At 37.8% G+C, this 72,089-nt stretch overlaps 1 long non-coding RNA gene and 2 pseudogenes across 1 annotated transcript; 2 read left to right on the top strand and 1 right to left on the bottom strand.

The window, feature by feature from the left end:
* Positions 1–19,893: 19,893 nt before the first annotated feature.
* Positions 19,894–22,835, bottom strand: LOC140846183 (uncharacterized). The gene is made up of 2 exons (XR_012125096.1): positions 22,403–22,835; positions 19,894–20,861 (listed from the first exon to the last, which is right to left on the bottom strand). It is a non-coding gene; the product is annotated as an uncharacterized lncRNA (long non-coding RNA).
* Positions 22,836–31,587: 8,752 nt separating this feature from the next.
* LOC108398316 (olfactory receptor 14A16-like) lies at positions 31,588–32,528 on the top strand (annotated as a pseudogene).
* A 2,368-nt stretch (positions 32,529–34,896) lies between these two features.
* Positions 34,897–39,088, top strand: LOC118969511 (olfactory receptor 2T8-like; annotated as a pseudogene).
* Positions 39,089–72,089: the final 33,001 nt, after the last annotated feature.

A 72,089-nucleotide genomic window follows, 5' to 3' on the forward strand; every position in this document is an offset into this window, starting at 1 on the left:
TCTGCATAATGCCCTTATCAATTTTTGTTTGTGTTATCATTGCTCAAGTGATGTTAGTTATAACATGGTTAACTACCTGTAGGTAAAACTGCAATATTTCTGGAATCTCTCACCTGGCCTTCTCCACATCAATAGGCAATTACACGGGGAGCACAGAGTATCTGACTAGAAAGGTTTGGAGGGGTTTTTTTGCAGCCAGGTTGTGAGAGACATGGGTAAGCAGAAGGGAACAACTATGTGTAATCAATAAAGAGGTTTCTCCCATTTCATTTATCCCTTTGACTGATTTCAGTACAAAGCTATTTTGCCCTAGGCTGGGAAAATATTTTCCCCCTGGAGGTACACTACCTTAGCCAGGTGAATAGATTCAGTAAGAGACACTGCTGCCTCAGAGACAGTAGCTAAAATAATGACTGCAGTAATGAAGAAGACAGTGCACCATCCAGTAAATCTCTTCGGTCTCCATTTAGATATGGCAGGACTTAATTTAGCAAGACCATTAGACCCTTCCCATGGTTGTGTCAAACTTACCAGACACCAAACTTGAGACTTTTTAATATAACCACGTGTGAAATATTAAATTTAGTCACTTTATAATGACTAATGAAGAACATATACGAAGCCATGGAAATAACAGTAAAAATATAATATGTGTTGTCAAAAATCATATCTAAATTGTTGCTTGTCCTTAGGAAGATGTAAGGATGAGGAATCCTCAATAGCATGCTATTAGAGACACTGTGTTTGAGAGCCATGGGAGTGCAAGTCCAAGGGGGACAGTCCTGGGGTAAAATACCTCGGAAACCAAAATTAGTCAAAGGGAGAAATTAAGGTAAGAGACCTGTTTATTTCTTGCAGGCAGTCAACCCATCTCTCTCTTGTCCAGGCAGCAGCAGAAAAAAGCTCACAAAAGCTTCCTGGTCCAAATAAACCCTCTCACACCCTTGTAATTACCTATTGATAGGAGATGGACTACTAATCTCCACCCCATGGAAACACCTATTGATATGCAGATGCATCAAAACCAGGTGAGAGATTCTGGAAATATCACAATTTTATTCACAGTCCACCACTCCAGAAATCTTACCTCACAGTGTACACAGTCCCCATTTTCTGCAATGGCCCTGTTCAAGAAAACTGGATCATTGCAAGGAGGATAAGAACATAAAATAACAAAAGCAATAAAATCATGATGATCCTCAAATTGGAGGGTTCAGCTAGGTTCAAAGTCCTAGGCAGATTAGGTCCAAAGCTCACCTACTCCACAGGCAGTAAGAAGCTGAGCAGGTAATTGAGAGCAATCATTATGCCACACCTGCAGCCAGGGGGCACATCCAGGCCTTAAGGGCTATATAAGAAAATAACCTTAAGGGTGATAAGATTCATGTTTTAAATGACACCAGCATAGGAAACTCTTGTGCGTCAGGTAGGATGAATGAAAGGGAGTTGTGCTATGATAGGACAGTGGCAGGAATGAGATCTCATCCTGGTCTAGTATACCAGACATTCACCCCTCTCCCTGTGGGAGTACAGGTGTGTCATTATGTAGGGCTTTGGGAGGTGCATGCACTGGCCATAAAGATAAAGCAAAATTTCCCACTAAGATGCTTTTACCTCCCAGATTTATTTCGTACACTACTGTGATCTTTGGGGGCCACTCGGCTGTTCCTCCAGGAATACACATGAGGCCAGCTTCAAGGCCTTTTCCTCAAGGTGCCAAAAGGGCCAGCCATCTCTTGTCCATGTGGCAAAATGTCCAGAGCCATGTCCATTCAACAGTGTCTCCAAGGCTTACTGCAGTTGTGGCTGGTAGCAGGATGTTACTCTGTTGGCCATATCCCAGCTTCAATAACTCCTCTTTGGTTAGCACATGCAGGTGTATAGGAGATGCAGCGATGTGTGTTAGCATTTACACAGGGCTCAATGATCCTTTTCAGCGCTTCTCATTCAAGTACCATAGAACTGTCCATAATTGAACTGACCAGCCCATAGTCTACTGGTATCTGATTTCAGGCCAGAATTCAATAAAACATTGTACCTCTCTATCATGCTTTCTGCAGAAGGGTTATATGGTACATGAAATTTCCACTTCATTCCTAATTGCTACACCCATCCTTGTAATTCATGTGCAATAAAGTGGATGCTTGATCACTCAATGACCTGTGGCTTGCCATAGGCTGCAAAGAGATGATCTAGACCCCTCTTGAGGGTTTGCTGATTTGCACCACATGCAAGAAAAGCAACCAATAGGCCAGTAGCTGTATCCACACAAATCATGGCATACCTTCTGTTACGGGCAGAGGCCCAATATAGTCTATTTGCAACAGGCAAGGGGTATCAGCCCCTTTACTATTATCCCATGTTGCTGCACGACTCAGTGTAAGTCCCTTTTAGAGCACACAAGGCACTCCTTCTGGGCTCTGCTGACTTTTTCAAAGGTCAACAGCAAGCCCCAATGATGGGATACAGTCCAAATAGTCTTTTTCCCACTTGCAACAAATGCTCATGTAATCGTTGGGTTGATCAGAGGCAGGCTTTCCTTCTAACCAGCACACCTGGCCCAGTGTGTCTGCTTCATCATTCCCTGGGGATGCCAAAGGCAAATGGCCAGTCATATGTTATACAGTAACAGTCTTAGTCTGACCACAGGCCCACAGGACTTCCCAGAACTCTTACCCCCAAAGAGGCCAGTGACCAACCATCCAGTTGACATGGTACCATGTCGGTAGCCATAGGGTCAACCCCGATAGACAGCCCAGCTGTCAGTGCAGGCAACTATAGAGGAGGTCTCCTGGGTTATCATGAGCCATACTGCCTGTAACTCAGACCATTGACTGCTCTTCCCCCCTCCATCCTCCATCCATATTGTCTTGGTGTTTGGTTGGAAAGCCACAGCCCTCCACTTCGAGGGCTGCCCACAACTGGAGCCATCTGTATACCAAGTATATGTAGGGGCTTTTTCCTCTTGGTAAGGACTCTCTGTTACCAATGGCTCAAAAGCAAGTTCTTCCTGCTCTCCACTGGTATACATCACTGACAGTAGTAAGTATTGAAGTTCTCCACTTAATGGGCCAGTAGAACAGGTGTTATGCTGGTGTAAATATGTGCCCATTTGACCAGTATAGGCATCCATGCCACACCACTCCATGGCCTTTTGGTCCAGTCTTGCACCCACCCCACAATGGGATAGATGGTCATTATCTTAAAACTGTTCTGGTGATGGGCTCCATAGCCAGCAAGGTGTGGTACACAGCAGGCTGTTGCTTCTCTACCAAGGTGTACCAGCCTCTGCTCCTTTCCACAGCTGTGACCAGAATCCAACGCGTTGTTGTGTCCATTAAAGCTGCTGCCAAAGACCCCATCCATAACCACCTTTGGTTACATGAACATCTAGCTCACCAGGCTCTGATGGGTCCATTACACTGAAGGCCTGCACAACCTTGACTGCTCACTTAGCAGCAGAAAAAGCAGATGCACACGTCTCATCCCAGTCCCACCTGATGCCCTTTCATACCAACCTGTATGAGGGCTTCACAATTTGTGCCAAGTGTGGGATAAACACTCTCCAGTAGCCTAAAGATCCAAAAACTCTTGAAAGACCACCATGGTGGTAGGGGTAAGGAAAGCCTGGACCTTGTCTAGGACTATTTCAGTAATAACTCTAGTTTTACCCAACTCAACTACCCCCGAGAATTTTACAGACAAACCAGGTCCCTGAACCTTAGTGTTGTTCACAGTCCATCCTTTCTCCTATAGATGTTGGCACAGTCTAGGAACTGCTTCTTCTCAATTTGAAAGAGAATCAGGCATGAGCATAATATCATCAGTGTAGTGATACACCTGCACTGTTTGTGGTTTCTTCCATGTGGCCAAGTCCTGGGCTACAGGTCCATGACAGATGGTGGGACTGTGGAGGTATCCCTGTGGAAGGACAGTGAATGTCCACTGCTGACCTTCCCACATGAAGGAAAACTGTTCCTGACTTTCCTGTACTATGTCAGTAGAGAAGAAAGCACTAGCAATGTCCACTACGTAATGATAAGTCCCCAGTTCATGACTTCATGTGTCCATAAGGACTGCTATAGAGGGGACAGCGGTATGCAAAGGTGGTGTGACTTTGCTGAATTCCCTATAGTCCAAAGTCATATGCCAGGACTGTCTGGCTTTTTTATTGGCCACACTGGGGAGAAAAGGACTATGAGTGGGCTTTATGATTCCCACCTTCTCCAACTACTGCAGAGTTTTTCCAATTTCCATGTGCCCCTCTGGCAATGTATGTTGCTTAATATTTGTCACTCCCCTAGGTATAGGCAGAGCTATGGGTGGGTGCTTACCATGTCCCCTCAGAACTTTCGTTACCACATGTACCCTAGTCTGAAATCACCTGCAATGGTCTGTAACCACAGGCCCTGCTTTATATCTACCCCCAAAATACATTCAGGGATGGGAGAAATGTACACAGTATACTCTTTTAGGGGTAAACATCACATCCCCAATGGGATTTGGACTTTCTTCAGTCTAATTGCCTTACCCCCATAGGCATCTGTCACAGCAGGGGTCCCAGGAAAATGTTCAGGGTTGCCATAAATCAAAGAACACTCAGCTCCTGTTTCCTCCACACCAGAGCGTGTTATATATTCATAGGGGAACAGTGAATTGCTAATTCTACAAATGGCCTCTGGTTCCCACCATGTCCTCCAAGGTGGTGGCCTTGACATCCACTCAGTAACACTGCAACACCCAATCATTTTCCTGTGGGGTTGAGGGGCCAGGCACATCCTGAATACTGTCCCCCAGGAAAGTCTTGCAGAGACATAGGCTGGACAAGGGGCTTTGCCTCTGGCTTCCATGTCCTGAGTCTTAGCAGCTTGAACTACTGCTCTGGCTTTAATTGGTGACACAGTTCTAACAAGATTCTATTGGGCTGCCCATCAAGTTTTTCTTTTACTACCCCAGCTTTTATCAAATCAACTCACATCTGGGTCCTTGAGACCTTCACGGGGCCTTCTGAAGCTCTCCTTTCAGTCATACTCTGAACTTCCTTCTGGGCTCTTATTGTTTCAGCTTCCCCCCGATCTGCTAAAGTACGAGTAGTCTCACTTACGGATTGCCACAAGTGGGGGGCAAGAATAGTCACTAGGGACCCAAAGAGAGATGGGGGAGCTGTATGCAGCACCAGATTTATCATTCCTATAATGAACAACTCCTCATCAAGTTCTTGGGGGCCCATATTATAGATGATATTTTTCATGCCCAATTCTTGTAACACCTGTTGGACCTCTGCATACATTTTCCAGTTAGTGGCTAAATATGGTAAATCATGCTCATTAGGCTAAACTGACCTGATGTCTACTGTCAGCCATTCCAAAAGCACCCTATTCCCTGAGGTGTTACCGGCACTTTGCCACCACTGCCAGAGACACGAGAGAGTCATCAGGGAAGCCAGTTTACTCATTTCAGAACCCAACATAACAATGTTTTCCACCCCCATATCCCAGAGATGGAAAAGCCATATAAGCAGAGGTTCCAGTGGCTTCTGCTGATACCAGACGCACATGCCCACCAGCCCACCGTGGGTATAGGGGCGGAGCACAAAGTGCTTCAAACCTGGGGTGGTGTTGGCAGCTCCCCTTCAGGAGCCCACAGTTGTTGTGTTTTTACTTTATTAATTACGACCTGGTGAGCCTTTAATATGAGAGAAGCTGGTGCCTGCCTCAGTTGCTGGGCTCAGCAACAGATCAGATGTTGGAGCTGATACTCTCCCAATACCTCACCCACCACCTCTGGAGCTGAGGTCACCACACTTTCCTTCCCATCCCCCCCCCAACCTTCTGCAGGGTGTGCTCTACTGCTGCCTCCCCCTGATGCTGCTAAAGAGTTTTCCAGAAGTGTCACCTGTCCTCTCAGTAACTGTCTCTCTTCCTTAAGGGCATCCCACAGGTCATCACCCAGCTCCTCCAAGCGGTGCTGATGTGTGTCTCTCTTCTGCAAAAGTCTTTCTCTCTCCTCAATAACACTTTCCACTATGTGGATGAAAAGAGATACTGCAGTGCTACCGCTCAGGGCCTCTATGCAGTCTCCTCTCTGATGGAGGGCTAATTCTGCAGCTTCTGGGGTCTCCACCCTTCCCCAATTATGGGGAAGGCACTACCCTTCTAGGAGGTGCTTTACCCTAGACCTGTTCCCCACTACAAACTCCCCAATTGGAAGACCCACAGATACGGTGTTCCCGAGTGAAGCTTCACCCTCTAATGCTGCAGCCACAGGGGCCTCCCCACCATCCTTAGAGGAAGCCCACCCAAGGTTTGCACCCATTTAGACAGATTTAAGTTTCGTAGTGTTAGGGTCTGGGCTTCCAAGGCTTTTCTAGAGGACAAACTACACAGGCATAGAGATGTAAATTCAAGCAAAGTCTTTATTCAGCCAGCTAGCTGGGGTCCAAGTGTCAGCCAGACGCAGCGGGTCTCAACAAGGACGCTGAACACTCAGAGCCAAGGGTTTATATAGCATTTTCAAAGCACTTAACTCATAGTAATTTTCCGCAATTATACATTATTCTTGCAAGACATACATCCTGGGGTTAAGCAAGGGCAGGATAAGACTACTCCTCAATGGTTAGGGAGGTTCTGCACGATAAGCTTGGTATGTAAGGTTAACTGACCAAGGTTAGCTGACCAAGGGTCACAGCTGCCCACCACCCTGTGCTCATGATTAACTTGTTTTTCAAGGCCTTACCCAGGCCCAGGTTTTTTTTTTTCTTCTTCCTGAGTCACACCCTCAGAAAATGGTTTCTAGGTTTTAAGATGGCTATGCTTATGCTAATTTACTAATCTTACTAATGCTTAGATTCTACATTTCCCCACTTTCTTTTGACCATTCCAATCATGGAATGTTTGTTTCTTCCTGCTGTGTGAGTGAATGATACTGCGGTCTCAGCATTAGCACCTGAACAGCACTCACTCTTTCCCTAACAAAGGCTATTAACGGGTTTAAGATACAGGGACCTAAAGTGAGAAGCAGTATAAAAATAAGCAAGGGCCCTGCCAGGGTGGATATCAGGGTTGTAAACCATGGGGATTTAGTAAACCAGGATTCAAATAGCCCTTGGCTGGCCTCTCGCTCTCTCTTCCTTTGATCTAGCCTCTCTCTAAGTTTAGACATTGAATCTCTTACTATTCCGGAATGGTCTGCTGTTAAGGTTTACCTAAGTTTTATTAGTTCTTTTTCCTGACTCTTGATGCTCTCTGCACTCCTTTATAGTAGGTCCTGCCAACTACCTCCAAATGTAACTCCAGGGGTAAAGTCCCCAGGGCAAAATGCTTCTGAAACTGAAATCAGTCAAAGGGAGAAATAAAGTTAAGAAAGCCATTTATTTCTTACAAGCAATCATCCCATTTATCTCTATACCAGACTTCAGCAGAAGAGAGCTCCCACAGTACCTCTCTGATCCAGACTAACCCTCACATGCCCTTGTAATAAAGTACTGACATGTAGCTAGACTAATGGTCTCCACCCCTTAGAAACACCTATTGATATGCAGATGCACTAAAGCCAAATGAGAGATTCTGGAAATATGACAGTTTTACCCACAGATTACTTATTGGATTATAGTTGGATGAGCTGGGGTTAGAACAGTTATTTATGTACTCTGAATTAGAAAATAAATAAATGAAATGTGATGTGTGCCACACGATGCAATGTAGTACTTAGAATAAATCAAACAATTTATTTTCAGATATTTTCATCATTTGAGTTAAGAAAAGCAAAGTTTGACATTAATTGTATAGTAGCATCTATTACAATTAAACACACACTCACATTTTCCTATACACTTCTTTTGTTAAAATAATTACTGTCATGTTAAGAGGGTGCTGTTTATTTTCCTCAGTTCTTGTCTCTGCCACAACAAAGACTTGAAGGGAAGACCCAGTAGTGAAGCAGAGTTAAAGTTTGATTTAAAGTTAGTTATATAAATAGAGAAAAAGTGCAGATGACCTCATGAAGGAGCGGCGACCTGAAAGGTTGGAGAGTGAATGTTTAAGGCTATGTACTTACAAAGTGTGGGCGACCTCAGAGATACCAGTGCCTTGAAAGAGTGGAGAGAGAAAGTGCACACTCAGAGAAAGGGGAGTTACTTCTGAGAGAGAGACACACCCTGAAAGATGGGGAAAAAGTCTATGCGCTTAAAAAGTGTGGGTGACCTCGGAGAGAGGTGCGCTGAAAGATTGGGGGTGTGCCCTTTTAAGGATTTTTCAAGAATGTTACAAAGGGCTAGGGGTCTGGACTTGCTAATTGGTCTCAAGATGTTTATCTTTGATGAGACATTAAGTTTCTTATCAGTCCTCTGGGTAATTCTGCAAACTTAACACAAGAAATTCACTGCTCTGATTCCCTCCCAGGATAGCAGCTTCCTGGTCTAGGAGTTTATCAACCAACATAGCCTTCCCTGCCTCCATGGTGGGCTGAGTTATTGTCTGTTTGCTAGAGAATCTGTTAGGAATCTTACTTCTTAACTTCTTGGATTTTTAAATGCAGTTCCAGCTTTAAGGTGGAATCTTCTTGTCTTTATTATGCTGTTTATAGGTGGGCATTTTGGCAGGTTAAAGTAAACCTTACAATGGCATGATCTAATTGACACAATGAAGACATGGGCTGGGCTCATTTACATTTCTTTATCTGAGGACTATTCAAATATTCTGGCCAAGTTGCTCCTGACCTTCTGAGGTTCAACTGATTAATTCATTAACTCTTAGTCTTTTCTGTGTTTCTAGTTTAACTGGCTAACATTTTGTGTCCCTTGTAGTGGGCTTTACTGGCTGTTGCTCTCTTTCCACCCTGCTCATATCTATTTTTCTGCCTAACAGTCAGATTATAGATGCAAAAGTTTATGAATTTTTCAAATAAATCGCAGTTATAAAGCGGAAAAACTGTCTTCATTGCATAACATGGAGATAAATAACACTTCAGTGTAATTTCTTTCCATCTTTATTACTAAAAATCAGTAAAACATTTTCATGACAACTAAAAAAAACATGACTTCTTATGCAACAATTATATTTGATGTAGAACTGCTTGTGAGTTTAATCAATCAGGACCTTGAATCATGTCTGTCATATGTTGTTCAATGAAAGATTCCATTCTTACAATAGACTATTGTTATCTGTATATTTGGACATTATGGAAATAGAAACAGCTTTTATCTTAAGAGTAAATTCATGTGCCATTCCTTGAATAATACTATTCAACTATACACTGAATAAAACATTATATAAGCAGTACATGCCTGTGAAGTTTTTAAGAGTATTTAAAACAAAATATATTTTATCTCTGAAAGGTATCATGCATTGTGTGTCCAAATCAGTGCTTTAGTGTCCTCTCTGCATCATTACTAGCTTCTCCTGGGACAACTTTTGCATTCCCTGTACCTCATCCATCTATATCCCCTGGACAGGAATAGCAATGGCTGGAGGCAGCAGCCTAATAGCCATCTTCTTACTCTTTGTTTTTCTAAATGATTAGATTATAGTTTTAAAAAATGAACTTACAGATTATCTCCAACTGTTTTATGGATGCAAGGCAGTTACTTCTGAGTTCCTCTTGTGTTGGGAGCCGGGGCTATGTCCCTTCTCCCACGTCTGAACGCAGCATGGGAAAGCACAAGCTTGAGAGCAACCGGTGCAGTCCTTGGAAGTTACCTGCTCACAAAAACATATCTTGTCCTTGAATATGGGCCAAGACTCCTCACTCTGAAAATAGGGAGACCTTGAGGATGTGTGAAAACACCTCCCCCGCCCCCAAAACGGCGAACTCCCCGCTTCTCTTCTGGGTCCTCCGTCCCCGCCGGCACCAACCAAGACCCAATCACCCTTTTACACCTCCCCGCCAGCGCCACCTAAGGTCCAATTATCTCCTGACCCACCCTTTACTTGCTACTTGTATAAATTGAGCCTGTAAACAATAAACTGTGCAGCTTGATCAGACATCCTGTCTTGCTGGTCATTCTTTGTGCCCCTTGCTTGTCTCATTTCTGCAGGTGTCTCCGGCACACTCCACATTCGTCCCGCGGGCCGGGACACTCCTGTGCTGTATAAATCATCCCCTCCTTCCCATGACTTGCTGGCTTATTCATGGAAACTACGAAACAGACTTTATGTTGTGCATTTTAATGATATGATTGGACCTGTTTATAAGTGTAGGTTTTTATTTTTGTGTGAATATATATATATTTAAATACATTTTTGTACAAATATGGAAAAATAAGCAATAAGATTATATTACATATTGGAAAAGAGAAGAGTTAGGGTGTATTTCAGAGTTAAAGAGGACTGTTTCAATCCTACCTGTGCTACTGAAATCAACATGTACATGGGGAAATTAATCATCTTTCGACCTTAGTTTATTTATAACAAAATGAGTATGGTGAGACAAAAGAAAAATTCACTCTTTACTACTAATGTTAGCACTCAAAAAGAGCACAATGCATACAATAAATAATACAATTTGCTCAAGGAAATATTCTCTTTATTTGATTAACTATAGCCTATTTATATATACCTTACTGTACCAAATAATAATATAACTAAAATTATAAATTTACCTTAATTTGGGGATAATTTTTTATGGGCACTCTTTTTATCCACTTTGATTTTTGAAATAATTCCCCAAGTCAAACAAAAATACCTCTTTAATTGCAATTGAAAGTGCTTTCGAACATACTGCGTAGAGCATTCTTTATCTCCCTGTTCCTCAGGCCAAAAATAAAGGGATTTATAAAGGGTGAGATCATGGAATAGAACATGGCCATGAGCAGAGTTTGAATCGTTGATTCATTTGAGACAGTGATGCCGGGGTTCTTGTTCACAAAGCTGAAGATTGAGCTTCACAAACACTCAAGGTAGGAGAGCAAGGTACAGGCTTTTATTTAGAAATAAAGTGAGAAAATAGAGCTCCTGGCTCACGCCAGGAGGGGTCAAGGGAGCCCGTGGTGATGCATTGTCTAAGGGTTTTATAGGCAGTTGAGGATTTTTCGAGAACATGGAAAAAACTTTGGGGTGTGGACTTGTAAAGTGGTCCCTTAATATTAAAGATTAACTTAGCATAATTAATTTCGTGCCTTGATTTCTCTCTAGGACACTGGCGCCTTGGTCTTGGAGCACATCAAAAGGCTGCCCACCCAGCCCCAAAGGTGGGCTGAGGTATTGTCTATTTGTTAAAGAATCCTGCTTCTTGAACTTTCTGGGTATTAAAATGCAATCTTATCTTTAAGATGAAATTCTTCCTGCCTTTTACCACATTGCCTACAGCTGGGTCTGCGGCTAAGTTAGTTGCTCAGTTTGCAAAATCACTTCCTCAGATCTGAAGGAGGAAAGACAGCACATAGGCCTGGGCCTTTAAGTATGTTAAAGTGAATATTACACATGGCTACAAAAGATTAGCATAACTGAACATGTGCCACTCTTCCCCATCTGGGGAATAGTAACGGACCTCACTGAAGAATGGTTCCAGAACTTAATGTTTAACATAGAGTTTCAATAGGGACTTCTTTGCCCATTGTCACATTGTTCTGACTGTAAATATTCCATCCTGCTTTTCCTGGAGGCTCTCACCCTACTCTGACTACACCCACGGTCCCTGTCTCAACAGGACCCAATACAATTGGGTCAGCAAACAATCCAGAAATTACAAACAGAATGAAAGTAGCGATCTGGGGGATACAGGTTGACAAGGCTTTGTTTCAGGTTTCCACAGAATGCATGTGGAGCACAGTTGAAAAGATGTGATCATATGAGGTGAATAAGATGACAAAGCAGAATAAGATAATGCAGATGCTCAGAGCCAGGGCCACCGACTCAGAATACTGCACATCATGAGATGAGATGCTAAGAACTTGAGGGACATCACAGAAAAATTGGTGAATCACATTGGACTTTATGAAGGGGAGCCTGAACATGGTCCCTGTGTGGACAGCAGAATAGGCCAGCCCACCTGCCCATGAGACACCTGCTACCTATGTGCACCGATGTGGGGTCATGATGAGTCCATAGTGCAGAGGGAGGAAAATGGCAACATAGCGGTCATAGGACACGACCACAAGGAAGAAGAAATCTGTGGACCCAAATATTATAAATAAGAAAGTCTGAGCAGCACATTCTGTGAGAGAAATCAGTTTACTACCCATGAGGGAATTTATGATGGATTTGGAAAGAGTAACTGAGACGTAACCAAAGTCTAACAGAGATAAATTGCCTATAAAGAAGTACATAGGGAAATGAAGACATGGATCCATCACAATGACAGTGAAGGTCACAAGATTTCCAGCCAGGGCACCCATATCAATCACTAAAATATTAAACCTTGCAATACTTGGAGCTCCCTGGAACTGGAAATGTCCATGAGGAGGGACTCTGTGAAGACGGTGGGGTTCTCTGCACCTGCCAGCGTGCTACAGGGACCTGTAGTTGATGCATAAAGTGAAAACATGATGTTAAAAAAATGGAAACAGAGCTAAATGATCCTCATATGCTATAAGATTTTCATATGCACTGGTTTACTGAAGTTAAAGATGCTTATGAAGAGATGGCATAAAAGCTCTCAAATACCAGCATTTTTTTGGGTGTTGACTTTTTTCTGTGATACCTGTCTGAATTTAAATTTTAAATATTAATAAATGTGCATGTTTTTTCCTCTGTTAAGTCAACTGCTGTCAGTTTCTTTATGAGATCCAACCATTAGACCTACAGAGTGGAAGGAAAGTATGTCAACCTCTACAGACACCTCATATAAATGTATACATTGTAGAGTGCTTAGTAATTGATAATGTGAAAGATTCAGGATACAGGAAAACACAAAAATGGTAATGATATTGAATGTTCTTACTATACATTGGAGATTTTACAGTTTTCTTAAATGAGATACAAAAATAAAATTATATTCCCATAAAAGAATGAGCAATAAGATCACAGTCATACCTGAGGACAGAGATAGGAGCTCTCTATTTTGCACATCACTCAGGCAGACACACAGATGTCAAGTCCAATACCATTAAGTTGTTCTTCAATGAACACGATCTAGAAAGTCCTTTCACAGAGCCATATTTTTATTATAAACCATATGGAGAAATAAGCACTGGGCTTCTCTGAATTATTTGGTGATCCATCTCTGGAGGGCAAAGTTGTACTTCTGACAAGCCTGAAGGGAAGTAGTAATCATAGCCTCCTGAAAGCCTATCAACACCTTGTTTCCTGTAGACATTTTGTTCAGTCCATTGACATTAGTTAGGCCAATAATAGTCTATTTATAGAGGTTTCCTTACCATATGGGTTTTGTAAAGCTTGAGAGAGCACCCATTCATAGAAATTGTTTCTAGGCTAGTGGTGACTCCATGACATTTCAAAATTTCTGTCTCCTAACATTGAGATCAACACCCATACATGGAATAAAAGCATGAATATTAATGTAAATTATAAGACTAATTACCGTATCTATAAAAGGTATCATGAAGGGAGGGAAGTAAGCAACCATCTAGAAACAAACAGAACACCCTGTAATTCTTAACAAGGCCTGCCCTTGTGAAACACTAGTTAACCAGACCCTAAACAAGTGGGGTATCACCAGAACTTAACAGACCTGGGGGAGCGAAATACCCTACTCCAGCACACTCTGGCCATTATGTTCCACTTATGAATGGAGAAAAAAACTGAGAAGTGGTTTTTCAATACTCTCCAGAGACATAGATTCACAAATGATTGAATCCTACTTATAGGATTATAGGAACTGATACTGAGTGGCCCAAGTCCCCCGCTGTTTGGTCAGAGTACACCCACTGATGTGTCCTGTTTCCCAGGCAACCCAATATAGTTCTATTAAGAAGGACAATCCAAGGACTTAAAAGCTACCTCTCAGTGTTCAGTAGAAAAGGACTACAATTTTCTTTGGACAAGGTAAGTCCTTCATTTTGACCAAAGTAAATTGTTTATTACACATGCTATGCCTTAGTCCCTTGTCAAGACACTCTTACTGCAAAATAATCGTATGTCTGAGCATCTGAATTTAATTCACCATTTATTTAACAGGGTAATAGTTTCAGAATGAATATTTATAGTATATGGAGAAACTAGTGTAGGGTAGGGATGTATTTTCAGACAGCTAATATATCATAAAAAAGCAATTCATATATTTTAATAGCTTTTTCTAATTTGGTATCTCTTTTCCTTCGTTGAGGTACCACTATTTGTAACTTATAAATTTGTATGCAAATATTTTTCAAAGAAAATAGCTGATGATTATCTACAAATAGAGTTCTTGCTCAGTCCTTACATTTTCCATAACATTGCATGTTTAGGAGGCCTTAGGTTTTGTCTAATCTACCTAAACACTTGATGAAGTGCATCATCATAACAAAGGACCAAAATGGCTTCCTTCCAGAGCAATGTCACTCAGGATTGCAGGCCTTAGTTCTAATGTCCCAGGTTATAAAAGCCACAGTATCACATGGGTCCATCCTAGAGCATCAAGTGCAATTGAGGTAAGATACAGCATTACCTCTTTTTCTCAGGTTTTAATATATTAGAAATAAAATACTGCATTTCCTCATTATACAACCTTTTTATTCAGTTTCCCTAAACTACAATTTCTAATTCTATCCATTTATCCTGTTTACTCTAACATTTTTACCTTTGCAACAGATTTCAGATTTCAATTTCAGCAAACTTTCTGCATAGTTTGCTGGCAGTAATGCTAGTTTAGCTAGTTCTTCCTCCTCAGCCCATTCTCATTTAACTGGGATAGGCTTCCATAGGGAGAGAATTCATGGCTATCTCATTCAACAGGGAATGTAACTACATTTACTTTCAACTTCAATATTGCCAGAGGGGTGGGAGTTTAACCACCCCACCGTGCACTTAGGAAATCTAACATGAAGTTTTAAAATTATAGTTAAATTTTAATTATGAAGGACATTCTTTCTTCTGGCACCCACATGTGTAGCCCTAATTTTGGTACCACTGCATCAGATGGAAACAGAAATGTTTAGGTGAGGTGGGGAAGAAGGAAATTTGAGGATGTATAGGAAGAATTAAACAACCATGCCAGCTTTCTTTTCACACTGTTCCACAAATGTCTCAGTAAAATGGAGGATTCTATCTAGTGGAGATCCTTGCCTGCTTCTCCTGTTAAATGTGAGCACAAACCTGCAAATGAGTGTGGACTTCTCTGCATGCCTCTGTTTCCCTAGATTCATAAAACCAGTGCTTCAACTGAGCATTTCAATTGTCTATCAAACAATTACTCTGAAGATGATACACAACATGATGTGTTCATTTGATATGACCTATTTACACCATTGCTGCTGCAACATATTCTGTTCCAATCTGGGCATTTGCGTCTAGCACTGAGTATGCAAAGCCACATCCAAAACAAGTTTCTATACCTGGCAGGTCCCATCTGTCATCTCCCAGCCTTCCAGAATCTGTTCTGAGTGACATCTTTGTGCAGTATCTTCTTTGCCAGGAATCTTCCCTGTGACATCTATATTCTTCCTCCCTGAGATACAGAATTGTTGGCATTATATATCTAAGAAATGATGAGAAAAATATGGTGACCATCTGCCCAATCCACACTGATACAGGTCCCCTTGTGTAGACATTCTATGACCCTGGTGGTCACGTCAAGTGAGAGTATCAGCATCCCGCCTGATATTCCTAAACAACTTCCGTATTGGAATTGATCCTCCTCCTGCACATGTATCTGTTCTACGTTAATACACCCCTTAAATTCCCATTTGAAGAAAGACATTGAAGAAAAATTTCCATAAGAACAATTTCCATATGGGCATTCTATAGTAGTCTAGTTTTCCATTGTTCTTCTGAATCATAATACTACCAGACCCTAAATCCATGTACACCTTCTAAACCAGGTGCCATCACATCAATAGCCATCATTAATTATCATTCTTATCAATGCAGAAATATTTGAAGGGTACTGTCCATTGATAACAGGACTCAGTAGCTCATTAGATGTTCCATAGTTGTTCCTAGAGGAAAAGATATCTTCTATTTGTGAATATGATGAGGACTTTTATTCTCCCATTGACAGGTTCTTGCAGAACAATTTCCATTTTACCATGGAACTCACCAGAAAAATGCCCTGCTGACTATTTCTCCACCATAAGAATGGACATTATGACTGTTAGTTTTCAGCATTTGTTTTTATGATCTTCAGTCATAGAGAGATATTCTCATTAAAGTCAGTGGGCCAGCTAGTTATTGTCCCTCAAGTGAACATTTTCTAGTTCATATTCCAAAGGTTGCTGGTTTGTGCCCACATGCATTTGTCATAAGGTGCGATCTGCAGAGTATGTTTTGCAGATGTGGGTGTATCACAGGGACCCATCCTCAAAAAGAAGAAGGCCAACATTGTGCTTTTGAGGTATAGTTCACCTTTGTTCTGCTTCACACTCACATGTAGCCTTCTCCTGCATAGTTTTGTTGATAGTATCTGACAGTATTCAATGATGTACAAGTTGTACCATCCAAAATCCAAATAAACTGTCTAGACACTGTTCTTCTTATTTTCCATTAACTAAAATGGTGGTCTCTTCTTTCAACAGCTTCCCTACTCATTCCTATAACAGTCTGGGTGGGTTCTAGCAGTTGTACAGGGTCCCAGGCAGCATGTTTGGTCAATAATAGCTGAAAATACTCATTTCCGTAATATATTCAGATAAAGGAAACACAACCACTTTATATAAAGTCTTTCAAGTATTCCAGTTTCATCCACTTTCACCTTAATCCTATCAGTCATTGTATTACAACACTCTCACCACCTAAATGCAGTCACCATGAGGATTTCACTAGAAGGTCTTGGATTCAGAGCAAACTGTGATCACACGTCATATATCTTCAGAAAAGATTTTTCTCCAACCCTTAGCCAATTTGCCCATGTATGTAAGACCTTGGGTGCCAAGCCAGTGCCTCATCAAGGGAGAGGGACCCTTTCATAAATCATCACCTTAAATTTTTGAAGAATCATTGCCCAAGTGATTTGATGTTGGGTTTCTTATTAATACCTTTTTCTTCTTTCTTTTTAAATTCTTTCATTTTGGAGTAAATATATCAGATTTGTTTGTGACTTTCCAATGTTAGGAGACAAGCAGAGCCTCCTACCATTCCATCCAACCTGTAATTACAATTAAGCTTTAATTTAAATCCTTTGTGTTGAATCAGTCAATTATCACTTTATTCATTCCATTTCTAAATAACTAAAAATTTATACCTTGACAGGATGAGTCCCTTTGGTGGTGACTTCTGACTACAAGCTATAATTCATACTGGATACATCCAAGATTGGCCCCAAAGATCCTAATGTGTACATTCTTCTTTATTTTCATTTTAGATACTAGAGACAAAAGTAAACATGGCATTGTTTAATATACAGCTTCTTGATATTTTTATTTCCTTGTGTGATAGAGTTGCATGTATAACTTCTGAATTTTATTTGTAACTTTTACATTTATAAATGATCACATGTCAGATGGAATGGGAGACACAGTGGTCATGAAGGCATTAAATTTCATCAACAGTGGCACTTACAGCCTTCCTTTGCCTACACCATTCTTTGGCCATGTTTCAGTGAGTCAGAGCAGTTCTGGGAAATCCTACTTCTGACACCAGCTCCCCAAGATCACCTTCATGTTCATCTAGTCAATGGAAGGATGCACATAATTCCAAAAAGCCATTATGCTCATTAAAATTTATCAAAATGTGAAGATACAGATTAAAATGACCACATTAAAAAGAAGAGACACATAGGCAAGAGCCCAGGAGTGTTCCAGGTGCAAATTTACATAACTTATGATCCCAGCAACAATATCTTACATAAAATATTTTATATGAAATATATAGTATGAAAAGTTTGTATTATGAAATAACAGTAGTGTACATGAAATATTTTCAACAAGGGAAGATCACCAAAGCTTTGGTTTCCAAAGATTTATTTCAGGTGAGACATGTAGGTATGAATAACTACCTGTGTGATTTACCTTAGCCTGTAGTTCTTTTATATGTGTATATGCTACTGTGTGTGGTTCAAAGTTACTGCCAAAAATCAAATTATTTGAATAAATGACCAGGCATGTCTTAAGGATTCTATGTAAAAAATATGTTTTAAGGACAGGATGTTGAAGGTCTTAGCAGTTACCTTCCAGGTTCTGAAGACGAAAGGCACAAGCTATCTTCAGAGAAGGTTAATATTTACTGAATATAATGTTAATCACATTCAAAAAAATTATTCAATATTATAAGGAATTGCTCTTATATACATATATGTTTATTTAAGTATATATTTCATATGTCAATATATTAAATAGTTACAGCAAATTTTTTGCCAAAAACATGCCATTATATACAATTTTTGTAGTCCTTATTTTGAAAATAAATTGTGAAATTATCCCTATTTTAAAATTGCATGATCTTTGAAATGGGATCCAGAAAGGATTCACAGTACATGATCAACATAAAAATAATAAAGGGATTTATACACATTACCAATCAAAATTACAAAATGAAATTAAAAATACCATTCAACTTAGAACAGAAAAATTACAAATTTTTTATTGAAAATTTTAACCAAACAAGTATAAATCTTATCCTCAGATAAATAAAAGAAATTGTTGACAGAAATTTAAAAACTGGGAAAAAGGGAAAAATAACAAATTCTTGAATTCAGAAATTATAATGCTTTTAAGATGGCAACATTCCCCAAATTGATTTACATATTCAGTTAAATTCCACTTGGATTTCTTCTAAAAATTGATAAACCAATAACATTATTAATTCATGGATATGCATACGTTCCATTTGTTTCAATGTAAAAATTCAAAAGACCCAGAATAGTCAGGGAAAAATTAGGAGAAAATTCAAGATTAAAGAATACACTTCCTTATTTAAAACTTTCTGGAAAGGTACAGTGGTCAACCATATGTGACAGACATATAGACAAATGCACTAGAATTCAGAGTTCAGAATAGATCCTACATTTTAAATCATTTTAAGAATTTAATAGGAAATGAACTTTTTTTCCTGAATTCTTTTTGGTTTTTAAATTGAGGTATCATTGATATATAGTCTGATGAAGGTTTCACATGAGCAACATTGTGATTTCAACAATCACACATCTTATCAAGTCCTCCCCACCCCATTGCAATAAATGTCCATCAGCAGAGCAAGATGCTGTAGAGTCACTACTTATCTTCTCGGTCCTATACTGCTTTCTCCATGACTTATCTATATTGTGTGCTAACTATAATACCCCTTGATCCCCTTCTCCATTCTTCTCCACCCACCCTCCCCAATCCTTTCCCTTTGGTAACCGCTAGTCATTTCGTGGAGTCCGTGAGTCTGCTGCTGTTTTGTTCTTTCAGGTTTGCTTCATTGTTATACTCCACAAATGTGGGAAATCATTTGGTACTTGTCTTTATCCCTCTGGCTTATTTCACTGAGCACAATACCCTCTAGCTCCATCCATGTTGTTGCAAATGGTGGGATTTGTTTCTTTCTTATGGCTGAATAGTATTCCATTGTGTATATGTACCACATCTTCTTTATCCATTCATCTAATGATGGACACTTAGGTTGCTTCCATATCTTGGCTATTGTAAATAGTGCTGCAGTAAACATAGGGGTGCATATGTCTTTTTGAATCTGATAAGTTGTTTTCTTTGGGTAAATTCCTAGGAGTGGAATTCCCAGGTCAAATGGTGTTTCGATTTTTTGTTTTTTGAGGAACCTCCATATTGCTTTCCACAATGGTTGAACTACTTTATATTCCTATCAGCAGTGTAGGAGGTGTCGCGCGCCCCGTCCTCGCCGGCAAGAACAGCACGCAACAACAGCAGGATTCTTCTGCAGAAAGCTTTATTCTTCAGCTCTTTGTGAAACAAATGAGTTGGGCAGGACCCAGAGGGGAAGGAGAGGCTTGCTTATATAGTTCTCATGCTCTGACCTGGTTGGTGCGGCTCCATATGCCTTATTAGCATAACCATTTGGTGGGTCTCATTGGTCCTTATGCCAAGGCGCAATTAGCATGTAGTTTAGTGGTGTGGGATGATTTGTCATTAGGAAGTTCGGGGCCTTCCGGCTGCCCTGCATGGGGCGCTATTTTCTGAGCGCGGCTGCCAACATCTCCCCCTTTTTTGTCTAACAGAAGCTCAAGGCGGAACTTGCCAGCAGAGGCGGAGACAGAGGCCTGACCTCCATCATACTTCCTGATGCCCCCTTTTTGGAGAGGGGTTCTGGGCATCTACCCCTATGCAGTCAGGCATGCCTCTCAGAGGGGTCCAAGACCTCTTGCAGTGCTTTGCCTCGCATCCTCTGGCTGGCGTTGGGACCGCTTGGTACAAAGGGTTTGGACCCTTTTTCTCAACCCTCTTGCACCATGAGCTTCTTAAAGAAAGCTGTGATTAAGCATTGAGGTACTCGGGCCTGGTGCAGTGCCACATGGGCTCAGGGTGCAAGAGCTACCTCAAGCTAAAGCTGAGCTTCCTTCTTAAGCATATTGAGCCACACTTGGGGAGAGGCGCCAACGTCTATCGCCATTAGGGCTTGAGCAAGGATCACCTTGTCCTGCTTATGTTGGTTGCGGAGTCTGCATAACAACCAGAGTAAGAGCATGAGACCTCCAAGCAGGAACACGCCCATCCCAGCCATGCCCGCCCACTCTTTGACGTGGGAGAGAGCTCTGAGGAACTAGGAAGAGAGTCCTTCCGCTACGGAGATATCTAGACGGGTGGAGTTGATGTGGATAATTTCTCGCCGCAGTTCTTCTAGTGCTCCATCAAAGTCCTGGGACCAGTTTCCTGAAAGATACTGGGACAGGCCTCGTGACAGATTAGTGAAAGCATTTAATACTTCTGTTAGTGATCCTGGCTTGTTTGTGGCTCTGTAATATGGCTGCGGCTAGGCCCGCGTTGGTGAGTGGCTCTCCTATTTCTCTACAGGCTTTCAACCAAGCGTGTATCCCTTTCTGTTTCCAGGGTGTTATCGCCTGTCTGCATTCCTTGGTACATTGTTCAAATACTAATTGCTCTACCAGGGGCATCGCTTGTTCCTGATCTCCAAATATTCTGCCTGCGGCCTCCATCATACGAGCGACAAAGTCAGAAAATGGCTCGCTCAGCCCCTGAATAATTTTTGTCAAATTGCCTGATACTTCTCCTTTGTTGGTGAGGGCTTTCCATGCCTTGGCGGCGCACGTGTTTATTTGTGCATATACCTGTAAGGGGAAGGCGGTCTGGTCGGCTACCCACTGTCCTTGGCCCGTCAGCATATCATATGACCATGCAGGCTGTCCTTCGGCCGCGTTTGCGCGTGCCTGGGTCATGCTGATATCATGCCACAATGCCTTCCATTCTATGTATTGCCCCATACTAGAAAGGCATGCCTTAGTTACATATTGCCAGTCTGCGGGTGTCATGGCTGTCTCTGTTAATCTCTCAACTTGTGCTATGGTATAGTTAGCACTGACTCCATAAGCCCGAACGGATTCTGCTAACTCCTTAACTTGTTTATGGCTCAGGGGCTGGTGAGAGCATACGCCGTTATCCTCAAATACAGGAAACATTTGTCTAATTGCCTGAAGAGTATCTGGGTGGCAAAAGGAGAGTGCGCCACTCACGTAAGGTGGCGGGGCAAAGGGCGTCGGGGGACACCCTGCTTTCATTTTTTCCTTGGTCCGCTTTTCAACTTTGCTGGTTCCCTTACTTCTACACTCTGTGGTTTTATTTTCTTCCCCTTCCTCTGCGGACGTTAATTCCTCCTCAGATTCCCTATTGGAGAGTTGGAGGTCCCTCAACTCTTTCCAGGGGTATTTACTATTTTCTCCGAGGCGATCGTCACTCGCTTCTTGGGGCTCTTTCGCTTTTGCCCTAGGCGGGCTTTCTCCCTCACTCTGAGGTTTCTTTACCTTCGTTTTTGTGGCCTTTTTTCGGCCGCGCGCGCTCTCTGTTTCCCGTTCCGTTTCTGACATGCTCTCTTGGATATCTGTCAATGCTCTCTGACCTTCTTTTATTACCTTTTCACATCTCTCATCTTGCAGACAAGCTCTAATCAGTTTCCAGAGGGGCCTGGTGCCTCCCCTCAGGCTACCCTCCTCCTCCTCTCTATCAAGATCTTTCCCCAGTTTGTCCCAGCTCGGGATTGAGAGGGACCCTGAACAAATGAACCAGGGGGCCACACGGTCTATCTCCTTCACAAAAGATCCTAAGACTTTGCTGGAGACCTTCAAGTTTCGCTCTTTGAGAGCTGTCTGCAGCGCCGTGACTAATGACGGTGCATTCCCCATGGTGCCTCCTTATTTACAGAGAACCATCAACCATCATCCTAAAAAGCAGGGGCCTCTCGGAACTTACCCCTCCGGGCTTTCTTCTGACCTGCAGTTCTGAATCCTCTCCAGATGTCTGAAGGGTCCTCCCTGTGCCGGTGATGTTCTGGTTCCCGGGATTCGGCACCACTTGTCGCGCGCCCCGTCCTCGCCGGCAAGAACAGCACGCAACAACAGCAGGATTCTTCTGCAGAAAGCTTTATTCTTCAGCTCTTTGTGAAACAAATGAGTTGGGCAGGACCCAGAGGGGAAGGAGAGGCTTGCTTATATAGTTCTCATGCTCTGACCTGGTTGGTGCGGCTCCATATGCCTTATTAGCATAACCATTTGGTGGGTCTCATTGGTCCTTATGCCAAGGCGCAATTAGCATGTAGTTTAGTGGTGTGGGATGATTTGTCATTAGGAAGTTCGGGGCCTTCCGGCTGCCCTGCATGGGGCGCTATTTTCTGAGCGCGGCTGCCAACAAGGAGGGTTCCCCTTTTTTGCATCTTCTGCAGCATTTGTTGTTTCTTGTCTTTTGGATGTTGGTCATCCTTTCTGGTGTGAGGTGATAACTCTTTCTGGTTTTAATTTACATTTCCTTAATAATTAGTGATGTGGAACATCTATTCACATGACTTTTGACCATCTGATTTTCTACTTTGGAGAAGTGTCTGTTCAGATTATCCACCCATTTTGTATTTGGGTTATTTGTTTTTTGGGTTATTTGTTTTCTGGGTGTTAAGATGTGTGAGGGAGCTCATTGTATATTTTGGGTGTTAAACTCTTATTGGATAAGTTATTATGAATATATTCTCCAATACTATAGGATGCCTTTTTTTTCCTGCTCATGGTGTACTTTCCTGTGCAGAAACATTTTAGTTCGGTATAGTTCCACTTGTACATTGTTGCTTTTGTTTCTCTTGCCCAAGGAGATGTCTGCAGGAAAAAGTGGTTCATGTTTACATTCTAGGGAATTTGGGTCCTGCCGGAGGGCAGCTTCACTACTTTATCCTTTTCTGTGACGTCTTCTATTTCCCACAGTTGTGGAAAGTCTGTTCTGTCATCTTTGGGTTGCTTTTTCAGGATTAGATGTATTTGCTCTATTTTTGTGTTATATGTGGTTTTGGGAAGTTTCTGCTTCTTTTCTCACACTGCCATCATTTTCCCCTCCCATATACTTACTTGCTCCTCCAATATCCTGCAAGAATTTTTGTTTTAAAAGAGGGAAATCTTAATACATTGAACCTGCCAAAGAAAATCACATTTTTTTGGTTTTATTGATAAGACTAACAATTTTTTAAAATAATCCAGGTCACTTCTTTTTCAAACCTTCCAAACTCTCATATCGCAGAATAATATAGCAAAGGTAGTGTGTATATCCTAGCCAAGTTGCTATATCTTTAAAATATTCAAGACTGTGTACATGATTCAATTCTTATTTGAACTCCCTTTTCTCTTCAATTCGCATATCTATCTTAAAATACATTAATAATTAAACTTACATGAACACAATAAAGATATTCAGAAGAATTAAATATGTAAAAATATCTTTGATCTAATATATGATGAAACTAGAATAATTTCAGTAGAGAAAGAAAAAAAATACAATATAATTTATCCATTATTTATAAAAAGCACACCAAAAATATTACAGATATAACAATACTGTTAAAATCAAGATACATCAATTTTGTATAGCATTTAAGGGTAATTATAAAATCTATTCTGCAAAAAATTTCAAGTTTTTAAAAATATGTACATGATAGTTTGAGAAAATTCTACTTTCAGAAGTAAGACTAAAATATATCATAATTGAAAGCTCCTATCAGAAGCATTAATAAATTAAATGAAATCACACCATCACTGCAGTTAATTTCTTTGGAACTGAAGAATTTAATTCTAAATGTGCATTAAATTATACTGGTCTTATAAAAATTCAGTTATTGAAATATATAATTCTGAGAATAATTACATTAATCATATACCACATTCCTCATATTTCATGTTGTCTAGGATAATGACAATGAGAAGTCAAACTGGGCATGACCATCCAGGTGGGGAATCTTGGAGGGCAAATGACTCAACAAAGTGGTGAGAAGGAAGTATAGGCTTATGACATAAAATTCAAGCAACCCATCACCCCTGGAAGAAGCAGGGAGAACAATCTAGAACTGGTGATGGACAGCAAGGCAGACATGCTCTTCCTTAGACTGAGTGATAGAAGGGGGTGAAAGAGAAGGCAACATCCTCTGTGTTGCAGGTAGGGTTGCCTGGACACAGATATTAATTGAGTTGGGTATGCTTCAGAAATCAACACCTCCAGTGAAAAGAATTAGAAAGAAGCAGGATTGGGCAGGAGGTGAGTCAGCAAAGCGTTTCCCTGCCTAGTGTTGGAGGCAGTCATGGAAAGGGCATAACCACTACTGATGAACAAGCTGGAACTGGGAAGTGGAAGGCTCCTCTCTCTCCCTTCTCCTTAGATTGTTTCACCTTCCCACTGTAGGAGCTGATTCAAGAATACAGCCATGACAGATTAGTGTTACTGAGACTATCTAGAGCCTATAAATTCCTGAAGCCCATTAAGACCTCTGTGTACACTTTTAGGATACTGGTGGGAAGGCAGAGAGATGTATTCTTCTTGCAGCCTACCAATAACAACAATATGTATAAGTTCATTTGCTTATCAAACCTGCCACCCATCTACATGGAGTGGCCTACCTCTTTCTTTAGTTTTTCCTTGCCCTCCATTGAGTGGTGGTCAGTTTGAATCTCATCTGGAGAACTCCTAAGGTCATGAACCATCATCCAGTTAGGGCTCAGAGCCAGCACTTTCTACGTGGTGTACCTTCATCCAAACATTGCTCAGTCATAGTGGGCAGTTATGGCAGGGCACGGACTGCTTTTCCCCAGGTACGTCCTGAAATGGTGATACCTGAGCATGTCTGCTGACCTCAGTTAGGCAGCAAGTCCTTCTTCCAGAGTCATATCAACACCATCTGAGAGGACTTCAGGGTGGGATGTATTCTCAGAGAAGCCCCGTGCTTTAAGGAGATGATGTTTGAATGGACATTCAAGGCAAAGTTTTAAAATCTAAAGGATTTTGCTGGTTAATAATTTCCAGATGGCATGGAAGATTTTTAACACTTCTGAAGGAGTGGATATGGGGCAGAAAAATGAGTTTACAGAGCCATGTGTTTATACATTTAGGGATTTACAAGGCTCCATGTTGTGACATACATCCAAAGGGAGATTAACCAGGAGAAGCTGTGCACACAGGCAGGAGAGACAGAGTGGTGTTCCAACAACAGTCAGGTCTCAGGGGTCCCCTTCCTGTATGACTCCCCAGGGGTGTGGAGAAGCATGATGTCCATAGTGCAGGGATCCCTAGATCCCTGCCTCCTGAAGAGCAAAGCACACTTGTTGTTTCTTTTGGATCTCTTCTTAACTGCACATTCCACATTAGCAAATTGTCTTGGCTCTAATTTCAAAAGTATATAGAATCTGACATCATATGAACACTTTCCACTGCTACAAACATTTAAAACTGAAGGCGAGGATATGAGAAAAAGGGAAAATTTCTACACTGTTGGTGGGAATACGAATTGGTGCAATCACTATGGATCTTCTTCGAAAAACTAAAGATAGAAATACCATATGACCAAGTAACTCCTCTTCTCAGGAATTTACACAAAGAAAGCAAAATATCAGATTCAAAAAGACACATGCACCCCTATGTTTATCGCAGCACTATTTACAATAGCCAAGATATGGAAGCAACCTAAGTGTACATAAGTAGATGAATGGATAAGGATGTTGTGGTAAATATACACAATGGGATACTATTCAGCCATGAGAAGAAAACAAATCCTACCATTTGCAGCAACATAGATGGAGGTAGAGGGTGTTATGCTCAGTGAAATAAGCCAGGCAGAGAAAGACAAGTACCAAATGATTTCCCTCATTTGTGGAGTATAACAGCAAAGTGAAACTGAAGGAACAAAACAACAGCAGACTCACAGACTCCAAGTAGGGACTAGTGGTTACCAAAGGGGAGGGGAGGGTAGAGGGAGGGTGGGTGGAGATGGAGAGAGAAGGGGATTGAGGGGTATTATGATTAGTACACATGGTGTGTGGGGAGGTCACAGGGAAGACAGTGTATCACAGAGAAGACAAGTAGTGACTCTGTGGCATCTTACTACAATGACGGGCAGTGACTGCAACGGGGTATGGGGGGGAATTTATAATATGGGTGAATGTAGTAACCACAATGTTTTGCATGTGAAACCTTCATAAGAGTGTATATCAATGATAACTTAATAAAAAATGTATTATTCACTAAAAAAAAATCACTAAGCACATTGCACAGAATTTCAGGAGAGTGTATAGCATATAAATAACTTTAGGGATTAAAAAATGGAATGATAACTTTCAGTCTAACAAGATATCTAGTATCAAGGTATCTTCCCACCTAGTACTGATCTTATGCCTGGAGAAGTTGGCAGCTATCATCTCAAGCGAGTGATCAAAATTAGTATCAATAGCAGTGAAATTGTCATCGTGTGTCTCCTTTTGTTCTTGCATTATTTTTCCCTAGATTTATTTAGGTATTATTGAAACAAAACGTAAGTAGACTTAAGGTGTATAATGTTATAGACACAAATGTATTGAAAAATTGTTCCTAATGTAAGGTTAGTTAACACCTTTAAGTCCTCACATAATTATGATTTGTGTGTGTAGTGATAATATGACCTACTTTCTTAATAACTCCCAAGTATATACACAGTATTGTTAATTATAGTTATGATGCTGTACATTAGATAAATGGCTTTTATTTATTTGTCTTACAGCTGAGAATTTGTTCCATGTGACCAACTACTCCAAATTTCTCCCTCATCCAAGACCCAACAATCAACATTTGATGCTCTATTTCTGTGAGTTCAGCTTCTTTAGACTCGTCATATAAATAAAAACAGAGTGCTATTCTTTGTATGTCTCACTTATTTCACTCAGTATAATGCCTCCAAGGTCTATCCAAATTATTGAGAAAGGCAAAATTTCCTTTTATAGAACTGCATAATATTTCATTACATATATATCTATTATGCATATGAAGTCCATCGTTCATTGAAGGACACTTTTTCCATCATTCACTGAAGGACAGTTAGGATTTCCACATCTAGATGTTTCCACATCTTTTTTGGTTATGGGTGTAGTACTGAAATGAATACAATATTTGCATTTCTTTCAGGTATATAGGCAGAAGTGGGATTGGTGAATTGTATGGTAGTTTAATTTTTTGAGTGATGTCCACAGTGTCTTTCACACGGGCTGTGCCAATTTACATTCCCACCAAGGACTCCCGTTTCTCCACACATCCTTGCCAACACTTAGTGTCTCATTTTATTGGGATTAGCCCTCTAACAGATCATAAAGTGACACCTCATTTTATTTGCATTTTGTTGCAGATATCTATATTTAAACCACTTTTTGTTTATATGTTTTTTTGCTTAGTTTGTGTTGTTACATTGCATATATGTATTTGGGGGATTAATTCCTTGCCAGGTAGATGGTCTGCAAATATTTTTTCCCTTTCCATGCATTGCTTTTTGTTTTACTGTTTCTCTGCTCTGCAGAAGCGCTGTATTTCAGGGTTGTCCTACTTGTTCATTTTTACCTTGATGCGTATGCTTTTGGTGTCATATCCAAAAAACTTTACCACGACCAATGTCAAGGCAGCTTGGGTCTGGTTTCTAGGAGTGTTATGGTATCAGATCTTACGTGTAAGTCTTTAATCCATCTTGAGTTAGTTTTTGTGAGTTTTGTAAAATAGGGGACCATCGTATTTTTATTCATGTAGTTATTCAGTTTCCCCACTACTGTTAATTGAAGAGAATATCATTTTTCATTTCATTTTCTTGGGTCCCTCAATGAATATTATTTGAATATATATAAGTGTACTGATTTCTGGGTAGCCAATATGTTCCATTGATTTATTTATCTATTGTTATGCCAGTACTCTACTATTTTGATTACTGTGATAAGAATGCTTGAAATGAGAGAGTGAGATGCTTCCAACTTTGTCCTTTCAAGGCTGCTTCTGCTAGTCAGAGTATTTTTTTATTTTATACTAATTTATGATAGTTTTTATTTCTGTGAAAAATGGCATTATAATATTGAGAGGGATTAAACTGAATCTGTATATGGTTTGGTGTAGTATAGTGTATTAACAATAGTAATTCTTATAACCTGTGGACGTATTTCCTTTCCATGTATTTGCATCCAGTCCTCCTCCCAGTCTAGTTTCTCTATAGTCTACACTTACCAGAGAGTGATCAAGGTAAGTATAACATGACTTGCTTCTCTCCTACTCAAAACCACCACTGTCTTTCCTCTTACAGTAAAAATTAACAGCCTCACATGAAGTGCAGTATTCCTGATCATGAAATACTTTTGTTCACTCATATCCTAGTCTCTTGCTTCCCTGCTCCCCTGGAGATCGCCAAGCTCACCTGTCACACCTCCGCTTGTGCTCTTAAGTGACCTTCTGTTAGTGGCCCTCCCTTTGGGACTGCACTGTATTCTCTTCCTCCAGTCTCTCTCCAAGGCCTCCATCTCCGGGCGAGAGACAGTGCATTCATGCTCACCTTTGGACTTTGACTCACTGCGTTGCTTTTAATGACATATTGCAGTCTACTGAGTCTGACCCATAGTAGGCACTCAATAAATGACTGAAACATTGGATGCTAGATTAACTGGAGTCCTGTCACAGATATGTAAACCACTAACAAAGTTAAAATATGGCACACTGATTGCACTAATAATTGAGTGAGATTTAGTACAGGCTGATACTGACTGAGCAGGTTAATGGAGAAAACAATAACACTATATTCCCTTTGGAATAAAACAGCTTGATAAATTACAACTCTTGGACTACGGTTAAACACACAAGAGTTCAGCAGGAGAGGTAAAATGGTCAAGCTCTTCAGGTCACCTGTTTCTTTTGACTGAGTTATTGATGAAGCCACAGTTGAGAATCATACAACTTTTCAGAGGAATCAACTAAGCTAGTCATCTCTACTCAGTTGAGATGCGTATCCTTCTGTCCTTGTGATGGCAGTAAATTTCACTAGAAAAAAGCTTAAGTAGACAACTGGAACTTTTATGTACCAGGATTTGGAGGTATACTATTAAATAATTTTTTTGGAAAATCGTTTTAAATTTAAAATATTCTAGATTTAGAATTTCATTTTATATTTGAAAAAAAGTAATAGTAAAGTACTAATTTTAATGTAATGAACACTAAAGAATATCCAGAGGGATCAATTTATTCTGTGGTGCACAAATTGTTCAATTAACAATATCAGCTTTTTTGAGGTGAGTTTCAGTGGGAGAAATCATTATTTTTATTAAATTTAAGGTGCTCCACTGATTATGATTTTTAGTGGTTTTATTACAGTATTACATTCCTATCTGTTAGTGCTGAATTTAGCATTTAGAATACTAAGGTGAAAGTGTATAAAATGTTAAATGAAATAAAAATTCATGAGAAGTAGACAGTAAATAATGAAGAGCCTCAAGATGAAACTAAAATTAAAATAATGTTGAGTCTTCAAGAAAGGTGTGTTATATTTTTCAACCCCTAAAATATTAATGACATATATGAGTCAGATTGTATCTTCAGGGATGCGATGAAGTCTTATTTCTTAATCACTTAATATATCACAGTAGAAGTGATGGACAGATATGGAAATCTATTTATCATAATGAACACCTGGGTTTTTCTTAGTATGTCACTGAGAGGCTGCTACTGATCTTGGAAAATGAAGAACTCACAATATTTTAACAGGGAGATCAGCATATGTATATCAAATCTAATTTTGTCATTATGAACATTTGTTTTAAGTCACCCCCAAATTTTTATATCTTTGACTGGAATACGTTCTAAACTTTATTTTATTTTCATTAAAATATGTGAAATTATTTCCACTAATAAATTAAAATTGCTTTTTGTTATTACTTTCCCAAACCTAACAACCAATATGTACTGAAGATGTTCACATTGTCCAGCACCATGGAGAAAAGTAGAACAGAATATTTTAGAGAATTAGAATAAGAAGACTGTGTGTGATAGAATATTGTATAGTGAAGGTTTAATATTTTACCACATTTGCATGAAGGTTGATCAACAAAATCTGTACAAACAGAAGGTATCAATGTGTTACTGCAAAAAGAGGAAAATTACACTCGGCAGACCAAGACTGAATTTAGCTCCAGCTATAAACGGTCCCTTCCCCGAACCACATATTTGCATTCATCTTATGTTAGGGATAGAAGGAGACAGTAAAATAGATTGGGAATAGGTGAACGTGGAAAATATCATGCTTGCAAGTTCATGCATTGTGGGACTGGAAGTTCAGACATGAAAAAGAAAAAAGAATATAGAGAAACACTTTTTAACTTATTAGATAAGGGGGAAAGTTGGATAAAATGGGAAATAATAAGAGGAAGTGATAAATTAATGAATATGAGGCCAAAAATCTTAGGTCATACCCTATAGGATTGGATACCTAAGGTAATCAGGATATGTGTCATATAGAACAATAATGCATATATTAATAAAACCACGTACTTTTATGATAAATAATTTAGAATTATGAACGTGAAACACGTAGTTAGATCTATCTCTATATTAAAATGTTAAATGTAAGAACATCTACAGATTAAGTATTTTGTAGAGAGAATGTAGGTTAAATAGTTTATAGGATTGAGGAAAGTCTGTAATCCATTTTTTAAAGAATTGTTTACTGTTCAATTTATTGGAAGATATGCTGAAACAAATGTTGTTAGTCATGGAATAGGATGTAAGGACATTAAGATTAGGACACAATTTAGCAGTTATCAGTTTGTTTCTCAGGATTCATTTATAGATATGTGGAGGGTGCTTTTCATCAGGACACTTACGTTAAGGTCGGTTCAAATTTTCAGTCCTTCAGCATCTTTCATAGAACATATTTGGGTAATAAAAATGGCACGTGCATGTGCACTGAGTATAAAGTGGTTCAGTAAAGCAGTGTTATTCAGGTACTGTTGGTGATCAACCCACATGGTGGGAGTAACATTTGTATTAAATAGATTGTGTGATGACTATATGAGTATAGAACTATCTTGTAAGTTGAATATGGGATGACTTGAAAATGACGTCTCATTTCTATTTTTTCTTAATACAGATTTATGTCTCCAAGCACAAATCTCACAGCTGTGGCAGAATTTATCCTCACTGGATTTTCTACCAATGAAAATATGCACATGTTGCACTCAGTGCTCTTCACCTTGATATACTTCTTTGCACTAATGGAAAACGTCCTCATTATCATGATCATAACTTTGGACAAGCGTCTCGCACCCCATGTACTTCTTCCTGAAGAATTTGTCCTTCTTGGATCTCTGCCTAGTTACATTGACAATCCCCAAATCCATTGCCAACTCCTTGACTCACAGTGACTCCATCTCATTTCCTGGCTGTGTAGCCCAGGTCTTTCTGCTTGTGTTTTTAGCGACTGCAGAGCTGAATCTCCTCACCGTGATGTGCTTTGACCGCTATGCTGCCATATGCCACCCCCTGCACTATGAGGTCATCATGAATGTAAATATGCGTGTTCAGTTGACAGCCGTGTCCTGGCTGGGTGGGGGTCTGATCGCCATAATGCACACAGCCGGTACCTTCTCCTTATCCTACTGTGGTTCTAACGTGGTCCATCATTTTTTTTTGTGATACACCACAGTTATTGGCTATTTCTTGCTCAGAAAACATAATAAGAGAGATTGTACCTATCCTCATTAGTGTGGTATTGGATATCTGCTGTTTTATTTTCATCATTGTTTCCTATGCCTACATCTTCTCCACTGTCAAGAAAATGCCATCAACAGGTCAGTCAAAAGCCTTTTCCACTTGCCTTCCACATCTGATTGTGATTGTGTTATTTCTCTCCAGTGGTTTCTCTGCATATCTGAGGCCGATTTCACAGACCCCTTCCATTTTTGACCTTGTCATTTCTGTGTTCTACACCATGGCTCCCCCAACCTTTAATCCCATGATATATAGTCTAAGAAATAATGCCATAAAAATGTTTCTGGAAATATTGCTGAAGGGACTATTCACCCAAAAGCATTAAGTATTCCATCTTTTATTTCAATAACAATTATCATCAATAATTATATGTCCATTATTTGGTAATATTTTTACTTAAAATCCTTTGAAGACTCTTTTCAGAAGATTTTTAGGTTTGTAACAAAATTGACTGTGAGGTATAGAGATTTTCCACATAACCCTTATACCCACAAATGCATAGCCACCCACAAGAGCAATATAATAACAAACAAGAGTCATACTTCTTTCAAACCAACAATGTAATGTTGACATCTCATAATTACTCAACATCCATAGTTTACATTAGGACTTCTATCTTAGTGTTTTATATTCTATGAGTTGTATAAATGTAAAGTAACATTTACTCACGAGTATAACGTCACCCAGAGCATTTTACTACCCCCAAAATCTTCTATGCTTTGCTGTTTTTCTCCCTTACTTCCATCAGCTTCTGGAAGCCACTGAATTCTTCCATTCTCCATAATTTTTGGTATTGTAGAATGTGATTCAGTTGGAATCATGCAATGAAGAACATTTTGAAATTAGCTTATTTTGGGCATTTAAGTTTCTCCATGTTCTTTTATAGCTAGAAGGCTCGTTTTCTTTTATTTATGAATAATATCCCATTGTCTGCATGCACCACATTCATTTACCTTTTCGTCTGCTGAATGCCACCTCGGTTCATTCCAAGTTTCAGCAATTAAGAACAAATCTGCTATAGATATTCTTTTGCATTATAATTTGTGTACATAAGTTTTCAACTTCTTTGGGTAAATACCAAGGAACATATTTGCTGGACCACATGATAACAGTATATATGGTTTGTAAAATCCCTACCAAAACTGGCTTCCAAGTGGCTGTACCACTTTGAATTCCTGTAACTAATATGTACGACTTCCAGGTGCTTCACCTTCTCGGCAGCATTTCTATGAATGTCTGGAACTGGCCATTCAAATTGTGTGCAGTGGTAACTCATTAATTTTATTTTTTATTTTCTTGATGACATATGATATGGAGCATCTTTTCAAATGTGTATTTGACATCTGTCTGTCTTCGTCAGTGAAGTGCCCAATTTTCAGTAGAATTGTTTGTTTTCTTATTGTTGAATTTATTTGTTCTTTGCATGTTTGAATAAGGGTCTTTTATCCTATATGTCTTCCACAAATTATTTCTCCCAGCCTGTCGCTTGTCTTCTCCTTCTCTTGATATTATCTTTCTAAGGAGTTTTAAATTTTTTAATTTTACTGTTAGTCCAGGTTACCAACATTTGCTGTCATGAATCCTGCCTTTGATGTTGCATCTAAAAAGGCATCATATAACTAAGGTTATCTAGGCTTTCTCTTAGGCTATTTAGCAGGGTTTTATACTACAATGCTTTGCATTCATGTCTAAGATTCATTTTGAATTAAATTCTGTAAAGTGTGTACAGTCTATATCTGGACTGTTTTTTCATGCCAAGTTTTTCCAGCAACATTATTAGTTGAATAAACAATCTGCTCCTTTGTTAAAGATGAGTTGATTATATTTACAGAGGTCTATTTCTGAGCTTTCTATTCTATTGCATTGACCTATTTTATGTTTTTTGGTCATTTCCACACTATCTTGATTATTGTAGCTTCCCACTAAGTCCTGACCTTGGACACTATGAGTCCTCTAACTCTGTTTTTGTTCTTGGTTTTATGATGTGACTGGTTTTGCTTTGTAAACAATTTTTATTTTGGGATGACTGACAAATATAATTGTATTTATATATTTATTTATTGAGTCATTATATTGTACCTCTGAAACAAATATGATCTTGTATATCCTATTAATAAATAAAAATAAAGTATACAATGTGAAAATTATATATATATTATTTATATATAAGTATGTGTATAGTTGAATCATTACCAAGATGAGCATAGTTTATGCATCATCAACTCACATAGCTCACAGAATTAAATCACTGTGTTAGTGATAATTTATAAGATTTATTGTAAGCAACTGTTAAATTTAGAATACCATATTATTAACTATAGTCACAAAGCTCTACATAAGATCCTCTGAACTTTTTCTTATAAGTAAAAATTTTTATCTTTAGACATTCATTCCCTCACTGAAGCCCGAGGCAGCTACTATTGTATTCTCTGTAAATCTGAAGTTGTTTTTTTGCTTGGTTTTTAGATTCCACATGTAAGTGAGGCCATACAGGATTTGTCTTTCTGTCTGGCTGACCTCACTTAGCATAATGCCTTCCGGATTCCCCTATTTGGTCACCAATGGCAAGACTTCTTTTTTACTGTTGAATGATATACCATGGATGTAGTGTGTATATAATTTTATTTGTGTACTTCCCCATAAAAGATCTTTTAGGTTATTTCTATAGCTCAGCTTTTGTGAATAATGCAGCAATGCCCATGGGTGTGCAGATCCTCTTTGATATACTGATTTCCGTTCTTTCAGGTACATCCCAGCAGTGGTATCGCTGGATCAAGTGGGGTTTATGTTTTAAGTTTCTGAGTCACCACCACACTGTATTCCGTAGACTGCTCCATTTCACATTTACATCAACAGTGTCTGAGAGATACTTTTTCCCTTATCTTGTTAATATTTGTTATCTGTCTGACAACAACCATGGTGAGATAAGTGAGGTGATATATGGTTATGGTTTCGATTTCTAGTTCTCTGTCCATTAGTGATGTTGAGGCACCTTTTCAATACCTTTTGGCCATTTGCATATCCACTTTGGAAAAATTATACTCAGGTCCTTTCTTCATTTTCTAATTAGATTATTTGCTCTTGTGATACTGAGTTGTGTATGTTCTTTTAACACATTTTTGGATATTAAGCCCTTATATACGGTGGGCAAATATTTCATCCCTTTCCATAGACTGACTTTTGAACCCCAGAAAATCTATAGTTCTGCTGTTTACTCCATATGGATTCACAGATAAAAGCCTCTATTTGCCTATCCTACAATCTGAAGAACTGAAATGTATGCAAGCTGACACAGTCATCAGGTAAAAACTATAGTAATAACCTGTCAATTCAGTCCAGTGAATGATTTGGCTGCTACTATTTTAGTTTTTACAGCATAGGTTGGTTAATCATCTCAGGATCCTAAAGAAAAAGAGTTCAGTTTTAATATTAGGGCAACAAGGATCAGAAAAATACAGAAGGAAAATTATAGACACTATTCTAAATTTTCTGTGATAACTCTGTAATAGGAAGGGTGTATCTTTGTGCCTTCTATTAGCATTGTCAAAGAGATGATTCTGAGACTGAACACAAAGATCTAGAATTTTTAGAAATGTTCTAAGCAAAAGTCTGGGAACAGAGGGAAAAAAAAAGATTTCTGAAGCCATAGTGAAAAAAGAAAGATAAATACTTATGTTTAAGATTAGTAAATCTTTCTGTTCCTGCACTAGTCAATGTTGAACTTCCATTCTTCCACTTAGTGCCACTATTCTTTACTTGCAGGATGAGTTAATTCTTCATTTTTATTTCCAACCACACTTTTTACCTGTTGGCAATTTAGTTAGGAATTATCTCTTAATATCTTGTGTAGGTTTACAGATACTTAAATCAGTGGAAAACTGACTCATTCACATAGCGTGAAAGTAGAGTTAGGAATATTAATGCAGCATCAATCAACCCAAATGTCCATAGATGGATGGAATTAATAAGGAAATCATTATACATACAAAGGAATGTATTATTCACCTTAGGAAGGAATGAAATTCTGACACATTTGCAGCGTGGCTGAGTGTTGAGGATGTTATGTTAAATGAAATACGCCAGTCACAAAAGGGCAAATTTTGTATAATTCCACTTATCTGATGATCCCATAAGAGTCAAATTTAAAGAGACAGAAAGTAGTAGTAAGCTGCCTGCCAGTTCCTGGGGGCAGGGGATATAGAGGGCTACTGTTTATTGGGCATGTATTTTCAGTTTGAGAATATGCATAGAGTCCTGGTGATGGATATTGGTGATGGTTGCAGAAAAAATTCAAATATGCATATCACTGTACTACAGAATACTTAAAAATAATAGCAAAAATTATTTTAAAAAAATGACCCAGCACACTACAATGACTAAACTACAGATTTTTTAACACTAACTTGCCTTATCTTTTATTGTTGTTTTTAAAAACTAAATAGTAAGTGGCATTCAGACTCCCACCTCTTAAAAATGTTCTTTCTCTTTCTCAAGTGCTCACTTACTACACACACACACACACACACACACACACACACACACACACACACATTCACACACAAAGGCACCATTTACTTTTTATGCATTGATTTTAGAACAAGTTTAAAGTTTTGTCAACATTCAACAAGGAGAGATCAGATAAAGGAAAATAAGAAGTCTTCCAGTCAAAGAAATGAGTCAGGAGGATTACTTACTAGGTGTACAGAGTACAAGTCACAAATATAGGGCTTTGCAGATACAAAAGTTTTGGAAAATGCAATGAGGATGTGGGCTCTGTGACGTCTAACTCTGAGCCAACCAACTAAAACCCTCCAACAGAATGCCGCCCGTACAACCAGGATACTCCCGCACTAGGGCTGGGGTCTGAGTGAGGCCTGGCACTGCCTTTGTCTGCCTTCATTGGCCTTCCAGTACAGGAGGGCTGTGTGCAGTGGGGAGAAGGAATGACCACGGAGGATGGGGACTGCTTACCTCCATGTCACTTCATTGAATGACATCAGATCCTTGAGACTGAATAACCATCCCGATCTCTGGTCATATTTATTTAAAAAGAATAAATAGTTCCAGTACCAGAAGATATGAAATGAAATTGCCCTTAAATATGTATGTTCTCTTGGCACCGAGGAGGAAAGTAATTTATCTCTGTTGGGTGAGAAATGAGTGACTTTTTATTTTTTCTTCTTTATCAGAAGATACTATATTTCTGTGAATTTGAGGGGAAATAGTGTCATTACATGAGTGCCTTTATACAGTAAATGAGAGCGCATTAATCAGTACAGTCTTGCTTTGGGGAAAGCATTCAAAGAAGGTCATTCTTGTTTTCAGTGTATGACGTGATACATTCAAGCTAAAGGCACTGTCAATTCCAAGTAGTTATGTTTCCATCTGCAGACTCAGTCCTGTCAGTTCCTAGACCAAAGGAAATAAGTTGTCTTCTTTGGAAAGGAAAGAATGCCTTCGAAGATTACTCAAGATCAGGAAAAATTATCTGATTTTGGTAAGTTTTAATAATTTTTGAAATGTTACATAGGTATAACTCCATTATCAAGTACTTAGTTTTTACACAGTTAATCCATCGATTTAATTCAGGTTACAAGAATATTACTGTGTATGATACAATGCTAGAACAAATATGTTATAAATTATGTAATTATTACCTTGTCCATTTTTGTTGCTATCATAGAGCATAAAGATACACTTACAAAGCAAATTGGATTTACAAAGAATTCTCATTCATTGTGTCAATCAAACAAACTAAACTGAGAAGTACTTAAAATTAAAACCTTGAAAACAGGAAAATACTGAAATTAATTTTATGCCCTAGTTAAAAGATTTTGCAAATGGCAGATCAAGTATTTGAAATAAGTTTTGTTATTTTCAGTTACTTTCATGAAAAATATAATTGAAATGGAGCACTGTGCCTGATGAAAACTCTTCTATTTCACTGTTTCAGTGTCAATCCTGTTGAAATCATGGGAGTGGGAACAGCACCTCAGAGTTCATTCTCCTAGGAGTCTTTAACCACTCAGGAGCCCACCCGTTCTCTTTGTGATGGCTCCGACAGTTGCCTTCACCCCCCTCAAGGGCAACGCCCTCATGATCCTGCAGATTCATCGGGACCCCCGGCTGCACACGCCCATGTACCTCTTGCTGAGCCAGCTCTCCCTCACGGACCGGGTGCTGGTATGAACTACTGTGCCCAAAATGGCTGCTCACTATGTAACAGGGAGAAAGTCCATATCCCCCACTGGCTGTGGGGTGCAGATCTTCTTCCTCACATTGGGAGGAGGTGGGTGCTTCCTCTTGGCGGCCATGTCCTATGAGCACTATGTGGCTATTTGCCACCTCCTGAGATACCCCATCCTCATGAACTGACGACTATGCCTGCTAATGACCTGGGGGTCCTGGTTCCTGGGAGCAGCTGATGGGCTCATGCAGGCTGCTGCCACCCAGGGCTTCCTGTTTTGCAGGGCTCATGAAATTGACCATTTCTTCGGTGACGTGCTCATTCTGGTGCGTTTGGCTTGTGCTGACGTGTACACCTGCTGTGTGTTAATGCTCCTGGTCTCACTTTCCCTCATCCAGGTTTCCTATAGTCTCACCCTGGCTGCTCTTCTCTGGATGCGTTCTACAGAAGCCCACAAAAAAGCTTTTGCCACCTGCTTCTCACATTTGGCTGTGGTGGGACTGTTCTATGGAGCAGGCATTTTTACTTACATGAGATTAAAATCCTATAGGTCAGCTAACCATGACAAGGTTGTGTCAGAATTTTATACTATCTTAACCACTGTGTTGTACCCACTCACCTACCGTCTGAGGAACAATGAGGTCAAGGGAGCCCTGACAAGGTTTATGGGCCAGTGTCCTGCCTTAAATAATGACTGAGGGTGAGATTCCTAGAGAGAAGTTATATATGCATTGTATCTTTAACGGTTATTTCTCTTTTTCTTGGAAATACAGATGGACCTCCATACATTGGGATTGTCTATTACATTGTCATCAAGAATAAATTGTGGATGTTAAAAGTCTGTTGATCACAAATCCTTATTACAGTGTTTCCACACCACAACTCACAAATTTATTCAATGAATTAACTTGGCTGCTTTTGCCTAGCTGGCTGTCTTATCCTCTTACTGAATGGTTCTACTGGAGCTATGTATTTGATATATGTTTAAATTATTGACAAAATTTTGTTTATAAAAGAAATTCATCAAGGCATGTGTTGCCACAAATTAGGTGTTTTATTGTGCCACCGTTTTTATGTCAGTGATTATCAAACTAATGCTCCTTTCTACCTATAATAACTTCCTCTCTGATATAGTCCATTCTTTATGAAATACTATAAACAAAGAAATCATACTATTATATATATAACAACTATTATATGGAGTTTCCCTTGGGACTTCCTGAACTACAAATAAATTTGAAATTTATGGTGAGGTGTAACTTCCATCCATGGAAGAGAAAGCATGGACTAGAATCATCTTCTCCTTATTATTTGCATGTAACATCTTTTTCCATCCCTTCACTTTTAATTTGTGCACGTCTTTGGGTCTGAAATTAATCTCCTGTAGGCAGCATATATATTAGTCTTGTTTCTTGATCTATTCTGCCATTCGTGTCTTTTGATTGGTGCATTCAGTCCATTTATATTAAATGCAATTATTGGTAGGTATATATTATCACCAGTTTATCAACTGTTTTGTGTTTATTTTGTGGTTCCTCTCTGTTCATTTCTTCCTCTCTTGTTGATGGTTTTCTTTAGTGTTGTGTGGTTGGATTTCCCTTTGTTACTTTTTTGTGTGTCTGTTACAGGCTTTAGGTTTGTGGTTATCATAAGGTTCAAGGACAGCTTCTGCAGCACATAACAGCCTATCTTAAGTGGATGATTGCTTTATTTCAAACACAATCTAAAAGTGCTTTTGTCTTCTTTTTCCTCCTCTGCACTTTATGTATTAGATGTCATAATCTGCATTTTTGTGTGTATCCTTTGAGTCATCTTATGTAGTTAACTTTACAACCTTTGTTTTGTTTTAATTTTTGTGTGCTTGGTAGTTAATTGGTCAACTACCTTTAATGTGCATTTATTTTCACTGGTGAAAGCTCTTCAGCCTAAGGAACATTTCTGTCTACAGCAGTCCTTTTAATGTGTTCTGTAATTCTAGTTTAGTGGTTATAAATTCCTTAGGCCTTCATTTACCTGGGAAATGGTCAATCTCTGCTTCAGATTTGAAAGAAAATCTTGCTGGGTTGAGATTCTTGGTCGGAGGTCCTTCTTTCTCAGTACATCAGATTATTCATGTCCCTCCCTCTGGCATATAAAGTCTCTGCTGAGAAGTCTGATGATAGTTTCACGGGGTTTCCATTGTAAGTAATCTTTGTTCTTTCTCTGGCTGCTTTCAATCCTCTCTCCTTATCCTTAATCTTTGCCATTTTAATTATTGTATGTCTTGGTGGTGTCCTCCTGGGGTTCCTTTATTAGAGGATCTCTGGCCTTCCATAACCTGAGTGTCTATTTTCTTCCCCAGAAGTTTTCAAAAGTTATTTCCTCAAAGAGTGTTTCTAACCCTTTGCCTCTATCTTGTCCTTCTGGTATCCCTATTAAACAAATATTGATTCATTTGGAGTCATCATACAACTCTCATATCATTCTTTCATTCCTAGAGTTCCATTTTTCTCTCTGTCTTTCAGTTTCATGTGTCCTTATTCAAGGAGATACATGACAATCCCACAACTAACATTATAATCAGTGATAAAAAGATCAAATAATTTCCTCCAAGATCAGGAATAGGGCATGTGTGCCCACTCCCTCCAGTTCTTTTCAGTAAGGTTCTAAAAATCTTAACTAAAGCAATTAGTCAAATAAATAAAACATGTGAAATATATCCAATTTGGAAATTAAGAATTAAATTGTCTTTGTTTGCAAATGACATGATCTTTTTTATAGAAACTCTCAAGACCTCTATAAAAAACTGCTAGAAATAAAGTAAATTTCTATGATGTACAATCAACATATACATTCACTCATTTCTAAATGGAAAAATGAGCTATATGAAAATAAATAAAACAACCCCATATATAATACCTACAAAAACAATAAAATATTCAGCAAGAAATTCAAATGACATAAAAGATCTGTGCTCTCAATTATAAAACATTGATTAAAGAAATTAAATAAAATATGAATAAATGAAAATATGTAGCATGCCCATGGACTGGAAAAATTAATATTGTCATAATGACAAAATTATCCAAAGCTGTTTGTAGATTAAATGCAGTCTTTATCAAAATTATAAAGGCATTTTTCACAGAAATACAAAATAATTTTGAAAGTCATATAGAAGCATAGAAATACCCTAGTAGCCAAAGAAATTCTTAAAAAGAAGAACAAAATTGGAGGCTTCACTGTTTTTTGATTTCAAACTACATTACAAAGATATTGTAATTAAAACAATATGGAACTGGCATGAAAGAAGACTCATAGACCAATGGAACCAAATCAACATTCCAGAAATGAAACTCATGCATGTACAATGAAGTAACTAATATTTGACAAAGGAGTCATATGACCTAACAATCTGTTTTGGAAAGACAGCTCCAGCTCCATGCCTATGTTCATGGCAGTAGTAGTCACAAAAGTCAAAACAAAACAAAAACAACCTGTGTCCATTGAAAGATGAATGAATAAAGGTAATACAATATATGAGATCCATTTGCATCAAAATACATGAACCTTAAGGACATTATTCTAAGTGAAATGAGTTAGATAGTAAAGATGAATACTGTATAGTGTCACTTATATGTAGAATCTAAGTAAGCCTAATTCATTGAAACAGAGAGAATAGTGGTTGTTAGGAGCTGGGGTTTTGGAATATATAGCAGATTTTGATCAAAGGGATCAAACTTCCAATTTTAATCAGAATAAGTTCTGGGTATTTAATGTACAGCAGGGTGACTAGAGGAACCAATATTGTGTTATACAGTTGAAAGGTGCTGAGACTGTATATCTTAAATATATTACCATAGACTCACATGCACATGAGGTAATTTTGTGAGGTGATGTATGTCTGAATTAACATAATTGTGGTAATCATTTTGCAATATATAAGTGTATCAAATCATCACATTGTGCAACTTAAACTCAATGTTGTACATCAATTATGTCTCAATAAAACTAGAAAAATATACTAAGGATATTAATACAGTCATGTAAATCAACATTAATGATTTGTACAGTTCTTATATCTGCTTTAATATCTGTTCACAACAGTCATTTATAATTGGTAACTTATAAAATAACAATGAGAAATTCACCCTTAAAATTACACATGGGAAAATTTAATGGATACAAATTATAAGTAATCCCTTAAGGCTTTTATGTCTGTACTATCAACTAACAACCATGTTTAGGAGAAAATAGAAATAATGACAAAATAAAAATATTTGAAGATATTATACTTGCTGATGCCAATATTCACTAACTGTTTAAGTGAGGTGATAGACAAGGTAGGGTGGTACTCAAGTTAATCAAAGTTTTATATATCTAGCACACAATACAGTATTTTTCAATTATATCGTTATTGTTTTGATGCATTATCATTTTACTTCACATAGTTGCATACCTTAGAAAAGGAAAAGTTTTCTACTTTTCCACAAAGTCTTGGAAATCCTGATCTAAATAAAATGTGCAGTCTGTATTGACGAGGTTTTTAGCATAAAGATTATACAATTTCATGTGAAAAGTAGTAAGTGCTATAAAAGGTGTACAGACTCCTGGATAAATAAGTTATGTCATACAATGTGGTAGACAGAAGGAAAGTAACACAACTTTATTTTTTAAACACAACAGTTTAGATGAAGGATATTTGTTGATTGATAAGGGAACCAATGAAATACAGTCGAGTTCAGACTGTCAGGTGATATTAACATAAGTTCATACCTGAAATTTTACTTTAAAGATTGTTAACAGAAAGTCCTGGGAAATGTAACAATTTCCTAATCTCTGTGGTGAAAAAATGCTATCATTGGATTACTGTATTTCCAAAAGAAGGGATAACTTTATAAATCTTTATTCATCTCCAGAGGATATGTCTCTGGGGTACACAGCTGAGGTTCACTATCTGCTTAGCATCCCTTTCTCTTGAGAAACTGAATAGATTGTGCCTTGGAGGCCACCTAAGAGCACGTTCATGTTCTTCATGCTTCCTTGTTTACCTCTTTCAACCTCATATCCTTTGGTTAAATCATTATGACCAATCATGAATTCATCATGCACATGCTTTATCATTGCTTCTGGAGATGAAACTGGTGCATCAATTAAGCCCACTTTCTCCATGAGAAGAAACAGTAATGACAGGAGTGAAAAAATACCCAAATATAAACATTAATTTAGGTAAGTTATTTCCAGTTTTTTACAAAAGCCCCTTTGCTGGCAGCCTATAATACATAGAATGGCTACATGGGCATCTTTTAGTTTTATAGATGTAGTAGTCCCTGCTCTCAAAGAAAGTTATTCTGAGAGATTTAGTATACACACAATATAATAAGGCTTAGAGGTATTGATGTTATTTAGTATCTGAAAACTATAGCTATGGGTTATAGTTCATATTTTTAAATGACTTTTAGGTTGACAACTCTTGCAACAGCTCCATTTACAAAGCTGTTCTAGAAATATTTAAAAGCATATGTCATTAGACATTTCTGAATTTATCTTCCTTATATTACAAGCTGGTCCTCTTGATTTTATGCTGATGAGACTATAAAATGTTCAAACCATGACAATTCAGTTAATGTAGAATTATAGTTTGTAGTTTTCTTTTTTCATATTTGTCTAGTTTTTGTAGTTTGACCTCCAAGAATGAGTTTAGAATTACTCCTTCCTCTTCCATTTTTCTGGAATACTTTCAAAAGTGTATTAGGTCTTTAAAAGTTTGGTAGAATTCACCCATGAAGCTGTCTGTTTGTGGAATTTTGTTTATTGGGAATTTTTTGATTACCAATTCAATCTTGTTAGAAGTAATTGGTCTGTTCAGATTTTCAGTTTATTCCTGGGTAAGTCTTGAAAGATTGTATGTTTCTAGGAATTTATATATTTCTTTTAGTTTGTCAAATGTATTGGCATATCATTTCCCATGTGATTTTCTTCTAATTGTTTAAGTTTTTCTGTGTCAGTGGTAATTTCTTTTTACATTTCCTATCTTTTCTTTGTTTTTGTCTTCTCTTTCTTTTCCTTGATATCTCTGCTTAAGGGTTTGTCTATCATATATGTTGTAGAAATATTTATTACACACTTCTGAATTTCTGTGTTCTTTGTAGCATGAAATAAGTTGGTCTTTGATTTTATGCTGATGAGACTATAAATTTTCCAAAAAATAAAACTTCAGTCAATGTGATAAATTCAGTCTTCAAATAATATGTTGATATCATTAAACACAACTATGCAGTCAACACATACAAGATTGGTTCTAGTGTGACTCTTCCAGATGTTTATGTTATACACATGATCTGCTACAATAAATATTTTGTCTACACCAGGGGTGGAATGTGGTATTTGAGGAAGAACAACTCCATCCAAGCATTTTTTACTAAAGAGAACATGATTGTTTTGGGCCACACATAGTCAGAAATTATGATAATTTCCATGAATGCCTTGAGCACAATTTTCAATTAATATTCTTTAAGAATTCTACATTTGGGAGTTTTATTTATCTCTAATGTATGAGAGTTAGGCTCTAGCTCCTTAATTTTGTCACCTATTCTGAATTCTTGGCTTTTCCTCTTTTAGAAGCCAGGTATGTTTCAATAGATGTGTAAAAATGGCTATATTTGGAGGAGCCCTGTGGACCAGTTATCTAAGATAAAGGAATATGCCCAGGGAGATATGAGAAAAACTGAGGTTCTGGTTACCTTTGTTTTCCAAAGGAGATTTTTTTGATAACATGATGCTTTAAAAAAACCATACACCTCACTGTTTCTTGGAATTAATTTTAAGTGAAAACTTAGCTTCTGTCCACGTCAAGAGCATTATAAAAGGAAAACTCACATTGAACTTCAAGATGAGTTTAAAGTTTCAACAAGATAGGCACAGATGACATAAATAACACAGAGGAAGGATGTCAGTCTTAATACTCCCTCTATGCAATCATTGCAATAGTCTACTCCTGGAAATGTCATTTCCATTTCATTCAGTTCAGCTATTATTGTCCAAACACATTAGACTGGTTGTATATTCATTATATTTGTTCTATTACTAATTCAAACAGATAAAGTTTTTTTTAAGTAAAGCAATTGTTTTCATTATTCTATATACCAGAAAACTTTTATTAACAAATTTTCATTTCATGGCTACAGACCTAATAAGCTTTGAATTCTTTTCTGTCCAGGTTTATTCACTTAGAATTACATAATTTTGATTCATATATTTCAAGTCATTGATTTGCTGTTCAACAATTCTCTGATATGAGTTTAATCTCACAAATGGGGACAATGAAAAGTTGTGAATTGCTTCAATTAATTCTTAAAAATCATTTATTCCTTATTTTTTGCAAGTGGGAACACATAGGCTTTATGTTATGAAATTAGGGGAGCCACTCCCTACCTTGCCAGATGCTGTATTAGCCAAAGTTTCCTGAAATGTATTATTTTGTTTTGATAATTTTCATTCATGTAATTATTCCATTATCTAAGTCTGAACTATTAAAAGATGTGATACAAGAGTAAACATGACATAGACTCTATTATTCAAGGGCCTTGCAAGTTAATTTAAAAATACATAAATTAAGGATCAATTGAATTACTACAGCTTAATTGTTCTGACAAAGTTTAAGGGCTCTGGGACACACACGCAAAATAAGCTGGAATGAGTCTTAGAGAGGTTGTAAAGCCAAAAGAAAGTAGAATATAGTTTGTAACTACTACTCTTGATAGTAAAAAAACAAGAGTGTTTCAGTAATTATACATATGGCATTTTCATGGTGAACTTACACTTCATGTGAATTGCAAAAGAACAGTCAGAAAATCTGTGTTGAAATATTAGTTTCACTTACTTATAAGTATATGATAAATCATGGGAAAGACTTAACATCTTATGAATCTCAGTTTATTCATTGGTAAGCAGATAATATGATTTCCAGGGTAATTGAATGAAAATGAATTAGAGAATGTATGACATAGCTTAGTTTGGGTGTAATAAAATGTTTTTGTTTTAATATAGAATTGAATTATTCTTGAACTAATTTGATGGCAATGAATCAATTGAACCAATATAATTACACCATACCCCTTTATTATATTTTCATAGAAAAAAATTCCAACATGGATTGATGGCATGATTAAATCTCGTTTCTGAGCTTCATGCTTCTGTAAGCCCCAAGACCTACATGCAGGTGATGGAATTTTTGAGGGGGCTACACCAGACCAGTGCTGTGGAGTTCCTTCCCAAGGGGTTTTCTGATGACCCAGCTAAACAGCCGCTCCTGTTTTCCCTGCTCCTCTGCATTTATCTGACCACCGTGGTTGGAAACCTGCTGATCATCCTAACAATCATCTCAAATGCTTGTTTTCACTCCCCCATGTATTTCTTCCTTAACAATTTGTCCTTGATTGATCTCTGTTTGTCTCCCACTGCAGTTCCCAAAATTCTTGTAGACATCCAGGCAGGAAAGTCCACTATCTCTTTCAGTAGCTGCATGATGCAAATGTACCTGTTTATCTGCTTTTCAGGGTTGGACACATTGCTTCTCCCTATCATGTCCTATGACCTTTTTGTGGCCATCTGCCTCCCTTTGTCCTACTTATCCATCATGACTCCCAAATTTTGTGCCTATCTGCTGGCCAGCTCCTGGATCTCTGCCGTCTTGAGTGCACAGATACACACCATCTTATTGATGCAATTACCCTTCTGTAAGGACAACAAAATTCCTCAGTTTTTCTGTGATATTCCTTCATTGCTAAAGTTGTCCTGTTCAGATACGCACATCAATGAGTTATTTATTTTTATTGAGGGGGGACTTGTAGTGGTGGTGAGCTTTACCTGTATTTTAGTTTCTTACATACTCATTGGTTGTGCTATAGTCAGAATACCACCAAACACAGGGAAGTTTAAAGCATTCTCCACGTGTTCTTCTCACATCTGTGTGGCCCTCCTGTTTTTTGGTGCAACAATTGGCATTTGTTTATGTCCCTCCACCTTCCACAGAGCTGAAACATACAGAGCAGCAGCTGCAATGTACACTGTGATCACTCCCTTGTTAAACCATTTTATCTATAGTCCAAGGAATAGTAATCTGACAGGAGTTCTTAGGAAAACCATCCAAAAGAAATTGTTTATATGATATATGTCAAGGTGTGAGGACTTTTCAGGTGAACATATAAATGAGTCAATAATTTTATTAAATATTCCCATTTTCATCTGCTTTTTGTGACTGTAAGGCTTTCTTATAGTTACTTCAGTAAATAATTTTATTTGTGTATAACTTTATGAATTATAATATCTTAACGCAACTGTAAACATACAATTTTTAAAGTCCGTAAACCTGAGTAACATAAATATTGAAGATGCTGTAGAAAAAAATTTCTAATTCCTAGAATTTCTACAAACCGGACTTATCTAAAATGTCAAATAAATCTCAAATATGGTTATTCTAAAATTTATTCTATTGGATATGATTAAATATTGTGTAATAACATTATTCCAAAGGGAATAATTACACTGATATTAGTTCTGATTGTATTTAGGTAGATTCTTTTGGATATTCTAAGTATAAAATCAAATCATTGTAAACAGAAATATATTTATCAATTAATTTCTAATTTTCATGAACTTTTCAGTATACTTTAGGTGAAATGCATTGGTAATAAACACTAATACATATAAAAAAAGCAGGTATATGGGCATCCTGTTTCATTTACTTTCAATTTTACCATGTTTTTATTTTCAACTTTTATATTTTCAGTTTTATCATGTTTTTAAGATGCTGGAATGTGTTTTTATATACATATATTAAATAATGTATATAATTACTTTATTTTACACATATAAATTTTATTTTCTAGTTATTTTGTATATATATATTATTTTATATAATGTATCCATATATTATTTTCTATATTCTCTCTCTATATATATATTAATCTAATTTCCATTTTCCTTTGGTTTATGTGTGCATCTGTGTTGTGTATGTGTGTTTACTTGGGGTAAAGAAGGACAGTAGTCAGAAATAGGTGTTAAAATTGTCATATACCTTTCAATGTCTAAAAATTTGATCATGTAACTTTTCTCCCTTGCTCTGTGGCTTTAATACATGTGAGGATAAGGCACTTCTTACTCCAAAATATGTTGATTGGGTTGTACCAAATGTCCTCGTTTCACATCTGTGCACATATGTATGCAACAGGAATAAATTGTGCTTAATAGTATTGGCTGAATCCTGACAACACATGCCTAAAACTTGATCTTCATGGTGTCATGCCCACTCTGCAACCCTCACTCCCCCACTGCAAAATACCTGTAATCTCGAGAAATAAAGTGTCCATCATAGTTGTACTAACACTAAGGGTCTCATATCCCAGTGATGAGATTGCAAAGGGGTCAAGACTGATCGGTATGAAACAGATGATCCAGGATAGATAGTGGATAAGTACTGTCTATCTATATTAGTCATAATATTATATATAATAACAAAAAGTGGAAACCCACCAAAGAGTTTTAAGCTGGTAGCAAAAAGGTCAAATACGAATGTTGCATCAAACAGAGAAGTGTTACATACACCTATGCTCACATGTGTTTTCTTCTAAAATATTTAGTAATTTATATTTTAAATTTAGAATTACAATGCAGCTGATATTATCTATGGTGTTAGCTATGTTAAAGATACATTTTCACTATGGATGTTTAATTGATGAGACATCTTTTTCTTTTTATATGTTTTAATTATAGTGGATATATTATATTTATTTCAACGTACAACATAGTGATTCAACAGTGATATACATTACTAAATGTGTACTACAAATAGTGCAGTTACTATCTGTCAGCATAGAAACATATTAAAGAGATATTGACTACATTCTCTAGGCTGTACTTTCATCCTTGTAACTAATTTATATTATGATTGAGATTTTCTGCCTCTTTATCCCCTTCACATATTTCAATTGCCCACTTAAACACCTCCTCATGGTAACCACCAGTTATATCTGTGTCTATGAGTCTACTGCTGTTTCATTCATTTTGTTTTGTTTTTAGATTCCACATATAAGTTTTCAGAAGGTTATGTGTGTGTGTGTGTGTGTGTGTGTGTGTGTGTGTCTAACTTGATTAACTCTTTCTGAAGTACACATGGAGTCCAAATTTTTAGAAAATCAACAATTTTGGAAATAGGAAACCATATTGTCCAATTTTACCACTTGATTTTCAGAATGACTATACAGGTATGTTAATCAGAATAGTTATTAGCATAAATATAAACAAATGAATCGGATAGGACTTTAGAAATATTTACATAGACTTACACTGAAATTTTTCTAATGAGCTATGAAAATTAAATAAGGAAAGGATTATAAAATGGTGTAGAAAACCAGTATAGGAAAAACATAGAATCTCATGTTATTTCATGCCATACACAAATTCACTAGAAAATGATGATAGACCTAAATAGAAGATGTAAAACTACATTTTATAGAAGAAAATAGAGAAAACTCTCTTCAAAAAATTGGAGTAATATAAGAATTCTTGTAAGACACATGCCAAAAATAATAAACCATTAAATATGAAAGATACAAATAATAATAGAGATAAATCTCAGTGAAATTTAAACTCTTACTATTTAGAAATAATTGCTAAGGCTAGGGAAAATAAAGTAAAGAATTGGGATAAAAATACACACACATATAATAAAAAATAAATATATGAGAATAAACTATCCAATTTAAAATGCCAGCATTTGAACCTTGACAAAAATGTCATAAGATTGGCCAGTGAAGACATGAAAACATGCTCACTGTCATTAAGTGTAAGAAAAGCACATTCTGAGATATGAAATACAATACATACCCATCAGAATAGCTTAAATTAAAGAGGAACAGTATTAAGTGTTGGTGTGGACATGGACAGTGGGGCACTTGTCACTCTTCATTGGAATGTAAAGTGTTCCAAAAAATCTGACTATTTTGGGAATAATTTCTTACTAAGTTTAATACTTAACACTATACATACAAATTTTCAGCTTAGTTATTTATTCAAGCATAAGCAAGCATATATTCATATAAGGATTTGTATGTGTAAGGCTCATTGTAGTTTTATCCCTAATTACTCTAAATTGGAAACAATCTAAACATTTAGAGGGAAGAGTGGTAGCTTCACCCCTGGAAATGGCAGAGGAGTCAGCAGGAGGGGAGGAGGGGGTGGGGCAAGGGGCTGATCTGTTGCCGAGGTCACTGCCCAAGGCAACAACCTCTCCCATATTAAAGTTCTGCGGGTTGTAATTAAAAAAAAAACACACACACAACAACTGTGGGCCCTTCACAGGGAGGGGCTTCCCCCTCCCGAGGTTGTGGAACACTACATGCTCCATCCCTATACCCAGGATGAGCTGGTGGTCATGAGCATCTGGTATAGGCAGAAGCCATTGGAATATCTGCCTACATGGCTTTTACATCTCTGGGATATGCAGGTGGAAAACATTTTTATGTCAGGTACTGAGATGAGTAGAGTGGCTTCCCTGACAACACATCCTTCCTTCCGGCAACAGTTGTAAAGTGCCCATCACACCTAAAAGAATCAGGCACTTCTGGATTGACTGGCAGTAGCCATCAGGGCACTTTGACCTAATCAGTGTGATTTACAATACTCACCCACTGGTTGGAAAATGTATGCACAGCTACAGCAGGTGTTATGGGAGATGGGCATGAAAAATATCATCTATAATATGGACACTCAGTGCCCCAATGAAGAGTTGTTCACTGTAGGAATGAGAAATACGGTGCTCCATATAGCTCCCCCATCTCTCCTTGGGTCCCTAGTGACTATTCTTACCCTCCACATAAAGCAACCGATAAATGAGGCTACTCATACTTTTGCAGATCTGGGGGAGGTTGAAACAATAAGAAAATAGAAGGAAGTACAGGCTACAACTGAAAGGAGAGGTGCAAAGGGCCCCATGAATGTCTCGAGGACTCAGATGTGGGTTGATTTGATAAAGGCTGGGATAGTGAAAGAAAAACTTGATGGGCAACCCAATAAGATGATGTCATAACTGTGGGAACAACTAAGCCAGAGCAACAGTTCCACCCACTGAGGTCCAAGAAGTGGAAGTGAGAGGCAAAGTCCCTTGCTCAGCCTGTGTCCCTGCAGGACCTCCTGGGGGACAGTACTAAGGCTCTGCCTGGACCCTCACCACCACAGGATGATGATTGGGTATTGCCATACATGCCTTGAGTGTAATGGACTCATCAAGGCCCTATGAGCTAGATGTTCATGTAAATGAAGATGGTTATGGATGGGACCTTTGGTAGCAGCTTGAACTAATCTGCCAACCTATTGCATTCTGGACACAACTATGGAAAGGAGCAGAAGTCCAGTACACTTTGACAGTGAAGCAACAGGATGCTGGGTACCATACCTTTATGACCATGGAGCCCATCACCAGAACAACTCTGACCTAGGTAAAAACCACCTATCCCATTGCAGGGTGGGTGCAAGACTGGACCCAAAGGCCACGGAGTGGTGTGGCACAGATGCCTATGCTAGCCAAATGGGACATATATTCACAATAGATTAACATGCTTTCCAATAGCCCCTTAAGTGGAGAACTCCAATGATTATTGTGGCCAGTGATGTTTACCAGTGGAAAAGCAGGAAGAGCTTGCTTTTGAGCCATTGGTAGCCAAGAGCGCTTATCAGGAGGGAAAAGTCCCTATATCTGAAGATGCTTAGTATACAGACAGCTCCAGTTGCAGGCAGTCACGAAAGTGGAGGGCCATGGCTTTCCATCCTAGACTGAGACAATATGGATGGGGGATGGAGAGGGGAAGAGCAGTCAGTGGGCTGAATTGCAGGCAGTATTGCTCATGATCACCCAGGAGCCTTTCCTTATGGTTGTCTGTACTGACAGCTGGGCCATCTATTGGGGCTTGACCCTGTGCCTACCAACATGGTAACATACCACTATATGCTTGGTCATTGGCCCTTTTGGGGGCAAGGGCTGTGGCAAAATCCTACGGATCTCTGTTCAGAATAAGACAATTACCATATATCATGTGACTGGCCATTTGCTTTTGGCATCCCCATATCATGATGAAGCAATTACTTTGGTCCTGAAGCACTGGCTAGAAGGAAAACCTGCCTCTGATGGAGCCCAGTGGTTACATCAGTGTTTGTTGCACATGGGGCAAAAGACAAGGTGGGCTGTGGCCTGTCGGTAGGGCTTAAAATTGACCTTTGAAGAAGTCAGCAGAGCCTGGAAGGAGTTCCTGTGTGCTCTAAGAAGGACTTATGCTGAGTCCTTCAGCAACATGAGACAATAGCAAGGGGGCCAATACCCATTGTCAGGTGACAGATAGACTATTCTGGGCCTCTGCACAAACAAGAAGCATATCGGTACGCCATGACTTGTGTGGACACAGCTGCTGGACTCTTGGTCGCTTTTCCTGCATGTTGTGCATATCAGCAAACCGGCAAGAGGGGCTCAGAGCATTTCTTTGCAGCCTGGCCACAGGTGATTGAGAGAGATCATGATATCCGCTTTACTTGACATGCATTACAAGAATGGGTATAGCAATTAGGAATAAAATTGAAGTTTCAGGCACCAAATAACTCTACTGGAGCAGGAATGATAGAGAGGTACAATTTTTTGTTGAAATCTGGACTGAAGTTGGGCACTAATGGTCTACAGGGCTGGTCAGTTCACGTATGGATGATGTTATGACATTTGAATGAGAAGCCCCAGAAAAGAGCCTTGAACCCTGTGGATGTGCTAACACACAGTGATGCCTCTCCTACACATGTATGTGCAAACCAAACAGGAATACTTGTAGCCAGGATATGACCAGCATCCTGCTGGCAGCCCCAACTGCTTTAAAACCTGGAGACTCTGTTGAGTGGACGTGGCCTTGCACATTCCAACACACAGACCAGTGATGGCTGGCCCTTCTGGCACCTTGGGGAAAAGCCCTGGAAGCTGGCCTGGTGTATGTACCAGGAGTAACAGGAGGGTGCACTCCAAAGATCATGGTAGTATACCCAAAGTGTCTGGGGAGTAAGAGCTTCTTACCAGGACGTTTTGTTTTATCTTTATGAGCAGAGCATGTACCTCCTGTAGCCCTATATGATGACCCATCTGCAACTCCCACAGAGAGGGGGTGAAAGTCTGGTGTACCAGACCAGGATGAGATCCCCTTCCTGCCAGTGTCCTATCACAGGACCACTCTCTTGCATATATCCTATCAAATAAACAAGATTTGCCTATGCTGGTATCATTAAGACATGTATCTTATTGCCCTTAAGGTTATTTTCTTCTGCATTCCCTGTGACCTGGATGTGCCCATTGGCTGCAGCTGCTGCATGATGATTGCTCTGAACTCCTTTAGCTTCTGGCGCCTGTAGTATGGATGAGCTATGGACTTAATCTGCATAGGACTTTGAACCTAGCTGAATCCCTCTGCCTGAGGATTTTCATGATATTATTGCTGTTGTTATTGCATGTTATGAGTCTGGTTACAGTGCTCCAGTTTTCTCACACAGGGGCCATTGTGGAAGATAGGGATTGAGTATATTGTGAGGTGAGATTTTTGGAGGGGTGGGCTCTGGGTAAAACTTAAATATTTCCACACTCTCTGGCCTGGCCTTAGTGCATCTCTATATCAATAGGTGTTTCCAGGCTGTGGAGAGATGTTGTCCATCTCCGTATCTATACATGATCACAAGAGTGAGGCCATATCTTTACTGGAGAGGTTAGGTTTGGTCAGTTACCGCCCAGTTGGAGGAGACACTGGTGAGCAGAAGTGGATAAATGCTTATAAGCAATAATCAGGTTTATCCCACATTATTTTTCCCTTTGACTTATTTTGCCATCAAATGTAATTTGTTCTGGGCTGGGAACATATTTCCCCCCCACCAGAGTTACAGCGACAAAACAGAAAGCAGCAATTTCTTGTGTCTAGGTGGAGAAAATAATTGAATGCATGGATCAATAGGACACTTTCTGAGGGTTCTATTTATTGATTGCAGTTATGGTTATATTTGTATTCATTTATCAAAACTCAAACTCTATCCTTGTAATGGCTGTATCTTATAGTATGCAGTTATAACTCAAAAAGTTCATTTTAAAAATTATCTTCTATTGTCTTTAAATAGTGATTCTTAGTGGGACCACTATTAATACCTTTCGTAGGGTATTTGACAACCATAAATAATTAGTATTCTTCATGCTCATATTAAATCATGCCACCAATATCCCGTGTTACTTTCAACAAGCTACCTGTGCATAGTTTCAAATAAATACCACCTGGTACTTCCTACTTTCTCAGTGATAACAATTGATTTACAGTTTATTTCTTTAATGCTTAAATGTTTGATCTGCTTGACTTTTATTTATAAGGATTTATTTTCTAAAATATTTACATATGTGCTAATTTTCACAAACCATGTATTTAAGAAAATATTTTCTGGATAAAGTAATCTTGATTCCAGGCCCTTCTGCTTCATGGCATTAAATACATCATGCCACTCCCTTCTGGCCTGTAAGGTTTCTGCTGAGAAGTTGTTAGTCTGATGAGCTTTCCTTTGTATGTGATCTTATTTCTGCCTCTGGCTGCTTTAACAGTCTGTCCTTATCCTTGAGCTTTTCCATTTTAATTACTATGTGTCTTTGTGTTGCCTTCCTTGGGTCCCTTGTGTAGGGGGATCTGTGGATCTCCATGGCCTGAGAGATTATCTCCTTCCCCAGATTGGGGAAGTTTTCAGCAACTACCTCCTCAAAGACACTTTCTATCCCTTTCTCTCTCTCTTCTTCTTCTGGTATCCCTATAATGCGAATATTGTTCCACTTGGATTGGTCACACAGTTCTCTCAATATTCTTTCATTTTTAGAGATCCATTTTTCTCTCTGTGCCCCAGATTCTTTGTATTCCTATTCTCTAGTTTCTATTTCATTTATTGTCTCCTCCACTGTATCCAACCTGCTTTTAGTACCCTACATTGTGTTCTTTTACAATTGGATCTCTGACATGAATTCATTCCTGAGTTCTTGGATGTCTTTCTGTACCTCCATTAGGATGTTGATTATTTTTATTTTGAACTCCCTTTCAGGAAGAGTCATGAGGTCCATATCATTTAAATCTTTCTCAGGAGTTGTATTAACAATTTTACTCTGAACAATGTTCCTTTGGTGCTTCATGTTTGTATATGGTGCCCTCTAGTGTCCAGAAGCTCTATACTGGAGCTACTGAGCCCCTGAAGAAATGTTGGGGGTTGCAGGGGAGCAGTACTGGTGCCTGGGGGGAGGAAAGAGCTCCTCCCCACCTCCTGGCTCTTGTGCCTGTCTCCACTGCCTGAGCCAGTGGGCCAGTCACACAGGTATAAGTTTTTGTCCCAGAGCAGCCAGATATGGATCCCTGCTTTCCACAAGCAGCCGGAATCCCCGTCTCCCCAGGAACTCTGCCTGTATTAACTTTCCAACCCAGTAGTCATGCGAGTCTCATGTAAGCACCATGAAATGTAGGTTCGTGCTCCCAGCGCAGATCTCTGGAGCTAGGTATTCAGCAGTCCCAAGCCTTCCACTCCTTCCCCGCTCCATTTGTCTTCCTCCCACCGGTGAGCTGGGGTGGGGGAGGGGCTCGGGTCCCATGGAGCCACAGCTCTGGTATGTTACCCCCTATTCGCTGAGGCCTGCTCTTTTCTCCAGGTGTGTGCAGTCTGATGTCGTCCTCTTTCCTGCTGCTCTCTCAGGATTAGTTGGGCCAATTAAATTTTCTAATTGTATCCAGTTTTAGGAGGAAGCCTCTGTCTCTCCTCTCATGCTGCCATCTTGGTCTTCAGAGTTTGCCACATTGGCTCTATCCTTACTGGCTGTTTCACATTCCACAAGTTATTTAACCTCTCTGGGCTCCAATTTCCTTATATAATATTCTAATAGCTTTGCAACTCCTCAGTAAATTATGATTCTGTTCTGTAGTTCCAGAAAAAGTCCCAGATTACTTCTCATTGACCTGGCTTGGGAGGTGATTGTGTAAGTGAGGCTGATACTATAACTAGGAACATGAAATCCTTTTTTTTTTGGTCAAAGTTCAGGCATATGTGGTCAGCTGCACCTTCCCTTTCTGGGCTGATTAAGTTTGACACTTTTTCTGACTTCTGCTCAGCCAGCTAAATGGATGGACCCATTTGCTGAGGTCTGCTCTTTTCTCCAGGTGTGTGCAGTCTGAGGCATCCTCTTTCCTGTTGCTCTCTCAGAATTAGTTGCACCAATTAAATTTTCTAATTGTATCCAGTTTTAGGAGGAAGCCTGTGTCTCTCCTCACACCGCCATCTTTAATCCCAAGTCCCTTGTATTTGATTTCTATCATGCCATATTGAAGTCTAGATCTTAAGAAAACCTAATTGTATAGGACTTTCACATATTTATGAAGTTACTATAATAGTAAATAAATTGCCTTTGTAATCAGACATGAACTTGAAATTTAACTGACTCTGCGGTGGATCAGAAACATTTTTTGAATACTTCTCATTTGTTTAGTATCAGAAAAGCTTTGTCATTTTATTGCTAAGAAATACTCTTACAAATTTAATTAATCTCAATGGCATGGCCAGATAATCCTCACCAGTCTGCAGTTAGAGGAAATCTGGACTCTCTGGAGGTAGAAATCACCCAGTTCTCCAGGGCTCATTGGAGATATGACCTGTACAGGTCCTTTACTAAACAGTCATGCTTATAAATAACCCAGAAGCAGAATTGTTCATATGGTCTATGATAAGTATGAATATCCATGGGAAGTAACTCCATGATTTCTATTCAATGAATAAGTAGAGTCTAAGATTTTGTTGTTTCTTCAAATTGTGTTAAAATAAATATTCGTGATAGGGATGATAAAGTTGTGAATTCACTTCTCAGGTATTTTGTATGTATTAATTTATGTATTTATTTAAAATTAGTAATGAATAATTCCCTGACATAGTCAAGACACATTTGAGTATCTTAAGCATATTTGTTTATACTTTATATAATGTATATATGCTAATAGAATAGACTAAAAGGTTCTGATTCTAGTGTTTATTTTAAATGATTAAATTAAAATAGTCTGAATATCTGTGCTTGACACGTATCAAAGTATTGAAACACAGGTGACAGAAAAAGTCCCTGCGCATTGAAATGCAGGCCCTATGAGTTAAATATCACTTGAGCTGAATTTAAAATAACTAAACAATCAACCAGCCAAAAAGAATTGCAATAATGTTTCATAGAAATTGAACCACATAAGCAAAATATTGTAATATAAAATATAAAATGTGAAACATCTTGTATGTTTATAAGTATGATCAATTTTTTATGACAGTTTTATTTTATGAGCCATTAAAATGGTTCTAGTGATTATTTTAATATGTCATTTAATTTCATCTGCTTAATCATTTGTGGAGACTTAACAATTCTACTCATTCAGTTGTCCACATTTGAAAGTCTTGTGAACAAAATAATTTATAAATGTAATTGAGATAAGAAGGGAAAAAGTCCTGAACATTCTCTACTGAACAAGACTATTCAGAAGGCCAGCAGATAAACTCTGAGACACGAGATGTAAGGCAAAGTTGGCAGAGGAAAACATGAGAATTTTAGATCTAGGAGAAAGAAGATTCAATTGAAATCAGAGAGATGGAAATGAAACTTCTAATGACCTATATCTAAAATTTGTTTTTTTTAAATATATTCACTTAAAAATAGCTGTTAGTAGGGTATTATAATTGGCACACATGGTATGGTTTGGGGAGACCAGGGAGAAGATAGTGTAGCCCAGAGAAGGCGGATAGTGACTCTGTAACATCTTACTACACTGATGGGCAGTGACTGCAATGGGGGAGGGGGAGGACACGATAATAGGGGTGAATGTAGTAACCACATTGTTTTTTAATGTGAAACCTTCTTAGGAGTGTATATCAATAATACCCTAATAAAATTAATTAATTAATTAATTAGCTGTTAGCATAATTTCCTTCACTAACTAAAAATATAAATCTATAGTATCAACTAAATCAATGAGTGTTGTTTTGGAAGATGACATTCTCTGCTGAAAGGACTTTCTTTTCATTAGAAAAATGAAACTAATAAAAGAAACCACATATAATTCAGAGAGTTGTTATAGAAAAAACTAACAAAATAATTTGGTAAAGCATTGGAAAGGTCATATAAATGTCATTAGTGCAGGCATATGAATATTATTGTTTACAATATTATCAATATTATTCCCAAAATATAACAATAAAATTATAAAACATTTTATGACATGAATTACATATAAATAAGATACAGAAATGCAAACACTAACATTTTTAATGATATAATCCTTTAGATTTTTCACAGATGAATATTAAATAATACTGTAATTGTATCACTATTAACTAACATTATTATTGAAAAGCAATTAAGATATAAATGAGATTTCTTTATGATTTGAAATGCTCAAGCAAGCACAAGTAACTGAAATGAATTTAAAATAGTTACATTAGAATAAGGGGATTTCAGCAAAAGCTATGTAAGCAGGTGGAGAGGACTGCATAGGAAGTTAGCAATAACTGAAATGCATTTACTACACAGAAACTGCATGAAACACTGAAATGCATGCTACACAGAAGGAGGGGTGCTTGTTGAAGGAATAATTTCACGGTGGATGCTTTTCTGAGATCAAATGTGCAACTGCAGAGGTGAAGTAGAGTACAGCAAGAGAAACGACTACATGCTTGTGAAGAGGAAACCAGAATCAATCAAATATGAATTGAACCACACCTGCTATGGACTATGTGCTGTAAAAGAAGAAAGAAAGGATTCACATACTAGTTCTATTGAGAAATTGAAGTGAAAGAAATTTGGCATAACTTATCTTTTCTCTTTGTGTTAAAAACATTTCAGGGGAGACCTATTATTCAAAAATTTGTGAGAGAAATTCTAGAGCAGCTAATCACAGAAGGGGATACATTAAAAGACATTTTGATTCCTGGTGCTTGGAGAGAATGAGTAAAACTGTGGAAGTTTCAAACATCAATATCAAACTCCTCTTGAAGCATGTCTAGGACAACTATGTGATGCTGAAGAAGTGATATAAAAGTCATGGATGTGTTTAGGAAGAATGTTTAAAGCCTTTTACATAATACTGTAATGTACTCAATAAGTAAAACATTGGGGATAATGGATTTTACTTTTAATATGTTATGTGCTTAGATTCTCTGACCCTACAAATGTCTAAATTAATGTTATCTCAGCAGAGTTGCGAAAGAAAATCCAGAGAAATATATATTTTCATTTAATTTCAAGGTAATTATCTACTTTTACTATCCTGACTTCCTGGTTAGAAGCCAACATTGATGCTGGCATTTATATTTATAAAAATTTATATTTTATATATATTCTTATATTTGAATATATCCCCATGAATTAGTTGTTTGTCTACATATATTGTTATTGTCTTTTTTTGTGATAGTAAGTTACAGATCTGTGTCTCCATTTTTCTTGATCAATACTGTTTTGTATAATTTGTTCATAGTTCTTGAAATACTAGAAGCCTGACCCACATGGTCAAACTATTGTGGAAATGTTATGTTTCTAGCTAAACAAAAAGAGAACATCCTACTGAGAAGGCCATGCTTTGTTTATTACTACATTAACAAGTGCTGTACTCTTGAGAGAACTTCAGGGTGGTGCACACTGCCAAGCTGTGAGAACATATTGAGCAGTTGGTATTGGAGACCTACTGTTGCTTTGTCAAATCACCTCTTTGTCTTTAGTCTTAGACAAAGGATGGGCTAAGTCATAACATGATTTTATCTGAGAAATATCCAAGATGCAGAGGGCATAGTATTGTATTGAGGAGGTCACACTAAAATCAGGATCCTGAAAAGATATCTATACTCCCATGTTTATTGCAGCATTATTCACAGTAGCCAAGATTTGTAAACAACTCATGTGTCCATGGACTGATGAATGGATGAAAAGAGTGTGGTTTATATACACAATGGCATATGTCTTAACCTTGAGAAGGCAAAAAATCCTGCATATACACAAATGTGAATTAATCTGGAGCACATTGTGTTAAGTGAAACAAGTCAGTCATAGAAGTACGCATACTGAATTATTACACTTACATGGAGTTTCTAAAACAATCAAGCCCATAGGAGCAGAAAATAGAATAGTTGTTGCTGGGCCTGCTGGGGCCATTGTGTGTGGGAGAATTAAGGAGTTTATATTCAGAGGATATGAAATTTCAACTGTGCTATATGAATATATAACAGAAGACAGAGATCTGATGTGCAACATAGTGCCTAATTTTAACATTGTAGTTGTGTTTACCTCAAAATCTGTTTAGAGCATAGATATTAAGTGATTTTAACCCTCAGAAAAAGAGTGAAACAAGGTGGGTGTCAGATACATATATTACTTTAATTGTCATGATAGTTTCACCAGGCACATACATATGTCCAAAATCAATATACTGTACACATTAAAATATGCATCACTCTTTGTATATAAATTATGTATCAGTAAAGCCATTACAAAAGAGATGTGTGAGACATTTTCTGTTTTTTTTTTAGATTTCTCATACAAATTATATTATATGGTATTCATCTTTCTCTGACTGACTTTTTTCATTTAGCATCATATCCTCTAGGTCTATCCCCATTTTGTCACAAACGGCAAGAGACTTCTTCCTTTTCAATGACTGAAGAATATTCCATTGCATATGTGTACCTCATCTTTATCCATTCATCTATTGATGGATGCAAACATAAATCGACTCATAAACACGTAGAACAGGTGGTTGATTACCATGGGAGAGGGATGATGTGTAATATAGGTGAGGCAGATGAAGAGATACACATATAAAATAATAGTTCACAGGGATAATAGTACAGCATAGGGGATATAGCTCATAATATTTTAATATCTTTGTTAAGTGACAGATGGCAACTACACTTATCATGGTGAGCATCACTGATGTATTTAATTGTAGAATCACTGTTGTTTATCTGAAACCAATATAATATCGTATAGAAAATGTATTTCAATAAAATGACTACTAAAATGTGCAAAATAAATCAAGAGCTCTAAAGAAAATAAATGGTGCTTTTGATGTTTAGCAGCATTTTGTAGAAAAGCAAAAAACACCATTTTATCATTTCTTTTCATATAAATTCACCCTCAGGTTGACTAAAAAGAACAGCAGGTTAAATTTTACTTTGTCCTAAAACACCTAAAACACAAGCACAAAAATATAAAGTAAACAAGTGGGATTACATCAAATTAAAATGATTATGCACTGCAAAAGAAACAATCAAAAGTGAAAAGATAGCCTACATCATGGGACACTATTTGCAAACCAGATATCTGAGAATGTATTAATGTGAAAACACTCATCAAACTGAGTAGCAGAAAAAAATAGTCCAATCTCAGTAGGCCAAGGACCTGAATTGACATTCTGAAGAAGACGTATAAATGGCCAACATGTACCTGAAACGACACCCAACAGCAGCAGTCGTGAGGGAAATGCAAAACAAAATTACAATATTACCTCAAACATATTAGGATGGTCATCATCAATTACACAAAAAAATTCTAGTGAGGATGCAGAGAAAAGAGAAAGTTTGTGGACTGTTGCTTGGCTTATAAATTGGTACAATCACTATGAAAACAGTGTGGAGGATCCTCAAAAATTTAGAAGTAGAACTACACTACGATCCAGGAACTGCACTTCTGGGCATGTATCGGATGGAAACAATCAGCCTGACTTTAACAGGTACCTTTACCCCATGATCATAGTAGCATTATTTACAGTAACCAGGAAATAGGGAAAAAATCCTAGTACCATAAGCAGATGAAAGGATCAAGATAAGATTTTCAGTCATAAAATTGAGAAGTCCTGACATTTGCAACAACATGGATGGACCTTGAAGGCATTATGCTGAGAGAAGAAAATCAGACAAATAAAGAAAAACCCTCATAGAGACAAAGATCAGATTTATGATATTTGTGATTTACCAGAGGTAAGGGATGGAGAGAGAGGGAATTGGTAGTAGGTAATTAAAAAGCACAAATTTCCAGTTGCAAAATAAGTATAATATGTAAACATAATATAATGTACAACATAATGACTACAATTAACACTACTATATAATATACACATACATATTAAGACAGCAGATTCTAACAGTTTTCATGACAAGGAAATTTTTCTTCACTTTTCCTTTTTTGTTCTATCTGTATGAGATAATGAATGCTAGCTAAAATCATTTTAGTAGAAATTTCACAATATATATAACTCAAACCATTATGCTGTAAACCTTAAACTTATACAGTGATCTCTGTCAATCATATCCCAAGAAATCTGGAAAAAAGATAAGTTACTATTGAAATAACATCTTGTTATTGTGATCCCATTAACCAAATATTCGCCAAATCTCCACATGGCTTTGTGCACTATGGATAAAATGGAGCAGCTGAGGTAGACAAAACTCTCTTCAAGAAAATAATTGAAAATGGGATAGAAAGAAATTATATGCTCCCAATTTCAAGATGAATTAAGAATCTGGGAATCTAATGTACAGCATGGACCATAGTTAAATACTGCATTGTATAACTGAAAGTTGCTAAAAAAACAGATCTTAAATGTTTGCACCACAAAAGTTTACAATAAACATGTGAGTTCATGGATATGCTAATTAACCTTATTGTAATTATTTCATGACATACACATGCATTGAATTATCATATTGCACAATTTAAACTTATCCAATGTTGCATGTCAAATATGTCTCTAAAAAGTTTGGAAAAAATACATAAATTAGTAAAAATAGGGGTTGTTCCTGACAGGCATACGAGTAATCAGACTTTTGTGCTTGACATTGTTTCAAAAGTGAAGTGAAAATAATTTATAAAATGAGCTGCTCATGATAAAATTTGAGCTTTAAGTCAAAATTAGAATTTTGAAATTAGAACATAGAAATACATTCTCCACATGAGCTTTATATTTTGGTAATATGTGAAGACCTTTCTAATAAGATTAGAAGTGATATTTAAAACAGTGATTTATTCTGGCATTGTACAATGAAATATGTCATGTTTGTAAGATTTATACCACTCTGTGAGCCAATGTATTCCAAGTGGTCAAAACCATATGTTACAAAACCATGAATTAGCAAAATCAAGGCCTCGTTCACCTCTGCACTGTGGCACCATATGGATTGCCACTGACATTTCAGGGACAGTTTATAAAATAATCAAGTTGCACAAGCCTCCAGTGTGTTGCTTTCTGCCCAGATATACACAGACATAGACTGAGCACAAGGAGCAGTGGTGGAGGGTAGATGAAGGTCTGCCAGAGCTCTGTGACACCCTAGTTACAGGCTCCCTATTCTGGAGAAACCTAAATGTTATATAGCATCAGAGGGATTTTTGCTAACAGGCTTAAGTTGTATTGATGCTCAATAAATTTTGGGGAATCTCTGTGGATATTCCCAGCTGTGTCCATATTCTGTGGTAGGGAAATAGAGAGTGTGTTATTTCAGTCTTCATTTCATTGTAGCTTCTCCAACTTTACTTCATTTTGCTTCTCTCCATAAGGGAGCTACTAATAAGAACCTTTTGAATATTGACAAATTGGACTCTTCCCTAAGAACTGCTTCTGAGGCGTGGTGCCTGCCTTCTGAGGGGAACTATTACTGGCTCCTGTATTGCTTGTGTGAGGATCTGCTCCCAGCATATTTGGTTAGATGAGTACCAAAAGGTGCCATGTTTCTTTTTCTTGTACTTGCCTTCTTTTGAAATTCCATTGAGAATTGTTACTTAGGTTTCTTTAAATTAAGATCAATAAGTTGATGGCACTTTTTTAGTAATTTTAATTGAATATGATTTTTATGCCATAATATAAAGCCAAAACCTTATGAAAATATAATTATATTAGGAGTTATGTAATTTATGGATTTCCTGTAATGTATGTAAATAACTTTTCTAATTACTCATCAACTTGAAAATATACTGGATCTCCAGTGACCTAGGAAAACTTTTAAATAATTCTCTTAAGTGTCACACACACATTAAAAAAATACTAATTTCATTGCCAAGAAACACTTTTACATATTTAATTGATCTTAAATGGTGTGGTTAAAGAATATTTAACAGCCAGGCGTTTGAAGAAGGCTGGACTCCCTGAAGGCTAAAATTCCATATTCCCAAGGGCTCGCCAGAGGTATGACTCAGATATTTGCTTCTGAAAGGATAACCACGCTTATAAATAATCCAGAAGCAGAATTGTTTGCATGATTTATAAGTGTGAACATCTCTGAAAATTTGCTACATGAATTTTACTCACTGAATAAAAAAGGCACAATCAAAAACAGTCAACTGCCTTCAAACTGCCTTCAAAAGCAATATACCTGTTAGGGAAAATAAGCTTCTTACTTCAGTTCTCAGGAATTTTTGGTAAGTCATAATTTATGTATTTCTTCAAAGTTGCTAATGAATACATCACTGAAATAGCTCTGGTATGTCTCAAAATCCCTAGCATTATTTTTCCCACATAGAAAATGTCTGTTCTTATATCGTATACTGAACGTTTTTGGTACTAGATTTATTTTAGGTGATTAATTTTTATTTTAAAAATGGTCTCTGAAGATGTGTGATACATAGTCTTTGTCAAAAATACAAACTACACTGACCAAAAAATTTCCTTGGAAATGAAGGACAGCAGGAACCACAGATGATATATTTCTTGAGCTGTATATTAAATATAACACAGAAATGTGCAGACTGATGATTTATCGTGGACATTCATTGAGGTCAAATGATAAAAGGATACTTATAATGTGAACTGTGGACTTCGGATGATGATTATGTGTCAATGTAGGTTCATCAGTTGGAACAAACATACCTCTTTTATGGGGGATGTTGACAATGAGGGAGGCTATGAATGTGTCTGGGCAGAAGGTACATGGGAAATCTCTGTACCTTCTGCTCAGTTTTATTGTGAACCTAAACTGCTTTAAAAATAGTCTAATAAAAAGTAAGATACTTCTTAAAAATTTGAAAGAAATGTTGAGATATCTGGTGTAGTTACATACAATATGAACTTTGTTAAGTGAAACTTAGAGCAGCTGGAAACGAAATGGGTGATGTGAAAATCATCCCAGTCCTCTAGTACATGAGAGTGCACAATGCGGACAGATTGCAGTGTTCAAACCCAGAGGGCTGACACGGAATCCTGTACAGAGTATTTCTCCAACAAATGCTAGATTTTGAAGTAAATGGGAACATAGTCATGGGATGTGTCCTGGCAGAATTAGACATTTTTAAAGAAATACTGCATGTGTCTCATGAGCTAAATGGTTGCCAAGGGCTTGGTTTCATTTTAAATCCTATGTATGCTCAATTCTTCAAACCTATGACAGTTGAAACTCATATGATATCTCAGCCAAGACTGAAAGAAAACACAACCAATAAATATGCACATTCATTTATTTTGATAGGCTCTCTCTCTCCATTTCCTCTCTTGTATGTTGTGGTTCAAAGCCATACAGTGATGCCAATTTAATTTATGGATTTTGTGGAGTATCTCCATTTGGTCCCTTACCACTCCAGCTTATTCCTTTGTTTTGTGACTCCAGGACACCTGCAGCATATTAGCAGGCATGGATAACCTCACCACCATCACGGAATTCCTCCTTATGGACATCTCAAGTTCCTGAGAGCTCCAAGTCTTGCAAGGTCTGCTGTTCTTACTGATCTATCTGGGTGCCCTGGCTGGAAATCTGGTGACCACTGCTGTGACTGTGACAGACGCCTGCCTTCACTCTCAAATGTACTTTTCTATATGCAATTTATCCCTCATAGATCTTTGCAGCATCTCAGTTGTGGTTCCTAAATCAATTGTGAATTCCCTGACAGGTAGTAAGTCCATTTCCCTCACAGGATGTGCTGCTCAGATTTTCCTGTACTCCTTCTTAGCATTTGCTGAGCTTGCTTTCCTTGTGTTCATGTCCTATGACCACTATGTTGCCATTTGTCACCCTCTGTGTGTGCTCACAGGCAGTAGGGGGCTCGTGGGGCAGTGGGCTGGTCTATTCTGCCACCCACACTGGTAGCCTGTTCAGGCTTCCCTTCACCAAGTACAATATGATCAACCAATATTTCTGTGATGTAGCACAGATAATGAGAATATCATCTTTAGATGTTCAGTATTCTCAATCAGTGATCTTTGTAATAAGTGCATGTATTGTCTTAGTATGCATGTATTGTCTTAGTATGCCTTTCTTTTTTGGCTATATCATATGTCAATATATTCTCAACAGCATATAAGATCCGTTCAGTGGAAGCCCGCAATAAAGCCTTACCCACCTGTAACCCCCAGTTGGTAATTTTTCTTTTGTTTTCTTTTTCTGGATTGATTACTGTCTTAGGTCTCATTGCAAATAAAGCATCTATTGAAAATCTGCTGACAGCCATGTTGTACACCATGGTGGCCCTTTCTTAAACCCCATCATCTACAGACTGCGGAACAGGCAGATAAACACTGCTCTACGCAAGATGTACAAGAGCTATTTTGAGAAAACACACAATAATTCTCTCCAATAAAAATGTTTAAAAACAGGACTGTTTGATATAAGTTTGGTGTGTGTGCGTGTGTGTACAGATCCAGGGGGAAGGTGTTTCCAGCCTGGGTTGAAACCTCTACGAAACCAAAGAAACCATAATAAGTCAAGGGAAAAGGTAAATTGAGAGAAACCATTTTTGTTGCTCACATATTGCTCAAACTCGCTGGCCAGGTTTGGCACTGTAAATCTCCTCCAGTTGGGGCTCACTCTCTGCTGCCCTGGCATGCTCTCTACCTCCTGAGCACCCCTTCTTTGAGGAACTTCATTGGTGGGTCCATGGTGACCAGCAGATGACAGACCAATTATGTACAAGGAATGGAGGAAAGGAGAGATGGGCCATTTTCTCTCCACTCTTTGCCCCAGATCCACGGGGCCTCTACACTGGTAACATCTACTGATATATTAATGAACTAAGGCTGGGCAGGAGATTCTGGAAATTCTGTGATTTACCCCACAGTGTGAATACAGGTGGATGGATAAACAGATATGCTTAATTTTTAATCTCCTTGAATGAAATATCTAGTGCTACTCTTCTTCATATGTTTCATATACTCTTTTTGGAGTGAACTTTAGCTTTCCTTATGTTTATTTCTTACTGAAAACTATTCATATAATTGATACACGATTCTTGAGAGTAAAACAAACCTGAGAATATTCTGAAAGAGTTTTGGCAAATGGTTGGAATGATTTGATCAAAACATAAAGGAAGACCTCATATGGAGAAAACCATGTCTGTATATTAGTTCTTTACAAGCACCTGTTTGTATAAGGGAACTTCAGGATCCCGGGTCCTGCTGACTGTAGCGGCTTGGGTGGAGAACTTCACTATTTAAATTTTTCTCTTTGGCTACAAACTTTCATTTAAAATCAGCAAGTCATGGGGATGAAGGTGCATCATAGGGAATACAGTCAATAGTGCTGTTATTTCTTTGTATGCTGACATTTGGTAACTACGCTCATACAGGTGAGAATTTTGTAATGTATATACTTGCCTAATTACCACATTCTTCAACTGTAACCAATATAATGCTGTATATCAAAGAAATTCAATAAAAATAAAAGTAAATTCTTCTGTTTGTGTTCATTCTTAAACAGAAGGTGGGCTAAGTAATGAAGGATTAGAGCTGAGAGACAAGTAAGGAATTTAGACACAGAGGGGGCAGGATTAAGACATGGAAAACATGGGAAACCAGCTTCTCTCTGGTTTCTGGAAGCCTTGAAACCTTAGTTTACTATGTTCAATGGTGGACTTTCGAACCACTGACCTTCAACTATGAACATAGTTTGATGCTTTTGTTCGCTCCTTGATCTATGGAGGCAAAAAATTTTATGTCATGCCTGATTTATCCAAACATTTTGCATGATGAATTAAAGGATTAGTAGCTACATCGTGGAGTGAGAGGCGGCAATAACTTTTGCTGAAGTTTTCCTGGTTGGAACCAGATGTTCCTTGCACTAGAATTTTGCCCACTAGAAAGGTGACATGAATGTGAAACTTTTCAAACAGAAACAGTTTGATTTGTGTCATTTCCTAAAGCAAAGCCAGAATTCCCCTGGGTAAATACGTTAACCTTTATATCTGAGAACTGAATCCCATAAAAGTCTGCAATTATACTTCAGAATCCAAATCCCCATCAGCAAAAGGCTCAGGATTTAGGAACTTGTGTAACTGACTTATAAGATTCATGGTGACTCATTAGGTATTATTCAGTGTTAAAACAAGTAATAGATGAGTATGAAAAGCTTGAATGAAAAATACTTGAGCAACTTTGAACTTTGGCCACAATTCTCCAATGTCCTCACTCTTTTAAGACATCAGTTAATTTAACATTCCATTTTGTTTCCTCTTAAAATACACTTGTTCATACCTGGGCCAAGTGCAATGTTGTTTCCTGGGAAAATACATCACTGCTCAGTTTTTGCATTCCAGTAACACACTTATAGATTTTGGGGGTTACATTTATAGTCATCGTGTGAGTGAATATGCCCTTCTTAAGTCCTGTCTCCATATATATATATATACACTTACATATAGATGATATATATAATGTATATTATAAATTTATATGTAGAATTTATGTCCACGGATTTAAACAAAACAATGTTTGATTTTCAAGATCTATTTTATTTCAATCACTCTGATACTTGATAAAAATATAACACACTGGTGATTCTTTATCCTTTAAACATCTCTTTATTACATAATATAATATCAATGATGGATTAATAAATAAAATTCCATATTGATGTTTCTGAGTGTGTGCTTATAATTAATCTTTCTGGTATGCTATTTCAGTGATGAAATGGTTTTTACCAAGCACTTTTTGGTAAGTGTTTATCTTCAATATTTTGCTTAAGATTAGGGAAATCATACTTGTTCCTTTTTCTAAATATATAGGTATTTTAATCTCTCATAAGAAATATTCAAACTTTCAAAGATTCAAATACTCTTTTTAATGCTTCACATTATGCATGCTATAATAATATCTATTACAATTCTATGCCTTTTATTCTGTGACTTACATTCTGCATGGAAAACTATGGGCACAGAATTGATTATCTGTGAGTTTATTAACCAGAAGTATGAAGTTATGCCACCAATTCCTCCATGAGACACTGTATATTTTGGGTTATTGAAACTGCTCTTCATATTTCTATTTTATGCAAATTACAATTTCTTTAAAAGATGTGTAGGATTTCTTTTTGGTATCACTAATCTACAAATATATGAAGAACATTATGTTTACTAGGCTCCCCCCTTCACCAAGTCCCCCCCCACATACCCCTTCACAGTCACTGTTCATCAGCGTAGTAAGATGCTATAGAATCACTGCTTGTCTTCTCTGTGTTGTAGAGTGCAACCCATACCCCACCACATTACACATGTTAATTGTAATGCCACCTTTGTTTTTCCTCACTGTTATCCCTCCCTTCCCACACATCCTCCCCAGTCCTTTTCCCTTTGGTAACTGTTAGTCCATTCATGGGTTCTGTGATTCTGCTGCTGTTTTGCTCCTTCAATTTCCTTGGTGCTTTTACTCCACATATGAGTGAAATCATTTGCTACTTGTCTTTCACCACCTGGCTTATTACACTGAGCATAATACCCTCTAGCTCCATCCATGTTGTTGCGAATGGTAGGATTTGTTTTCTTCTTATGGCTGAATAATATTCCATTGTGTATATGTACTGCTTCTTCTTAATCCATTCATCTACTGAGGACACTTAGGATGCTTCCAGTTCTTGGCTATTGTAAATAGTGCTGAAATAAACATAAGGGTGATTCTGTTTTTTTCAAACTGGGCTGCTGCATTGTTAGGGTAAATTTCTACAAGTGGAATTCCTGGGTCAAATGGTATTTCTATTTTAATCATTTTGAGGATCCTCCATGCTGCTTTCCACAATGGTTGAACTAATTTACATTCCCACCAACAGTGTAGGATTTTTTCTCTTTCTCCACAACCTCGCCAATATTTGTTTTTGTTTGTCTTTTTGATGGTGGCGATCCTTACTGGTGTGATATGATATCTCATTGTGGTTTTAATTTGCATTTCTCTGATGACAAGCAATGTGGAGCATCTTTTCATGTGTCTGTAAGCCATCTTAATTTCTTCTTTAGAAAACTGTCTATTCAGCTACTCTGCCAATTTTTAATTGGATTATTTGTTTTATGTTTGTTGAGGTGTGTGAGCTCTTATTATATACTTTGGATGTCAACCTTTTATCAGATCTGTCATTTATGTATATATTCTCCAATACTTTAGGATACCTTTTTGTTCTATTGATGGTGTCCTTTGCTTTACAGAAGCTTTTCAGCTTGATATAGTCCCACCTGTTCATTTCTGCTTTTCTTTTCCTTGCTCAGGGAGTTATGTTCATGAAGAAGTCACTCATGTTTATGTCCAAGAGATTTTTGCCTGCGTTTTTTTCTATGAGTTTTATGGTTTCATGCCTTACATTCAGGTCTCTGATAATTTTGAATTTACTTTTGTGTATGGGGTTAGACAGTGATACAGTTTCATTCTCTTACATGTAACTGACCAGTTTTGCCAGCACCATCTGTTGAAGAGACTGTCATTTCCCCATTGTATGTCCATGGTTCCTTTATCAAATATTAATTGACCATATATGTTTAGGTTAATGTTTGGAGTATCTATTCTGTTCTTTGGTCTGTGGCTCTGTTCTTGTGCCAGTACCAAACTGTCTTGATTACTGTGGCTTTGTAGTAGAGCTTGAAGTTGGGGAGCGAGATCCCCCACCCTTTATTCTTCTTTCTCAGGATTGCTTTGGCTATTCAGGGTCTTTGGTGTTTCCATATGAATTTTTGAACTATTTGTTCCAGTTCGTTGAAGAAAGCTGTTGGTAATTTGATAGGGATAGCATCGAATCTGAAGATTACTTCGGGAAGAATGGCCATTTTGATGATATTAATTCATCCTAGCCTGGAGCACGGGATGAGTTTCCATTTGTTAGTGTCCTCTTTAATTTCTCTTAAGAGTGTCTTATAGTTTTCAGAGTATAGGTCTTTCACTTACATGGTTAGGTTTATTCCTCTGTATTTTATTCTTTTTGATACTATTGTGAATGGAATTGCTTTCCTGAATTCTCTATCTATTAGTTCATTGTTAGTGTATAGGAAAGCTACAGATTTATGTGTGTTAATTTTGTATCCTGAAACTTTGCTGAATTCCAATATTAGATCTAGTAGTTTTGGAGTGGAGTCTTTAGGGTTTTTATGTACAATATCATGTCATATGCAAATAGTGACAGTTTGACGTCTTCTTTACCAATCTGGATTCCTTGTATTTCTTTGTTTTGTCTAATTGCTATGGCTAGGACTTACAGTACTCTATTGAATAACAGTGGGGAGAGTGGACATCCCTGTCTTGTTCCCAATCTCACAGGAAAAGCTTTCAGCCTCTCGCTGTTCATTATGATGTTGGCTGTGGGTTTATCATATATGGCCTTTATTATGTCAAGCTACTTGCCTTCTATGCCCATATTGTTGAGAGTTTTTATCATGAATGTATGTTGAATTCTGTCAAAAGC

Source organism: Manis javanica, chromosome 14 (genome assembly GCF_040802235.1).
Source record: "Manis javanica isolate MJ-LG chromosome 14, MJ_LKY, whole genome shotgun sequence".
NCBI lineage: Eukaryota > Metazoa > Chordata > Mammalia > Pholidota > Manidae > Manis > Manis javanica.